Here is a 52,746-nt window from a genome sequence, read left to right as displayed (position 1 = left end):
TGCAGATTCCCCACCCTACCCAGCGAAGCCCAGTCCTGAGAGAAACATGGGGAAGGGTTGAGCTCAGAAGCTAGGGCTCATGGTAAAAAGGAGGTTGGGCAAGGGGGGCATTTTCTGTGCCCCAGTTCAAAGCCACAGTCGGGAGGACGGGCTCTTCACTGCCTCCCAGGCGCATTGGGAGGGAGGGAGCCAGATAGTCAGCGTTCTAGAAACTGAGCGAAAAAGAGCAGGGTCTGGGTGGGGAGAGCAGGATGACTACATCAAGTTTGGAGGGTGAAGAGGGGTTGCAAATTCAATGTCAAGCCTAGGAATATCCAGAGCACTTGAAGATTCCCCATGTTTTTGTAGCAAGGAAACTAGTGACCTTAAACCAGGAGGCAAGCGCTGCCAGAGAGGGATTTTGGAGAGGTGGCGGTTAACAGTGCGCTCTGGAAAGCTGAGGGTTGGCATGAGATGGTGCTTGCTGGAGAGAGGGAAGATGCGAGACAGAACCCACAGCCTACTAACAAATGCCACAGAGAGGGGTGGAAACAGCCTGGAATTGGTGTCACCTCCCCCCGTGAGTGCCAGAAACCCCCGGTGAGGCGTCAGACCAAAGCCGCCCGCCCGCCCCGGACTCGGCACTGACTGCGCCCTGCCCTCTCCAGCTTTACGCACGAGCCTGTCTTGTCTTCTGGCCCCTCGAGGAGGGCAGGGGACTTCCTGCCACCTCTCCTGAGGACAGATCTTTTCCCACAGCCACTGGGCTTTATACTCAGAGGTCCTGAGGGCAGAAGAAGCCAGCAGTTGGGGCTCTGCATCAGGGTGAGGGACAGGCTGGAATGGCCACGGGTGGCCTGGAGAGGGGCGCACAGCCTGGCTGGCGGGTGGCAAGACCTCTGAGTTAATGTATAATTTCGAGCAGATGGCGGGGGCTGGTAGCAGCCTGGTCCTAGCTAATGAGGGACAATTAGCCCCAAACCTGGTGGGGGAGGTTGAGAGAGTCAGACGGTAAGGGCAGATATTTGCTCCTCAAACAGTCTGGTGCGCTGGGCAGAGGGCTGAGTGGCTGAGCCTTTGGGCAGGCTAGGCCCCCCTGCCAGGGCCCTTCCTCTCTTTTCCCTCCCCTCATCATCTCTGGGTCGAAAGACTCTGTTTGTTCAGACCCAAGAGCGTGTTGTAAAGGTGGGGGGGGGGGAGAGGGTAGTTTATGGGGGAAATCGCTGCCACCACCATCTGCCAGGGCTTGTCCCTTCTCCCCCTGATACCCCTATCTCCACCCTCATGCAGCTGTCTATGAGAATAGCGGGTCAGGACCTGGAGACTTGCGCCCCCAGATCAGGGGCAGATGTGGGGGCGAAGGGATGAGGCAGAAAAGGAGGACTAAGGGCAGGACTTCCATGGGACCCTCTCTCACCCAGGCATGGCTGAGTAGAGTGAGCAACCGACCCAGCTGCCCAGAGATTGAATGGGCTCTATGGGCACTAGAGTATGTGCTGTCCTACCCACGATGCAAAAGCCACGTGCTACAGTCTCCCCCCATGGCCAGGGGCTCTAGGCCAGCTTGAGGGTGCTGAAGGAGGCTGGAAGAGGAGGGGAGTACAAATGGGGGTAAGACAGAAAATCCATTTCTGTGACACATTTGGCCCTGTTTTGAGAACAAGTGTTCTCAATCCTAGGATCAAGCTGAATGTACAACAACCCACCCCATTCCTCCCCAAAACCAGAGCACTGGCCAGCGAAATCCATTCTTCCACCCTCTGGGGCTACTCTTATTGCCCTACACCCTACTTACTTTCAGCCTGACTTCTGAGAGGGTTTCACAGAGTCCAAGGTATGGAATGGACCCAAAGGACTTCCCATGTTGATTCCTTCATGAAGGATCTGCCCAAAACTATGGTGGCCATGAAGCTTCCATTGCTAGGGCTGTGTTTCTTTCACCTGCAGCATCCCACTCCAGAAGAACCACCTAGCCAACTACTGGTTTCCCCCACCCCAACAATGATCCAGATAACCTTTGGTGTCCTCTGTGGCAACAGGAGTGTCATTTATAACATAGAGTTTAATAGCACCAAATAAATCCCTAGTAGAATGGAGCCTGCTGACATCTAGAGATGGAGAGAATAAAAACCAAGCTGCATTCCTCCTCATAAACACCCCACTTGCATCCTAACTACCCTTAGAGGCTCATTACCATCACCACTGTTGCCAGGGTTCTAGAGTCGAGGGTCCCCCTATTTCTAGGCAAAAATTCACCCTTGGCGTCACCTCAGTCAAGGAGCCAATTGGAGCATTGGTGAAGATGCTCTGTGGAGAGAGCTGGTGCTGTGTGACACGTGCTTTTCTACATGTACCATCGTTCTCTCAGAGAGTTAGAGGTCAACTTGGTCAGTATTCGGTATCAGTCTATATACCCATTTATCTTTGCTAGTAATACACACAAGACCCAGGAGTTGATCCCAGACCCCTGGCGTGTGCATTCTGGCTGGGAAGCTGTCTGTGGTTCTGGAAGTCACCCTTGGGCTTCTGTGCATTCCATGCCTTGAGGATATAGTCTGAAATTCCCCCATCTCCATATTCTCCATTCCCTTCAGGAGTACTGACCCCTGAGTGGGTGCACTCTGGGTCCAGGGGGGCCTGCATGGAAGATGGCTCTGTCCCTGCTTTATGGTGGCAGTTAGACACAAGGTGGGCTCTGAGGACTTCCCATGGAAGGACAGAATGGGTCAGTGGCTGTGGTTTGCTCTGCCTCGGAGCCGGTGTCTGTCAGCCCCATGCACACCTCCCTCCTCCTCTCTCCTCTGCTCATGGCTTGTGACATCACTGGCTGCTCCCAGAAGGCCGCCCTCTGTTCCTGAGCACGGGCTCTCTGTAGCTCTGGACCCCCTGGCAGGACTGAAGCAGGAGCAGAGTGGAGGCTGTTACTAGGACCAGACCACCATCACCCCTGGAACCTGCAGGGGTCTCAGGAGCCCAGCACAGGAGACTGAGACCCTCCCACTGAAGCACCCACCTCATTGCCTCCACACAGGTAGCTCACCTACAGGCTCATTGTCTGCTCTGCCTCCCATGCTGTCTCCATGTCTTTGTGTGACCAAGCCAACTTCTCTCCCCTTCTGTCTTTGCAGCCTAGCGCCTTCCTGCCTCTCCAACTCCTACCCTGCTTTTCCAACTTGTGAGCACCAGTTCTTTTCCCAGGCAAGTTATTGTGAGTGCTGGGAAGGAGTGGGTGGCTGTTGGGAAAGGTTGGATGTGGATTTAAGTTTGGATGTGGAACCTGAGTCCCCACTCCTCCTCTGAGCTCTGGTCACTTAGAGGGCACACAGTCATTTCAAAGACTTGGCTGGTATCCTGAGCTCCCATATCCCACTGCCCCGACAGAGCCCTTTGCATTCTTGACTCTCCTCTCTCCGTTGCTTAGCTGGCAATCGCACCTATGGGAAGCAGGGTTGGGGGCAGAGAAAGAGCCCCATGATGAGGAGTTGGAAATGTTGTCTTCTGGTGAGGGACTGGCTTCTAACTAACCCTCCTTGAGTTTTGTTCCCTGGGTGGTCCCTGATTTGTGGGAATGCCGATCCGTGCCTCGGCTTTCTTTTTGGAAAGATCTCTGCCTTCTTTCCTGACTTTCTGGAAAGATGAGAGCTCAAAGGGGAATGTGTCTCTACCTGTCCGGAGAGGAGTGAGTAAAAGCCAATTCAGCCACCGAGTTGAAAAGCGGCTCCGGATGCCATAATCTGTGAGTTCCCTGTTTCCCCCCTGCGCTTCTCTCCTCTTCCCGGCTGCACTGTAATCTCTTGGAGGGCAAAACCCTTGTTCCTTTCTTTTCACTCCCTTCATCCTGAACAACCAGCAATGTGCTGATGGTTAATACTTTATTCAGCAAATAATTGCAGATTAGTTAACTGAGCCAAGATGGCATAGTTATTACAGGAAAGTTCTATGCACAAGCTATTTCCTGGGGTGACCTCTAGCCCTGCCAGGGTTCCAGGCATGAAAAGAGGTGGTTTCAACTCCTGTTACTTGCTGAGGAAAGCAAGAGAGACAAAGCGTCCCTTGCTGCTCAGAGACTCTCCTGTGCTCACAATGTATTGTGTCACCATGCAGCTCTCTCCTATTCCTCGCTCTCTGCCTTCAACATGCTTTCCATAAGTGTTAGTTCAATGAGTGAGTGTCTGATCTCAAGGAATTGGTCTCTGAGAGTGAAACTCCTTCTCTGTGAGATCTAGAACTCTCCAGAGTCAATAAGAACAATAACCCCAGCAGGTTAGAAGATGCCAGGAGTTGTGTCTTCTGAGAGAAGCCAGGAATTCATGCTTGTTCGTCAATACTTCCAGTGGGTGGAACCAGAACCTCGATTCCCCAGGGCGGGGGGTGGGGGGGGCGGCGAGGACGGAGCCCCTGTGTTTCCCCAGAGGTCCCTGGAGAGTACAAAAAGAGTCAGGAGCAAGACCTCCCAGGGGAAGTTTTCTGAGGAAAGCTTTCTGGTTGGTGGTTTGGAGAAACTAACCTTAATAGCTTCCTGATAGTGAAGGCAGAGTCTTGAACCTGGTCTCTAACCTCAGACCAAGGCAATTGGGATCTTTGGTCACTGATTGCCCTCTTCTGGCTAGGCAGAATATTCTAAGGTTTGGGTTTTGACCCTATTGAGACTGAACTTAGGAGGCCAAAGTGCTGAGAAGGCTTTTGAGGGATCAGAGACAACAGGTGTCCATTTGCAAAAGGGAAAGGCATGAGCATTTGGGAGCATAATCCTTTTCCACCTCCCTGAATTCTTATAATGAATGTGTGAGAAGTGAGAACCCTCTCACCCTCCAGGCCCTTATCAGGTCACCCAGAAAGATCCAGTCCTCTGCTGGCCCTGTGATGTATTAGTTCATCACAGAAGGGCATAAGTAAAGAGAATTTGGATTTTCTCAGCCAACCTTCTGGCAAATTTTAGAAACATGGCCCTCTATCACAAAACACTACAACCCAAGACGGTTCTGAGCAAGAGATTTCACCCAAATAATCTCAATCATTGTAGACCGAGCTCCAAGACCAAAGAAGGAGCTCCCAGGAGGAACCCCTCTCCCCAGTCTTCCCAGTTCCTGCCCTTCTGTGAGAAGTGTCAGCCTGGAACATGCCACAGGATGGTAAGACACCTGGGAGAAGTGGGAAGAACAGGTTGGTGCAAGGAGGGAAGGTATATCTCAGGGCCCTGCTTTCATCCACATGGTTTCCATGCCCTTGGCCAGTGTTCTGGGGGAGTTTGGTTCAGTCACTCCCTCTCTGCTCCACCCTGCTTCCCTTAGATCAGTGGGGTCAGTGCAAATGGCCCCAAAGCAAAGACTCAACTATGAGCCACCTCCCAAAGAAAGTGAGAGCTGGGGGACCCTGGGAGCAGAAGGGGAGCAGTCCCCTGGGGAGAGGACTTTCTGTGTGGTGGGAAACCAGACTTGAGGGACCTGAGTAACCCTCCCCAAGAGGGTCCTCCTTGCCACAGGTGGGCAGGGGAGAGGGGAGATGTGTGGATGCCTCCTTCTCATGTCCAGGGACCAGCAGTGTGAATCAGCTGGGGGGGCTTTTTGTGAACGGCCGGCCCCTGCCCCTGGACACCCGGCAGCGGATTGTTCGGCTGGCAGTCAGCGGGATGCGGCCCTGCGACATCTCACGGAGCCTTAAGGTAGTATGCTTTACCAGGTGATGGGGACAAGAAGCAGGAACAAAGCACCCTCTTAAGGCAAGTCTGAGGCTGTTGCAGACTCTGAGGGCTTTCGAGGCTTGGGCTACTTCCTAGAAGACCCTCTTGGGGCCTGGGATGGGGAGCTTCAGGCTCCCAAAGGTGAGGCTGAATTCTTAACTCTGCAGCCTGGTCCACTAAGTCTCACTTTGCCTTGGAGCCTCCTGCTGCCCTAGGGACACTCACCCTCTGCCCATCATGCCTTACCTGTCCTTGCTTCTTATCTGACCCAGGTATCTAATGGCTGTGTGAGCAAGATCCTAGCGCGTTACTACCGCACAGGTGTCTTGGAGCCCAAGGGGATTGGGGGCAGCAAACCCCGACTGGCCACACCCCCTGTGGTGGCTCGAATTGCCCAGCTGAAGGGTGAGCGCCCTGCCCTCTTTGCCTGGGAGATCCAACGCCAGCTCTGTGCTGAAGGGCTTTGCACCCAGGACAAGACTCCCAGTGTAAGTGCCCTCCCCTCCCTGCACCAAGGCTGGTGAACAGGCCGTCTGGGAAGAAGATCCCTTCTTACTTGGCAATGAGGCCATTCCAGCCTGGCAGGGCAGGGTTGCTGGGCCCCCTTCTGTAAAGTGGGAGTGGCGAGATAGGAGAGAAGAAAGGAGGCTTCCCTGGGAAAGATGTGTGGGCCAGGACGGAGGAGAGAAAGGCTACTGGGGAAACATCCTCAGGAATATAACCCTGGGTCTGTGCACCACCTCCCCTCTCAACATCCTGACACCCCCAGGTCTCTTCCATCAACCGAGTCCTGCGGGCACTACAGGAGGACCACCGACTGCCCTGGGCACAGCTCAGGTCACCAGGTGGGTCTTGGAGCTGCAAACGTAAGCATTTTACAGGGATGATCAGAGCAAACATAAGCATCTTACAGTTGGCAAAGCCCTTTCTTGTTCTTTCTTGGATCACCCTCACTGACAACAAGACAATAAGGAGGGCCTGGCAAGGAGTATTGCTCTCTCCTGGCAGAAAAGAGCTGAAGCTTAGAGAAGAGAAATGGCTTACCCAAGGTTACCAGCTAGTTGTTGGCAGGTCCTGTGACAGAACTCAGGTCCTCTGGCCCCTAGGTTCACAGGATCTGCCAAGGAAGAGGCAGGGCTGGACCTCCCACACCCTCCCTATGCCTCATGCACAGCCTCTCAGAGTGCTCTTCACATTCTGTGGAATCATGCAAACCTGGGCCAACCTTGCTGCTGTTTCCCCAAACACGAAGCATGCACTCAACCATGGCATTGGGAGTGCCTCCCACTAAGTGCTCCTTTAGTAACCTCCAAGAAACTGTGAATTCCCTAAGAGCATGGCTCTGCTCTTATATCCATGTTGTCCCTTATCCATAGTCCCAGGGCCTTGGGAACCCCATCTGATGAGAAGAAACATCACAAACCGCTACAAGCCACTGTCCCCCTTTACAGATGTTTTGACTCCAGTTCCTCACACTCCCCGCAGTGGCTGTGAGGTTCCTCGGGGTCCCCACCCAGGGACTGGCCACCGGAATCGGACCATCTTCTCCCCAGGCCAAGCTGAGGCTCTGGAGAAAGGTGCCAGGGCTGGGGCAGACAGCAGGTGAAAGGGTGCTTGGTGTGACACAGGCAACGGCCCTGTGGCCTGTGGGCAAAGGCTGAGAAGCGGAGGCTGTGGGTGGCCTTACCTTAAGGAGGAGGGTAGTTTAGGGTCATAGCAGGTGGGAATGGGGCCTGAGGGGGAGATCCATGCCTTGCTCCTCTCCCTGTGACCTTACTACTTGAGCCTCGATCTCTGCAGAGTTCCAGCGTGGGCAGTATCCTGATTCAGTGGCCCGTGGAAAGCTGGCCGCTGCCACCTCTCTGCCTGAGGACACGGTGAGGGTGAGTGAACCCTGCCACACAAGGTGCACAAAACGCAAGAACAAAGACTCTGTGCTGAGGTGGTTTTGGGTTCTGGTGAGGGGCAGATGGCGGGGAAAAGGTGGAAAGAGATTCGTTTGTAGAAAAAAGTCAGACACAAGACCCTCCTTGTTCTCCTTCTGCCGATTCCTCTCTTCTCTTGCCCACTCCAAGCCTTTGAAGTGAGGAGGGGGACAGAGAACAAAGGCCAGAGCAGGGAGGAGGGACATCAGGTCTGAGGAAGGGTCTGTGCTCTGGGTCCAGACCAGAAACATGTGATGAGAGCAGTAGGTGCCAGGTAGCGAAGGGCACAGCCAGCTACACCGTTCTGCTCTCCTTCAGGTCTGGTTTTCCAACCGAAGAGCCAAATGGCGCCGACAAGAGAAGCTCAAGTGGGAAATGCAGATTCCAGGTAATTTTCCTGCACATCCATTCTTCCATCCACTCATCTACCCACCCATCCTTCCATGCATCCATGCGTGCATGGATCTATCCATGCATCCATCCACTCACCTATCCATCTATCCACCCACCCACCTGTCTGTCCCTCCACTATCCATCCATCCATCCACCATCCATCCATCCATCCATCCATCCATCCACTAAACATTTACTTGGCATCTTCCGTGTGCCAGATTCTGTGTTAGATGCTCAGCATTCAGAGTCTCTGCTCTTTAGGTCTGCACTGCCCCGTTTACCATCCCTGACATTTAATCCTTCTTCCCCAGTCTCCCAAGGGCCTGCCTTGGGGAGGAAGGCAGTTTAGGGTTATAGCATCCATCTCCTCCCATCCCTGCCAGAAGTTGCCATCTTTCTTAGAACCTCCCCGCTACTCCCCGCTCCCCAAACCTATTCCTCCTTCTGAGTGGATCTACTCTCACCTTGTAGGTGCTTCCCATGTACCAACTGTGCCCAATGCCTCCCCTGGGATCATCTCTGCACAGGTATCCAGGAAGAGAGGGGAGTTTGTGAACTGGGAAGACAAGGGCTCACTGCTTCTCCCAATTCCTGACTGCTCCTGGTTCCTACAACTCACATTTCAGAAAGCACCATGCTCACAGTCTACCATGTGTATGGTGCCCTCTAGAGTTGTGCAGGAGACAGTTGGAGGCATGGGGGCAGCCTTGGGGCCCCAGTTCTGCTAAATAGGAGGCATCACTGACAACTGAGGGTCTCCTCTTGCTTTTTGTGGCAGCCCCCTGGGAGTGTGTCTTCAGCAGTCCTGCCTGCCCTGGAATCCTTGGGTCCCTCCTGCTATCAGCTGTGCTGGGGGACAGCACCAGACAGGTGTCTGAGTGACAACCCACCCCAAGCCTCTCTCAAGCCCTGCTGGGGTAAGAATCCACAGGCCAGGCCTCATTCCTGCAGGGTGTGGGGAAGGCTTACTCCTTGACCCGCAAGAGGGCATGGATCTCCAGTTGGGGTCACCAAGGGAACCTTGATACAGCTTTCTTCATTCCTTCCATGGCCTACAAGGTTGGATGCTAACACCCGCTGAGTCTATATTTCCACTGACAGATGTAGAAGGAAAAGGGGGTTGGATTGGGATGTGAGTGTATATATCCAGGGTAGAGAACGGATATCTGTCCCTCTCCCCACCAGTGACTTTGAGGGGTGGGGTGACAGCAACAAACCCAAACTCACCCTCTCTTTGTCTCTGCAGGCCACCTGCCTCCTGCAGCTGAGCTCCCTGGATTCAGTAGTGCTTTGCCATCCTTACCCTTCCTTCCACTGCCGCCGTGGCCAGTGTTGGTGCCCCTGCGGCCTTGCTCTGGTCCAGCTCCCCACCCCTGCAAGGCCTGGAATGAGGGAGGAGGGCCAGAGTGGAAAGGAGATGGGGTGGGGAGGATCTAATATCATCCTTCCCAAGCAGATTATTGGTTCCTCTTCCTTCCTGTGACTCATTCTCCTCATCTGTGGACCCGGTCTGGTCCTGTCTCACTGCCCCTTCTATGCGGCACCTGTTTGGAGGGGCTGGGAAAGCCGTGCCCACTCATGCTGGCCTTAAATGGCCTCTAGTTGGCAGGAATAAAAGCATTTTTTTAATTAGCAGTACTTCCTGTTTGTGTTTTTCCCATGAATATGCATACTCCCACCTCTACTTTTAACAATGATATAGTTTGCTCTATATCTATCTATCTAGCTAGCTAGCTAGCTGTCTTTTATCTTCCTATCTTCCAATCTATCTGTATGATCTCTTTATGTATGTAACTATGTATGTATCTAGCTGCCATCTATTTAATTTATCTATATGTTTATGGAACTATCTACCCAATCTGTCTAATCTATATATTCATCTACCTGGGTGTATATCTACATATGTATGTAGATATGTATCTATATTAGTGTGGACACTCAGGCACTCATATTGTGCCCACACACACACTGATAGTACATCATGGCATGTCACTTTTAAGTCCCAACAGGTATCTCCAAAAATAAGGGACTTTTACATAACTACAATATACAGTAATTCCTTAATCTGAGGAAATAGACATTACTTCCTTAATTGCATGTGTATTTTTTGCAAAGCAGCAGAGTGGAAATGCCATCTTTCATACTCTGTCCCTTTATACACACCCCTGGGGCATGTTTGCTTGCAACTTCTTGGCAGTAAGTTTCACATCTTCTCAGTTTTGTCTCTCTGAAAAAAAAAAAAAAATCTGGCTCCCCCTGGGAAGCCTTGGTATGTAGAGAAAGAGGGGGAATATGGGGAGAAGGGGGTGAAGAATGGGATATTTTGAAGAATAATATCCAAATTCTTTCCCTTTTGAAGAGCAGGGGCATGGACTGATAATGGTTGATGGCACAAAGTGGGATAAAAGGAGTGGGGGCACGTTTGTTTTCTCTCATCTGGGAGTGCTACTCATCCAGAAGCTATCTTCATCAAACACTCTAGAGCTGTGCTCTGCAATAAGTAGCCACCAACCACATGTGGCTATTGTAATGTGACTAAAATTAAGTAAAATGCTGGGGCACCTGGGTGGCTCAGTCGGTTAAGCAACTGACTTCGGCTCAGGCCATGATCTCATGGGTCACTAATCTGAAGCTCTGGGTTGGGCTCTGTGCTGACAGCTGAGAGCCTGCAGCCTGCTTCAGATTCTGTGTCTCCCTCTCTCTCTCTGCCTCTCCCCCACTTACTCTCTCTCTTTCTCTCTCTCAAAAACAAAACATTTCAAAAATTTGTGTAAAATGAACACCCCAACTCCTCATTCCCACTAGCTACATATCAAATGCCCAAAGGTCACATGTGTCCCCTGGCTGCCGTATCAGACAGTAAACATTACAGAACATTTCCATCAGGACAAAACGTTCTATGGGACAGCACAGCTCTAGAATGAAATTCCAAGGGGGACGGAGCCTACCCTGCCTCTGCCCTGCTGACAGACAGCCTAGGTAAATGGGTAAGGTTTTGTGGGAAGACAATCTGCACAGCACAGTCTGCGAACAAGCCATTCATTCAACTACAGGACTGATGTCAGCAATGGAGGGAGCTGTCAGCTGAGGCCCCATGGCCAAGCACGATCAAGCGGAGGATGGATGGCCACCTGGGGGGAGTGGGGCCTAAGAGACTATGAGTGGGGGGTGTGTGTGCCTCCATGCACACGCATACCCATGCATCCGAGTTTGTACATGCGTTTATGGAACGATGAGGAAGAGATCCTGCCTTAAATGACCCCCGAGGTCCTATCTCTCTGAAGAGTGTATTCCACTCCATATCTTTGGCCTGTTCTTAAAGTTCTCTGGGAAAGAAATGCCCTAGTCTCTGGCGTTCTCAAGCTTCACTTATTATATTAAAATTCTTACAAAATTCTTTTATATCTCTTGAGGAAAAACATACTTACAAAAACCTGAGGTCAGTTTCCTCTGTGCAGATGGAACCTCTCTCATGTTGTGGTTTTAGCTTCTTTTCTCAACAGGTTTAAAAACCAGGCACTCATTATAGTGTGGTGCAATTCCCCCAAAGTGGGGGTCAGGCATCACTGTTGGTATTTGAGAACATTTTAGGAGGCATGTAGACACTGCTTTAAATAAGGGTGAGTCAGATGGGGCGCCTGGGTGGCTCAGTTGGTTGGGCGTCCGACTTCAGCTCAGGTCACAATCTCACGGTCCGTGAGCCCGAGCCCAGCGTCGGGCTCTGGGCTGACGGCTCGGAGCCTGTTTCCGATTCTGTGTCTCCCTCTCTCTCTGCCCCTCCCCCGTTCATGCTCTGTCTCTCTCTGTCTCAAAAATAAATAAACGGTAAAAAAAATTTAAATAATAGTGAGTCAGAAATGAGAAAATTATTCACCTTTCCACTCCCTTTCAATTCAATTTGATTGCATCAAACAGAAGCTTTCATTTTGGTCCTAGTATTTAGTGCCTCTATAACAGTTGTTAATCTTTTTGTTTTTAATGTTTCTTTATCTTTGAGAGAGCGAGAGAGACAGAGCATGAGCAGGGGAGGAGCAGAGAGAGAGGGAGACACAGAATCTGAAACAGGTTCCAGGCTCTGAGCTGTCAGCACAGAGCCCGTGAGATCATGACCTGGGCCAAAGCCGGATGCTCAACTGACTGAACCACCCAGGCGCCCTGCCCACCCCCCCACCCCCCCGCTTTTTTTTTTAACAGAGGGAAAGGGAAACACAGGTTCTGAGCCTTGGACAGGGGAGGGAAATCTAACTAGGATTTGATAATCATTTTGTTTTTGTTTATTTATTTATTTATTTATTTATTTATTTATTTATTTATATTTGTGCGAGAGAGAGAAAGAGAGAGCATGAGCAGGGGAGGGGTAGAGATAGGAGGAAAGAGAGAGAGAGAGAGAGAGAGAGAATCCCAAGCAGGCTCTGTGCCCACAGCACAGAGCCCAGTACAGGGTTTGATCTCACGAACTGTGAGACCATGACCTGAGCCAAAGTTAAGAGTCAGATGCTTAACTGACTGAGCCACTCAGGTGGCCCTGATTGTATTTATTTTTAAGGTCACTTTCTATTTGGCAAGTGATTCTGGTCTTACATTTTATGACAGTGATTAAAATATTCCTTTCTAAAGAAAAGTACTTAAGAGTCTATGTCAATAAAGACATTGATAGAGCATATGGTAGGTAGATGAAGGCCAAAGTTATACAGACAGTGCAAGAATGATGGTCATTTTGGAAACTCTGTTTTGATGGAAAGAGTAGTGGACATTACAGTCCATTCTAGTTGAGGAAATTGAGTCAGAAACCCCAGTCGTGGGACCTTGGGCAAATCACTTCAGCTCCCTGTAAAAGGTGGGCAGTGATGGGGAAAGTACCTGTCTTGCCCAACTGATGAGATCAAAGGTAATGATAAGGTGGGATAATTGGTAAACCTCCAGGGTGGTGCTGAGGGAGTGTGCTATACCAGCATAAGGTGTTATTACCATTGCCCTGTGCCCATAGGATTGGTAATCATTCTTTCAAAACAAAAAGGACAGCTAATCATATCTGGATTCTTAATCCTTCAGGGCAAAACTGGCTCCTTATGGAATCACTGGAAAAAGTCTAGCGATTCTGGTGGGAATGGGAAAGATCATTGTAAGAACTGGTTGCCATTTGGTGCCGCCTCTTCTGGATAGAACTTGGAGTGGTCTGGGGCCTCAGTCTCCACCCATATCCAGACCCCTATTCTGTACTGAGTCAGATGCACACCAGGGTCTTGGGGGTGGCCTTTTGTGATGTATTGTCACTTGAAACAGGTGTTTTGCTAAACTGGGTAGGGAAAGTTCTGTAACAGATATTCTCATGGATTTGGACTCTGGGGTTCCTCTTGTGTTTAGCGTAGTAGTTTCTCCTGGAGGATTTGGATTTCTGTAGGTAGCATCCCATTGACCTGGGAAGGGAAGAGGAAATAGAAAGCTTCAGTCAGTCATTTGCTGAGCTTAGGCTTTTAAGAAAAACCTGCTAAGACCATCTGCGAAAAGAGACAATAAAATGATTTGTTCCATTCTTGATGAGGGATCACATAGATGCATGTGAAGTTAATTGATAGGAAAAGACAGTAAAACTTATTTTTTAAATCATATTAATGGCATAAAAATAGCATCAGAGTTCAAAGGGATACTAAATTCAACAGAAAAGATTTACTAAGAATTCAACAGGATTGGGGAAGGCTTCCGATAGAGTAGAATGCGCTAGGTGCCAGGTTGTTTACTGAGCATTTTAAAATCATTATCTCACATAACACAACAATCCCAGGAGATAGATATTATATTCCCATTTTATCCACAAGGAATAGGCTTTGTGAGGTTCATTTTTCCAGAGTCAAACAACAAGTTAAACTGATAAAAATCTAATTTTATCAGAACCCAGTTCTGAGTCCAAAAATGAGCTCTTAACCACTATGATACACTGTCTATTGGAATGTCAGGCTGGGAGGAGCCTGAGAAATTTAGTTAAATCAAAACCCTTCACATAACAGATAAGAAAACAAGCCCAGTGTGATTTCATCCAGTTTGGCCATAGTAAAGGGTTTCTGTAGAAAACTGGTAGAAAATGGAAGAAGGGAGTGAACATATGTTAGGGGTCTATATCTGGATTCATATTGTCACTTGACCGTCATACCACCCTATGAAGTAGATATTATTCTCACTTTACAGATAAGGAAACCAAGGCCTAGAAATGTTAAAGCAATTTCCCTAAAGTTCCAGGTTTATATGATACCAAAACCAAAGTTCTTCTTCCTACAACATCCTCATAACTTTCCAAGTCGAGAAAGCGAGGTCAGCTGTGAAGAAACGGGGCTAAGGGCAGTGAGGCATCCTGAAGAGGTATGAACAGGGAATGATGGATTGGAGGCAGCACCTTAGGAAAGCAAACTTGGTGTGGAGAGGAGATTGAATAGGATGGACCTGAGGCAGGGGAGTGCTGCTGGGGTGGGGGGTTACTGCGGTGTAGGCTTTTGGTGACAAGCCTGGAACCAAAGGTACCAAAGGTAGTTAAGAAAGAGTAAGCCCTCAAGAGGCATAGTTAAGGGAGTACCCAAGAATTTTCAGGGTTTGGTAAAGGGAATGAACGGGAGGAAGGAGACATGGTGCTGAGGTCTTGATCCAGAAGCATTTGAGAGGGCAGCCATGCCCTAGATGGCCATGGGGAGGGCAGGAAGGATCATCTTTGGAGGGGAGGGTGAGTCGGCTGATTTTGAGGGGATAGCAAGACAAAGTCAAGTCAAGTGCCCATCAGGAAGTTGGAAAGAGATGAAGTTAGAGTTCGGGAGGAGGGTCAAGGCTGCAGATGAATATTTGGGAGCCATAGGGATCCAAGGGTGTAGGGATAGAAAGTGCATGGGATAGAAAGCATACCCTCAGAGTTACCTGTCTCCCCGAAACATGGGACAAAACTGCATCTTAACAACGAAAGATAAACACACACGAGTACACCCGATTTTGTCCCCTGCAAGTTTGCTTGCACACTCGTGTCAGTGTGGCATAATAGTGAGAAATCTAGATCTGATTGCCCCTCCTTTCTCTAGCAAGGCTGGGGTTAGAAGCCCTAAGAGGAAAAGCACATATCTGGAACAAATGTCTGGCATTGATCAAGTTGTGGGACAGACGTCAGCCCGGGGGAGGTGTTTTGGTCTCACTCTCACCCACCTCCCTTCCTTTCTTGCCCCTCAGTTCCTGCTCCCTCATCTCCAGGTCCTTGCCCATTTTGTCTTACCTAAAATTCCCAAATACACTCTTTGGTAATCTCCTCGCTGTCTGCCAACAGGGTGCCGCTTCGGTCGGATCGCATGTAGAAGCCATTGGGTGCCAGTACTGTGAGCAAGTTGCTCCCATGAAGCTCTATACAGAAGTTGAGAGCGAACTTTCCCCAAGGGCGAAAGGTGCCAAAGGACGTTATTGACCAGAAGGATCCACCCTGTGCTGAGGAGGGAAGAGCTCAGGTCAGTGCCCTATTCAGGACAAAGTTCTCCAACAGTACAGCCTGAGGAGGCTCCTGGGAAGCATGCCAACCCTCCCTGACTACCCTACCCTGCCTGTGTTGGCAGGTCCCCCTATGGAAACACAGGAGGGCTGGGTTTTGTTCTGCCGACCCATTCTGGGGCGGGGGGGGGGGTCTTGAAGTGTGAAAACAAACAGAAACTCTGTTTCTCCTTTTATGGTGAGTAGGGTCTGAGCAGCAGGCCCTGAAGTCTGAGTTGGGGCCAAGGCAGGGGTAGACTCTGACCCCAGGGATGAAGAAGAGGAGCTCCTCACCCTGGAAGTGGTAGATGCCTTGGCGGCAAGGCAGCAGGTGAATGCAGTCAGGCTGATCCATATTGCACTTCATTAGGTCGTGCTCTGATGAGGTGCCCACATACCCATAACGACCTCGCAATACGAGGAAGGGACGGTTAGCTAATCGAATCCCAAATTCCTCATTTGGGCCTAAAAGAAACAGAAAAGAGTTATCTGGATGAGCTGCTTCTAGATGCCTTCACCGATAGAAGCAGGAAGAGGGGCCCTAATTGTAAGGTGTTGTCAATACTTTAACAATTTTTGAACACCTACTATGTGCTGGATTGTATGCTAGGTGCTTATGAAATGTTTGTGAAAGCACTTGTGGAACCCGAGAAACGTTGATGTTCTTCCTTCCTTTGAGATGTGTGAGACTATTTAATCCTCACGATAATCCTGTGAGGCAGGCAGGTTGGATATCACTTCCATTGATAATGGAGCCAATGAAACTGAAGCTCAAAGAAGTGGTTTGCCCAAGCGATGACAAAAAATCAGTGACTCAGCAAATATACAGACCCAAATCTTCTGGCTCCAACTCCAGTGCTCTTTCTGTCATATCTCAGCTCCCTCTGAAAGCATCTCTGACTTGGAATAACCTGGCAGGAAGGCTGTTGTGCTTACCTGGAATGGTGGCTTTGGCCATCAGCAGGCCATTGTCTATGATGCCCAAGAAGCGTCCATTGGGAGCCTGCAGGATAATCCTGCCGCAGTTCCAGTGCATGTGGAAGAAGGTGCCAGGCTCCATTGGGTGCCCATTAGCTACCACTGTCCTGTGGTGCCTCTGGAGAGATGATAGGGAGCAGAGAGGGGAAACAAGGACTGAAAATCTCAGCTTTCTTCCCAGAGTTTCTATTCCTAGACCCTTTCCCACATACCACCCACTAGCTTTCTTCATTCTCCCTACCCTGGGAGGGTATGCTTTATGCTTTCCCATCCTTTTTGGAAAACGTATTGTGGCCTTAGCTCTCCCACTTCCCCAGTTTGCTATTTCCCAGAGCCCATTATTAAAAAGGGACCTGGATATCCATATGGAGAGAAATAGTCCTCAGCCCAGACTCCAAAATCATTTCAAAATGGATCATAGACATAAAAATGAAAGCCAAACAATAAAATGTCTACAAGAAGACACGGGAAATTCTTTGCAACTTTGGGACAGGCAGTGATTTATTGGGATGAAAACTCACTAACCACTTATAAATGGAGAAATTGGTACCTCATCAAAATTAAAAACTTGCTGCTCAAAAGACACTTGTAAGCAAATGAAAAGGCAAGCCACAGATTGGGAGGAAACACAACACATATATTTGGCAAAGAACTTGACTTCAGAACATAGAAAGAACTCTCAAAACTCAATAATAAGATAAACAACCCAGTGACAGATGGGCAAAAGATGTGAACAGACACCTCACAGAGAAGATCTACAAATGGCCAGTAAGCACATGAAAAGATACTCAACATTATTAATTGTAAGGGAGATGCAAATTAAAGCCACAGTAAGATGTCACTACATACCTACTAGAGTGGCTAAAATTAAAAAGACAGACATCACGACGAGGATGTGGAGTAATTAGAACCCTCATACATCACTGGCAAGAATGTAAAATTGCATACTCCCTTTCAAAAACTAACATTTTCTTAAAAATATAAATGCACATTGATCACGTGACCCAATATTTCGACTGCTAGGTACTTGCCTTAAGATAACTAAAAATACGGGCCCACAAAAAAACTTGTACACAGATGTTCATAGTAACTTTATTCATAGTAGCCCACACTGGAAACAACTCAAGGGTTCATCGACAAGCAAATGGATAAGCAAATTACGTTTGTGTTTATGAGTACTAGTATGGAACACTACGCAGCAATAAAAAGGAACAAACCAGTGGTACACAGATCATGAATCTCACAAACGTTATGCTGATGGAAGAATACATACTGCAACCCCATGTGATTCCATTTATATGAAATTCTAGAATAGACAAATCTAATCTATAGTGACAGAATACACAAAAGGGAAAAGAGGGAATTTCTGTGAAGATAGAAATATTCTCTAACTTGTGATTGTGGCATACTTGCATAGGTATATATATATTTGTCAAAACTTATTGTATGCTTAAAAGTGGTACATTCTATTGTAAATACATTCTGCCTCAAGAAAGTAAAATTTTTTTAGGAGGCCCTATTGGATAAAATTGGGCCCATTGGTTGAAAATTGATATGGGCCTCCATTGTTCACTTCAGCATCTAGTCACTTGCCTTGAAGAAGGAGAAAGTACGTCTAGAATGAGAGAACTCAGGGATCAAGGGTTCTCTTGCTCAGAAGGCCAAGGTCTTACCTGGGCTAGGTAGCAGCCATTTGCTGCACGAAGCTGCAGGGTGAGGCTCTCGTTGTCACATTCAAACTGGAACAAGGACATTGGGGTTACGTGCTCAGAGGCAGCATATACCTCAACATCTGCAGAGAAAGAATATGTCAGAGGGAGAGTCTGGTCTCACCCTCAGTGTCAGCCCCTCCTCCACGATTTATGGCTGGGGTTCCCTCTGTTTGCCCCCCTCAGCTTTCATCCCCTTCTGGACCATAGGAACTTGGAAAGACCCAGGCTACTTTCCCCTAAAGCCCATGACCCTGGCCTTATCACCCTGCTCCATGGCACAAGAGATCTTCTTGGGATCCCAGCACATTCAAAAATCTTTGCTGATCCCAAACATATTTTTCTCTTTTCAGCAGCCAGCTCTCCCTCCCTCCACAGCAGTGTTGAACCCAGCACTTGCCATAGATGATGGAGAGGAACTTCCGAGTCTTTGACCTGAGGCTGACCCATGTCGGACAGCGCTGTAGGATGAACCACTCCTCACCCCTATGGGGACTGGAGCCCAGGCCCAGGAGCAGACGTGTGCCCTGTGGATACAGTATGCCTCCTTCTCCATCGCTCAGTGCCACGAGCCCTCCAGGTCGCACTTGCATGTGAAAAGCTGTCTGTGATGAGGGTTGGGGGGCCAGCCGGTCTAAGTGGGACAAGAAGAAGTGTGTTGAGGTCTCCAGGTGGTAGCATCCATCTTGGAAATGCAACAGGAAGCCACATTCCTCCAGGCAGGGCACTGGCGCATCCACCCAGACGCGGCCCGTGGTAGGGTCAGCCCGGGCATAGCAGTGGTTAATGGGGCTGTAGAGGATCACATGGACATGCAGAGCTGGCCGGGGGGTCCACATGTGGTAAGCTGAGAGGACCCTGGAGTTGCAGAACACATCTTCACCATCAGACTCCAGATAACGACCACTAATAATGCACTGGAGAGTCCACTTGCCATTGCGGTGGAAACGCAGTAGGAAGCATCCATGGTGGCTGGTCCTTGGCCGGCCATAGGATAGACTGCCATCTGCCTCGCATAGGAGGTAGAGGCCCTGAAAGCTCCTTAGTCGTACAACAGCCTGTGTATCGTGTTGATTGCTCACCAAGATCTCCCAGGTCTAGAGGCATTGGGAGGAAGAAGGAAATCAGTACTGCCACATGACTAGGCCAGGGAGCCCTACCACCATCACCCCTGGCATCACCCTAGAACCTTCCTTGGGACCAACCACCTTCTCCTCCCCATCAGCCTCCTTGCGGTCAGCTCTTCCACCCTCTCATCCAACAGTAATCAAAAGATTTCAGGGGCCTCTATTCCTGGAATCAGAGCGCTTCTCAAGATCCCAAGAGAAGCTCTAAATGCTTACTTCTTCCAGCTACCAGAAGGTAAACTTCCCTCTCTCTTACTTGGTGGCTTCCTTCAATACCTAATTTTCCAAGAAGTGTTTTGGTTTCAATGTTACTTTCCTCTTCCTCACTGTTGCCCCTGGAGAGCACACTAGCCACACTCCCATCCCCAAAGCCCACCTCGCCAGCATGGCAGGAGAAGAGCAAGACCTCTTACAGGTGGGTCCAGGCTCCAGGGATAAGGATGGGAACACACACAGTTGAGATGCAGTTGTCTGGTTCAGCTGTGATCAACCCTGTTCTAAACAAGGACCTTGCTACCGCCTCACTCTGTTGTACTGTTGCAGGGCTGCCTATACCCCTTTCTAAAATGAGCTCTCCTAGGCTTGTAGAGTACCCCATCCCTGAACTACAACCAGAACAGAATCATAGGCCTTGCCGTCACTCCACTTGTCCAACTTCCCTTGGACGCCCACAATTTTGCCTTCCAGCCTGGGCTGTTATCTCGCCTCTTTGTGATGACGCAACCACTCTGTATTGGGATGGAAGGAAGAGACCAGCCAGGGAAGACTAGGAAGGAAGGGCTAACACTTTGTCTCTCGGAACAGGTTTAGAGAGGGGGAGACGGGGCAGTGGAGACCTGTGACCAAAAGCCTGGGGTAGGAGGCTCTCAGCCTGACAATGTCAAAGGCTGGGAAGATGATTAGGCTGAGAGTGTACCCCTGCCACCACCGCGTGTGCGCACACAGACACATGGACACACGCACACGCTCACGAGAGCTTGGCCATTGGGAAAAATGGCTCCAGTACAGGTTTGCTTTGTTACCTGTCTCCGGCCCAAACCCCTCGCAGTAGCAGTGACTATATTCTTATACGTCTCATAAGTGAGGTAGGATCCTGCCCAGCTGATGAGCCCAACCCTTAGCTCCTCAGGCTTGGGGCTTTGCGTCCACTCCACGTCATCCATGGGGCCGGCACCACAGGTGATGACTCTGTCCGGCCCAGCCTTCCCCCCAGTGGTGTGGTTCCACAGGCCATAGGGCCTAGAATCAGGCCTGTAGTAGCCACCAGAAGACGTTCCCAGAGGGAACTTCTCAGGCAGAGGCTGGGCTAGGGCCCAGCGCCTCTGTGACCCGGGAGCATTGTGACTGTGAGGGCTGCCTCTTATCCATAGTGGGGAAAGGGCACTGGCACAGCATTGTCAATCTACAGCCCAGAGGAAGTGGGTCTAGGGCCTTGGGCATTAACCTCCTCACATGACTCCAGGCACCAAGGTCGGCTGAACGAAGACTGGGCATCAGAACTTTGGCCTGTACCAGTGATAGCCCATGACTACAGGCAAGTCCTTCTCCTTCTTCATGTCTGTTCCTCATTTTAATGGCAGGGTAAAAACCAACCTCTTTCCATCCTCCGAAATGAGTTCTGCTTGGCTCCCTTGGGACTCAAGTGTTTTTAAAGTTCAAGATATCCAAGAAAAATCGATTAACTTTTACAGCCCTTGGGAGGATGAGGCCAAAATGTCTCAGAAGGTGCTTTTCAGGAAGTGTGAGGAAACCCTAGACAGATAACCAGCAAGGATCAAATTACTCATATTAATCAGAAAGGGCTGGCTTAAAGCAGGGTAAGGAAAATGCCCTAGATGGGGAGAGCACTGGGCATCTTCCTCATAATCCCCAGCCGCACTGCTGCTGGGCAGCCAGCGAGTGCTGGCCCTCAGGATATGAGCCCTTGCCCTCAAAGGGTCTCTGTTGGCCAACGGCCATTTCCTCTGTAGGGAAAGCCCCTACAGGGCTCATTTCCTACAAAGCTCACGGCGAAAATCAGTGAAGAACATGGAGGAATTGACAACATCACAGGAGAAAGGCAAGAGGAAATAATGGTGGTGATGGTGGTTTTTGCTTAAGCTTTGCTGGGATTCAAAGAACGGGCAGAGTAAACCACACTTGGAGAATAGCCCACACTCCTGGTTCCATTCATATGCTTTCTTATTCCCCGTGGTGGGAGTAGGGGAGTAGAGGGCAGGGTTGTCTTCCCAGGTAGAAAGAGTTCCAGTGCAAGGTGAGGAACTGTAATTTGCAAGGCCCTACCAATGTTTTACAGAAGAAGGCTAATAGACTACGGGTGACAGAATCACCTGGGTAATCTTTAAGATGCATATTCTTGGGCTTCACACTGGTCCTGATGAATCATATTTTCTAAAGGTTATCTCGGGACCCTCTTTTTAATAAATATGCCCTCCCCCTGAATTTTAATGTGCACAGTAACCATGAAGAGCCACTGCTCTAAGTAGCTAGGAGATAGAGACGAACAGGAAGTGTGTGATTTACAGAATCATGAGGTAGAGCCTGTTATCCTCAGCAAAGGCCCCCTGGAATTGGGAAGGGAGTGGAATCTCCTCCACTGGAACCCCCGAAGTACTGTATCCTCAAGAACAAGGAGGGAGAGGCTGAGCTAGGGGAAGGCAGTGATGTGTATGTGCACACTGGGGGAAAGGGGTTGGCTGAGCAGCCTTAGCGTTTTGAGCCTCCCCCTGTCATATTGTCCCTTTGTACCCAACAACCCAGCCTCCCCCCAAACCCCCGCTTCTAGGCTACAGACAACACTGTGTACAAACCACAGCAAATTTATTACTCAATATCCAGTGCCACATCATAGCACCACCCGGAGCCCTCACCTTCCCTCCCCATCTGGCCCCAAGGGTACACCCAAAATGGAAAAAACAAAAGTAAACCCAGATCCCTGCTCCTCCTCTGGAAAAAGGGGCCTTAGCCCTGGAGGTCCCTTCCACAGGCTCCAGCAAGCAGGAGAGTGGACCCCTCCGTGCCCGGAGAGCGAGGCTCCAGGCTCCAATGACAGAGAGAACATGCAGGCAGGAGCAGGAGCAGAGGCCTGTGTCTGTGGGAGAGGAGGAGTGGGAGGGAAGGGCACTGCCTGAGGAGTCCGGGAATCTGGTCATCCCGGGATGCACGCGGGAGCTTCCGGGCAGCAGGGGCCGGCCCCTGGTTTGCTAGCGCTTCGACAGCTCATGGGACAGCCAGTCCAGCCCATCATACAGGCCTGTGCCTTGGGTGGCACAGGTGGCCTGGACGTACCACTGTGGGGAGAAGGAAAAAAAGGTCAGTAGCAGGGAAGACAAGGGGATGCCTTTCCTCCTGGCCCCAGCCTGTGGCTCCCCTGGGAGAGGCAGGACCCTCACCGTGCGGCTGCGCAAGTGCTGCAGCCCCAGCTTGTCGGTCAGCTCGCTCACGGGCATGGCATTGGGCATGTCCTGCTTGTTGGCAAACACCAGCAGCACCGCATCCCGCAGCTCGTCTTCCTGCAGCTGAGAGAGACGAAGGGGATGGAATCTGGAGCCCTAGCAGGGTCTCCAGGCTTCCTCTTCCCTGCTGTGGAGGGAGCCCCCCCCTTCTACCTTCCAGCATATTTGTGGGGAAGAATGTAATATTGTGCAGTCTGCTGCTGAACACAAGACGCAGAATCATAAATCAGCTTGAGGCCATCTGGCCCGAAGTCCAGAGCCTTTTTCTAATGACCTGCCCTAGTCAAAGTGACAACATTTCCAAATGGAAAACCAAGAATGAAGAATGTAAGATGAAGTTTCTCTCCACGACATACAATCCTCCTTTCCCTGCCAACTTCTCAGAGGCAAAGCCATAAGAAATCAGTTTCCTGACAAGGAAAAAGTCAGTCCTATACTTTTCACCTGACTCAAATTCAAAACAGGACGAGATACTCCTTGTGTCGGTGTCACAAAGAGAAACACGTTCAAGGCCCGTGAGGCATTTCCTGACTTTCACACTGGCACAGAGATCTCAGAGCTCTGCCTCCAAACCAGGGCTCAGTTCCCAGTGCTCTGGGGGCTCACCATCTTCTGGAGCTCATCAGCAGATTCCTGGACCCGCTCTCGGTCATTACTGTCCACTACGAAGATGAGGCCCTGGGTGGGAAGGAAGGAAGAAAGGGCGAGCAATTACTCCCACCTGGGACATACCCTAGTCTGGCTTTCTTCTTCCCATCTTTGTGTCCAAACCCTTCTCATCGAGTAAACTTTCACAAGGCTCTGCAAACATCCTGGCACAAACTGGAGACACCCTGCCCGGGATACAGCCTCTGCCCTCAGGCAAGCAGTGTGGCTAGGAGAGGTGCAAGGGAACAGGGAAAGACTTGATGAGACTTAAATGAGGCAGTATGAGGGCGCCTGGCTGTTTCGGTCGGTAGTATGTGTGACTCTTGATCCTGGAGCTGAGTTGAAGCCCCACACTGGGGGTAAAGCTTACTTAAAAAAATGAAATAAAATAAAATAAATAGGGGCACTAGGGTAGCTTAGTTAGTTAAATGTCCACTCTTGATTTCTGCTCAGGTCATGATCTCACCGCTCCTGAGTTTGAGCCCCTTGTCTGGCTCTGCACTGACAGCACGGGTCCTGCTTGGGATTCTCTCTCTCAAAATAAATAAATAAACTTAAAAAAAAAAAAAAAGTAAATAAGACAGCATGGACCCAGAACCCTGCTTGTCAGGAGAGTGTAGGGTGGCTAAGTCTCAGAAGACTAATAATGCCAGTTCTGAAGGACGAGTAGAGGCAAGCCTACAAACACAGATAGAGGGAGGTAAAGGGTTTTTTTCCTGGCTTGGGGGCCCAGCCTAGGCCAACATCTCAGTCTTTGCAGTCCTAACACCTTTTCTCGTGGGGTTGGAGAGCCCATCCCCACCTGAGTGTTCTGGAAGTAGTGTCGCCACAGAGGCCGAATCTTGTCCTGGCCTCCCACGTCCCAGACTGTGAAACAAATGTTCTTGTATTCCACTGTTTCCACATTGAAGCCTGGAGATAATTGGAAAAAAAAAAAAATGAAAACAAAGTCCTGAAAGAAAGGAACTCACTAAATCTATGTAGAGTCATCAGAGACCTAAAACCAGGAAACGATCAAGTCTGCTGGGAACAGAACCCCAGAGGGCCTGCAGTCCACAGACCAGGCGGGGCTAGGTCACATTCACTCAGCCTCGGCACTATCCAGCAAGTAAAGGTAACTGTGACCCACTTCTCAGGTAGCCGTGTCTAGTGTCAGGGTCAGCCCCTGCACAGAGATAAGAGCCTCAGGCAGAATCGCGAGCAGACCCAGAGAAGGCCTGCCACCAGCCTCCCGCTCCTCCCGGCCTCGCCTCAGAACTCACCTATGGTGGGGATGGTGGTGACAATCTCCCCCAACTTCAGTTTGTAAAGGATTGTGGTCTTGCCAGCTGCATCCAAGCCAACTGCAAAGGAGAGGGGCAGAGGGCTGGAGACGGGAGCGAGGGAGCCCTCTAGAGACCAGGGAAGGGGAGAGGCCAGGACAGCCGATGGAGACGGGGGCGGAGAGCCCCTGCGCCTGCAGGTGCGCGCTGTTATCTGCCTTCGAGGCCTTGAGGGCGGTCTGATGGTGAACACCAACTCCAGCCCCAAAGCGGGCGAGGGGCTGAAGAGGGCTAGTGGGTAAAGGGCATAAAAGGAGGGCCACGTTCCTTTTAAAAGTCGTCTCCAAGGGCGGAATCCTCCCTTCTTACCAGCCGGGCTGGGGCGTAGGGAGCTTCACCCCACCCAGGCCCGCAGCTCCCAAGCTCAGGCCCCGGGGTCGGCGCTGCAGACCGCGAGCCGCCCGAGGACAGTGACCCCGGCGGGGGGTGGGGGTGGTTAGGAGGTGGGTGACTCAGGGTCAGAGACCAGGCTGAGCCGGGATCGGAGGGATGCGGGGGCGGGAGGACTCCGCGGGGGCCGACGCTCCGGTCCGGGCCGCGCGCGCTTGATCTGCCTCACCCATGAGGATCCGCATCTGCTTCTTCCCGAAGATCCGCGAAAAGAGCGCGGACACGGTGAGGCCCATGGCGGGGCCGGGGGAGGGGGTGCGGGCACGGACGCGGGGTGCGGGCTGGAACCGGCCGGCTGCTGGGGGATGGGGCGCAGCAGCAGAAGGAGGAGGCTCCGCCGCCGCCTCCGCGCGTCCCGGCCCGCCCTACGTCATCGCGGGCCCGCCCCCGCCAGGGCCCCGCCCCCTCCCCGCCCCTTCCCCACCCCCAGGCTATCTCTCCGGCAAATTCTGAAGCTAAGCGAGTCCCCCCCGCATCCTTGCTGAATCCGGCGCCGGCTTTAAAGAGTGAAGGGTCTGGGTCTCTCCGTTTCAAGAGCACTGGCAGGTCTATGGCTGCTTCACCGGCAGCCCGAGCGGGGTCGAGGAAAGTCTGCAGTGCTCCACACGGCCCCCGACCCCTAGCTTAAGTGGCCGGCCTTTCGGCTTTGGCTTGTCGCGTCCAGCCCACCCTGCGCTCCGGTGTAGCTCTTGCGAACTAGCATTATCGACTGTATGCGCCACCCTCCGAGGGGAGCGGAAGGTCGGTGCAAGTATCTTATTCCTCTATTTGGCCCTCTCAGCGCCCAGAGAGAGGCTTTGAGCGTGGCAGGTGGTTCAAGTGACCCTAGAATCTCGAGAGGAGTGCGCCGGAGGTGGAAAAAGAAGGTGCCCTAGTGCTAGCTGGACTTCTTGGTTTTCCAATCAGCAGAACCTTCTCCTGCGTGCTGGAGAACTCCACCTTCGCCTCCTTGGTTCCAGACACAACACCTTTCAGTTGATCCACGCAGCTTTTCTGAAGCTTCTTTACTTTCCCACAGACCTGAGAACCCGGATTTTTAATGCACACCTATCCAGGATTTTATGAGACTCTTGTGGCCCTAGACTCCAAGAGCTTCAGAAGTAATTTCCCCACTCAGCAACAGAGGGGAAATAGCAGGAAAGGAATTTAAGTTTCTTCTATGAGAGAGGCTGGGTCAGTGCCTGGCACATAATATATGCTTAGCAAATATGATACTTGCTGGTTTGAACGGACTAAAAGGATGCTCACTGGAGCAAGGACAAGCGATTTGAAACTGGATTGCCAGTTGGCTTCTGGAATCAATTGCTTATGAACTGGACATGGTGAGGTGAGCTGAGAATCAGAGAACCTTCATTAATTCACCTATTCAACAAATATTGAATGCCTTCTATGTACCATTGTTCCAGGTCTCAGTTCAAATCTCAACCCCCGCGCCCCCCTTTTGAGGGTTTGGCTTCAACAATCCTCATAACTTGTTATCTTCTGTAAAAGGAGACCAATATCTGCCCTATCTCATGAGGTGGTGGTGAATATTAAAATTATGAGACTATCTGAATGTTCTTTATGTTTCAGGTGGATGTTATCTGGGCCACTAAGAAATTGGGTCTGAAAATACCTCCAGGGTCTGTCCCAAACTGACCTGAAAAGTCTGTAAAGAGAATACACTTTGGGCACCAGGTAGGAGTGAGTCTAAGACTTTCCTTTACTCTTTAGCCATATACTTGCATTCCTAAGAAGGCTTTTTACAAGGTTGAAGAGTGCATTTAAAAGAGTTCCAATATAATAACAACTAGAACTGACTGAGTCAGGTCAGTTTTACATCTTGAACTTACTTACTTATTTATTTATGAGGGGGTAGGGGCAGAGAGAGAGGAAGAGAGAGAATCCCAAGAAGGCTCTGCATTGTCAGCACAGAGACTGATGCAGAGCTTGATCTCACCAATGGTGAGATCTCGACCGGAGCTGAAATCAGGAATCAGATGATTAGCCGACTGAGGCACCCCAATCTTTAGCTCTTTTAATTAGACTCTTTTTTTTCCATCCCTGTTGTCATTGCCCTATTTCACTATCATCTCTTCCTCAGGACAGAAATAGCCTCCTTACCAGTCTCCTGCCCCTTGGTATCTTTACCCTGTCATACAAGTCTTGATGATGCTACTCAATATTAAAATCCTTTAGTGTCTTAGCACTCAAGATAAAAATTGAAATGCCTTGGGGTGCCTGGGTGGCTCAGTCGGTTGAGTGTCTGACTTCGGCTCAGGTAATGATCTCAGAGTTTGTGGGTGCGAGGCCCATGTGTGGCTCTGCTCTGACAGCTTAGAGCCTGGAGCCTGCTTCAGATTCTGTGTCTCCCTCTGCCTCTTTGTCCCTCCACTGCTTGTTCTCTCTCTTTCTCTCAAAAAGTAAATAAACATTAAAAAAATTAAAACACAAAAAAAGGTAATTTAGGTACCTATCCATTGGGCCAGCCCCATCTATTGCCACCTCCTTCACCCTAAGCTATGGCCATGAAGTGATTCTCAATGCTTCCTGGGTGAGCCAGGCTTTCTCATGCCCTAGGAGTCCTTGCAATCATTTCCCTCTGCCTGGAATGCTTGTTTCCCTCATCTTTAGTTAGATCACTACACATGCTTCAACAACCCAAGTATTTTCCCTGAGAACCTTCTCTTCTTCCTCTAGACAGGCCTCCCTCCTAACTCCCATACCACTTTGAATAAACCCAAACATACAGTCATGAGAGCAGGACTTGTGTTTGCACCTCTGGTTTTTCATTAGATGGGGGATCCGTGAGGGCAGAACCTTGTCTCTTCATGGTAATCACCAGGAGCAGCGCTTGGTATGTTGAGAGTTGGACAGATATAGATAGAATTCCTAGCTGTGTGACCTTGGGCATGCTATTTAGCCTCTGTGTCTCATGTTTGCACCCACTGAGCAGAACAATTTTAAGGGCTAAATACCAAAACTCTTGTGAAGGTCCTGAAATATACTTGGCACATAGGATGGAGGTCTTGGCTATAGGGTGCCGTCTACATGTATTTGTTGAATCAACACAACAGAACTCAGGAAGGGTGCTAATAATTATACTAGATGCCTAGGAGTTGCCAAAACTGTCCCGTCAAGGGTTGAAGTTTTCGTGTTCTAAGAGGGAGTCTTAATTGTTGATCTTTAGAGACAAAGGTGTTGAGCCACAAATGCGGGGACACGTCGCTCATCCGGGTGTTTGGTAAGGACTTAGTGCCATGTTGCCCACTCTCTCTCGCTCATCGTAATCCTAGGGTACTCCACCAAACCGTAATCACTCCCGGGTTTTTGACTTCGCGGGCCCTGCGTTCGAAGCGCAGCTACGCTCTGAACCGGCTCTCTCCCACTCCCCCGGCGAAATAGCCCCACCCACCTCGCGCCCACTAGGGGCGGAACCTGATGCGTCGCGGTGTCGTCACTTCCAGCGGACCCGGAAGCGTCGTTCTCGGGCAGCTCTACTTAGGAAGTCTTGATGGGGTTACGTTCGTTTTAAACTCTTGGCCGATGGTGGGCTGAGGGCCGTCTGGGACTGCTGTGACCCGGGCAAGCAAGGAGCTCGGAGCAGCCTCTAAGACAGTACAGGCGAGCCCTCGCCGTGTGCTGCTCTCGTCCCGGCGTCGCCCCGCCTCTAAGGTAGGACCCGCCCCCGCCCTCGGTGCCTGGGACCTGGCGGGCGCTTCTGCTAGGCTGCACGGTACCCGGCATCCGGTCTCGGACAGCTAGGAGGAGCGGGCGTGCGGCTGTGGGGACAAGTCTCTTTTTGTAGTTTACTGTCCCCGCCACGGTCTTCGCGACCCTCTTCTGAGCTGCCAGAACGCTGACGTCGAGTAACCCGTTCTGAACATGGAGAAGTTTGGGATGAATTTCGGGGGCGGACCGAGCAAGAAGGACCTGTTGGAAACCATTGAGACGCAGAAGAAGCAGCTTCTCCAGTACCAGGCACGTCTCAAGGATGTGGTCCGTGCCTATAAAAGCTTACTGAAAGAGAAGGAGGCTCTAGAGGCCAGCATTAAGGTGCTGTCGGTATCCCATGAGGCGGATGTGGGCCTCACAGGGGTCCAGCCTCCAGGCCTCACTTTTCCCGACTCTGTAGATGACCGATGCTCCACTCACAGCGAGGATAGCACTGGGACCGCCACCAGCTTGGATACTGCGGCCAGTCTCACCAGCACCAAGGGTGAGTTTGGGGTAGAGGATGACAGACTGGCTCGTGGACCACCACCTCCAAAGTCTGAAGAGGCCAACGGGTCGGAGAGCGGCGTCAGCAGTAGCAGTGGGGATGGACCGTCTGGGGGTGGGGAAGTGGACAAACGACTGCACCAGCTGAAGACTCAGTTGGCTACTTTGACCAGCTCTTTGGCTACAGTCACCCAGGAGAAGTCTCGCATGGAAGCGTCTTACCTGGCAGACAAGAAGAAGATGAAACAGGACTTAGAGGATGCCAGTAAAAAGGCAGAGGAGGAGAGGGGCCGTCTGGAGGGAGAATTGAAGGGGCTGCAGGACCAGATCGCAGAAACCAAAGCCCGGCTTATCACCCAGCAGCATGATCGGGCCCAAGAGCAGAGTGATCATGCCTTGATGCTTCGTGAGCTCCAGAAACTGCTGCAGGAGGAGAGGACCCAGCGCCAGGACTTGGAGCTTCGGCTAGAAGAGACCCGAGAAGCCCTGGCGGGGCGGGCATATGCAGCTGGTCAGATGGAAGGGTTCGAACTACAGACCAAGCAGCTGACCCGTGAGGTGGAGGACTTGAAAGGTGAGCTGCAGGCTCTTCGAGATGAGAAGAATCGGCCTGACCCTCGGCTGCAGGAGCTTCAGGAAGAGGCCGCCTTCCTGAAGAGCCATTTCCAGGCTCAGTTGCAGCAGGAAATGAGGAAGGTAATTATTGCTCCAAACATTAGTCAGTTAGCCTGGAGTGGGAAATATTAGGGTATTTTCCTCTTTGGTAATTAGAACCGAGGGGCTGTGCTATCAGGTTTTGATGCCATTCAGAAGGTTCCACCTTGAGCCCTGGGACATCTGTTCTGTGTGGTGTTGACGGTGTTCCACAGAATGTGCTTCCAACAGGATGTGGGATTTCTCAGTGTAGGCTGGTTTGGAGCCAGACATCTCTGAACCTCTGGGCATTGGCGTCTTCCCAGCCCTGCTCTGTGAAGCAGTGTTGTGGCAGCCATGCAGTGAAAGGTAGTGTGTCTACCATAGGTATATGTCTATATTTAGATAGGCCGTGGTGTATGCCTATAGGGTGGGGGGGGGGGGACAGGGGGGGCGGGGCAAAAGGAATTTTTGCAGAAGTCACCTCTTGTAATTGCTTCCGGTCAATTTGCCTGTTCTGGAAAGGTGTGCCATTTTACAGTGCTCCTTTCAGTGTGGAGAGAGAGAGAGAGATCCAACTGAGTTTTGAACTGCGGGAATATTGGGAGAGGAAAAGAATGTCCTGTGATTTCTTAGTAGGATCTGGGGAAGCAGATGATAAACAAAAGTCACACACTTCATGTGCGAGCTTGGTGTATGATGGCGGAAAGTGGAGGCACTAAAGCAGAACAACAGCAGATACACAGAGGTTCTTAATACTGTTTGGTTTATTGTTGGGATGAGCACTGGGTGTTGTATGGAAACCAATTTGACAACAAATTATATTAAAAAAAATACCATTTGGTAGAATGTATCTCTGGCAGCAGAACCCAGGCAGGTTATAGGAACTTTGGTTAGCTTCTGCATCAACAGAAAAATCCCCGGTTCCCATTCTTGCCAGGCCATTCCCATCCTATGACCCTTTTGCTCCCTTCTCTTGCTTTCTCAAAGATTGCCGTAGGGCTTTGTGACTTTTCTGGATGCGTTTCCATCTGCTCCGTTGTTTTCCAGACAGCCCTTGCAGAAGATCAACTACGCCAGCAATCTCAGGTGGAAGAACAGAGGGTGGCGGCCCTGGAGAATCAAATATCCGAGGTGTCGGAACTGCTGGGCACCTATGAGAAAGCCAAGCAGAAGGACCAGCTGGCCATCCAGAAGCTAAAGGAGCGCATTCTGCAGCTGGACCTGGAGAACAAGACCCTGGCTCTGGCAGCCTCCAGCCGGTCCCCTCTCGACGGCCATGGAGAGGAGTCCAGTCTGGATGTCAATGTCCTGAAGGATAAGATGGAGAAGCTGAAGAGGCTGCTGCAGGTTGCAGCCAGGAAAAGCCAGGTGACCCTGGATGTGGAGAAGCTCTGTGACCTGGAGATAATGCCCAGCTCAGAGGCTGCCGACGGGGAGAAGGCCTCTGTGCTCTACTACCAACAGGAGCTGAAACAGCTGAAGGAGGAGTTCGAGAGGTACAAGATGAGGGCCCAGGTCGTCCTCAAGAGCAAGAACACCAAAGACGGTAATCTGGCCAAGGAGCTGGAGGAAGCCCAGGAACAGCTTGCGGAACTGAAGGAGAAGTATATCTCCCTGCGGCTCTCCTGCGAGGAGCTCGAGCGCCAGCACCAGCAGGAGGCTGAGGACTGGAAGCAGGAGCTGGCCCGGCTGCAGCACCTCCACCGGCAGGAGCTGGAGCGCAGCCAGCTGGACTTCCGGGACCGCACGCTGAAGCTGGAGGAGGAGCTGCACAAGCAGCGGGACCGGGCCCTGGCCGTGCTGGCCGAGAAGGACTTGGAGCTGGAGCAGCTGCGCTCTGTGGCCCTGTCCTGCGGGCTGCCAGGGCGCAGGAGCCCCGTGGGTGGCGGGGGGCCCGGGGACCCGGCTGACGCGTCTTCCCCAGACAGCCTGACCCAGGCGCTGCAGCTGGCTGCGGCCAATGAGCCCACTTTCTTCCTGTATGCCGAGCAGTTGGCCCGCAAGGAGGTGGAGATCACATCGCTGAGGAAGCAGAGACACAGGCTGGAGGTCGAGGTGCATCAGCTGCAGGACCGGCTGCTGGAGGAGGGGGAGCGCCATCGCGAGGAGGTTGGAGCGCTGCAGAGCCACATCGAGAAGAATATCAGGGACCAGAGTAGGGAGGGAGCCAACCTGGAGTACCTCAAAAACATCATCTACCGCTTCCTGACCTTGCCTGACACCCTGGGCCGCCAGCAGACGCTCACGGCCATCCTGACTATCTTGCATTTCAGTCCAGAGGAGAAACAAGTGATAATGCGTCTCCCAACCAGTGGTAGCTGGTGGCCTTCTGGCAAGAGATGATGCCATTTTCACTGACTCCTGAAATTTCTGTGCCTCTTACGTGGGAAGGGACAGACTGGTTTCTGCTGCCTCTTCTCTTACATTATCATTTTTTTCTTCACTGTGTATTGAAATGGGAGAGTCTTAATTGTGGGATGGGATTTTTCTGCCAAATGCCATTAATGCCACATTATCCTGGGGCCCTAGAGATACTGGAAGAGTCCCAACATCTTGGGGTGGTGTGTTTGTGAGGGGAAGAGGGGGTGAGAGATGAAGGTTGAGAAGTGCCAAAGTTGGGGAAGTGGTGAGAATCTTTTAAAATAAGACTTTTTGTTTGAGTATTATGCTCCTAGCGCAGAACCAGGAGTAAATGTGACTCCAAAGGGAGTTCAGTTATTTCTAAACACTCTCGGGACCAGCCGTTTACTCCCCATCTCATCACAATCTGAGTCTGGTCCACCGCTGCCCCAATTTTCTGGGGACGTAAATCCAGGCTGGAGAGGGATCAAGAAGTTTCAGATAGTGACAGATTGTCCACTATTATCCACACATTCTTCAGTCCTGGAACTGGGAGGCTTGGTCTAGTTGGGACTGGATAACGACCTAATCTGGACAAAACACATCACTGTGACCATCCTGTAGGGGGCGCTGAGCACCACTTCGGTCTTGGGGATTTCCTGAGTAGCCTGCTTTTGCCCTGGATAGGGATATGTTAGGTCTCTCACATTTGACCCTGCCTTAACCTGTCTGCCTAAGAGTGGGCTGAGATGAATGACTTTGCTGTCTTTTCCTCAGCGTTGAACTTTGATTAAGAAAAAAACCCGAGCTTCTTATGAGAGTGGTCAGATTGGAAAACTCTGACCCTGTCTGGATACAAAGAAATAGCTCAGAGATTTACAACCTCCTCCCTCCCCAGCTGTTTCTGCCCTTATAGGACAGGGAAGAGGAGGCGGATTTGCTGATTCCAGAAGATTGCTGTGACTCACAGGAAAGTGGTGGAAATTCAGCCAAGGGCCTGGAGTGCTTGCTGCCCCGTGGATAGCATTCTGGCTAAATCTCCATGTCCCTGCAGCTAGGGTGTTCATGGGTTACTGTCACCAGGGTATTTTGCCTTTAGGGGTTAATATAGTTACAGTACACAATCCTTGTCTTTCCTACGTGCGTCACTATAATTTTCCCTCCTTCCTGCAATTTTTTATATTTGGTCTTGTGTAAGTAGGTTTATTCTGCACTTCAGGAAAGGGGGCTTCAGGCATCTGGAAAGGGGGAACTCAGAAAAGTTGGGTTCAAACAGTATCAGTTCCCCTATTTTTTCCTTTCCCCATCTTCTCTTGCTGGTTATAGAGATCTTTGGACCCCAAAGACCGGTGCTTTGCCACTGACTGGACTAATGTATATCCTTCTGTTATGTCATCATAGAGATCTGCTTTGTGAGGGTTTGGGATGCAGGAGACTTTGATGAAATGTTCTCATTGGGAGGCTGGGTGACCTGCACTATCTATAAACAGCAGACTTAATGAAACAGATGCAATGTGTCCAAGTGATAAACTGTGGAATCATTAAATCTGAACAACCTGACCTGTGTGCTTTCTTAATGGTACACACACACACACACACACACACACACACACACACACACACACAGAGTGAATGTAAATAGTGAATGAAAAGGATGGAAATAACATGTCTCCATGCTTTACCTCAATTACAAAACACATTTTTTAGCCTGGAATTACAGGTGTTTGTGTGTAAGCAGCCACACTGGAAAAAGCTTTTTCATGGGTTTAGTGGGCAGGCTTAAAACTTCCATAATTGCTGCTTGAAACTTTTTAGAGTTAATCCGTTTATTGAACGCTTTATTATGCTTCAAGTTAGGGTTCATGGTATCCTGGGAACGTTTATCAGGATTGCAAGCTAAAGTAAATCATCATCGTCATCTTTTAATTGATCCCCTTAAATGTAGCCTATATTCTGGTTGCTCTCTCTGGTGGTTTTGGACAGCATAGAAAGATCCATAGTCCCAGCTGCTTTCCTAGGACTAGTAATTCCGGGGCCTTTGACTTTTGGGTAGATACCACATGGGGAAAGAAGCAAGTCAAGTTTTGATTAATAATTAAAAAATAATTTTTTAATGTTTATTCATTTTTGAGAGACAGAGCACAGTAGTGTGGGTCAGAGAGAGAGGATCTGGAGATCCTCTGAAGAGAATCTGAAGCAAGGTCCAGGCTCTGAGCTGTCAGCACAGAGCCTGATGCGAGGCTCGAACTCACGAACCGTGAGATCATGACCTGAGCTGAAGTCGGACGCTTAACCAACTGAGCCACCCAGGCGCCCCTCTGATTAATAATTTTTAAAGTGTTTATATTCATAAGCCTGTGAATGCTCCCAACTGAAATGGAAAAAGCTTGCTCCCTTCCTACCCTTAAGAAGAAGTTCATTGTCTTCCCACATTTTCCTCCCAAATATGTTTTTCAATTACTTGACTGGTTTTCTGGTGCTAGATACTCTAAGGAAAGGGAGAGAGAAAAAGAACTGAGATCAGATACAGAGAAAAATGAGTTTTCTCTTGGTCTCAGTTCCAGAATATCAGTGCACGAGGTGTGTCAATAAAGTAAGGAGACAACCTTACTTTCGTTTATTATCACACAAATCAGGAGGATTGCTGAGAATAGATGCAGGGAGAAGGGCAGGAAGGCAAGTTGATGATTCTAAGGCTTTCTGCTTTCCTTTTTTTTCCTCCTTTCTTGTTGGGTACCTCCCCTCTGGGAAAAAAATCGCCATATAATCACGCCCTGGATGTAAGTCCTCCTCTCTTACCCAGTACTCTAAGGCTCTTGGCCTTGTGTTGAGAAGCTCCCCTATAGGGTTGTGTTTGCTCACTCTCGCCAACTGCCAGCACCACGTCGAGCCATTGACCCCTGTTACGCCACACACGTGTTGTTACCCTCCATTTTACAGATCAGGAGAGTGGCTGAGATGTTAAATTTGTCCAAGACAATGTAAACGGTGGATGCCTGAACCAGGTCAGGTTACCCAATGCCTATTTAATCTGGGTGTGTTCCTGTCTTCTCAGGACTTGGGAGGGTCAAGGCCTGTCTCCACAGATGACTACTAGGGATGGAGAGACTGACCTCTAGGTTGAACTGGGCTGGTTCAAATGGAGAGATAATCTCCAGCTATAAATTGCAGCCGAGAAAATTTGCTATGCTGTAGAATTAAACAGGCAACATTGGTTCTTTATAAAAAGCCCTAAAAGCTGCCCTGTTCCCCAGGTTCTAGACGACAGCTAATATTTAGGACTCAGAGCACTCTAACAAAGCAAAAGGAGGGCTGAGTACCAGCTGTTGCCCTGGTGGGTTCCAACTATAGCCTCTTGTAAAGCTGGGGACACAGCTTGGGGAATTAAAAATAGAGCCCTAACGAATAGGTCACTTTACCTCATCTTCAATCCCCTTTGCCTCCTCTCTGTTTTCGGGGGCCTTGCTAGGCAGCCTTACCTCAGGCTGATGGTTTTGGAGCAAAGAACTAGGTTCACACATTCTGGGTGGAAGTCTCAATCCAATCTCCTGCCGGTTCTGTGACCTTAATAAATTAATCTTCCTGAACTTAATTTTCTTAACATGGGGATAATAATACCTTTTCAGGGTTTTTTCCTCATCTTAGAGAAAAATTAAGTAAGTAAAGAACCAGCATAGTACGTACCCAAAACAAAGTAGGTTCTAACCCGTGTTAGATTTTTTTTTTTCCCAAGAGTATTTCGGTGGCAGAATGGAAGTTAGACTGAGCTCTCTGGATTTGAGTCTAGTGATTCTTAGCCACAAATGTTGCTGTAAGCAAAAAGAAATAACAATGGCCTTTTGTGGAGTGCCTGCTACGAAGCAGACTGCTAGCATTTCCTACATTACTTTACTTAATTACCACAACAATCTTGTGAAGCATATCTATTTTGCAAATGAGGGCATGGAGGCTTGGCAAAATAAAATGAATTGCCAAAGGCCTAGGGCTAGTAATGACAGACTCAGGATTTAAACACGTGTGGCCCAGTCTCTATCTGTTCTGTGTCCCAGCAGAGGGCAACGGGGAAATACTGGAAATGTGTGGCTCGCTGAGAAATTTAGGGGGCTGTGTTTCTGGAGGCAGGGGAGAAGGGTCACCCTCTCTGCACTGGCAAGTGACTGTCTTCTAATTTCTTAGAAGCCTCATTCTAGCCCCGCAACGGAGCCCTTTCACCCCAAAAATCATGAAATGGGCTCATGTGTTACAACTCAGTTTTATGTGAGTTTGGGTAGTGACGGCCTGTTTTTCCTGGGACCCTGATCTGGATAACCCAAATGTCAAAGGTTCTGACAACCCACAGTGCAGGGAGCCCCAAAAAGCAAAAGCCATCAAGGGGCTAATGACCCACCTAACGTGGCAAACTCTCTTTTCACTTAAAAAATTTTTTTTATGTTTATTCATTTTTGAAAGACAGAGACAGAGCACAAGCAGGGGTGGGGCGGAGAGAGAGGGGGACACAGAATCCGAAGCAGGCTCTAGGCTCTGAGCTGTCAACACAGGTCCCGACGTGGGGCTTGAACTCACAAACGGTGAGATCATGACCTGAGCCGAAGCCGGATGCTCAACTGACTGAGCCACCCAGGCGCCCCTCTGTCTTTTCACTTTAGCAGGTAGACCTTCTCTGGTTCCCTGTACATTTGTCTGTCCCTATAGGCTCTGGACAAGGGACCAAATGTTCCCTTTCATGTTTGAGAGTATGACTCTGAAGACTGACACCACTTCATACAAATGTTACTTTTTAAAAATGTTTTATTTGTTTTTGAGAGAGAATGAGAGAGAGCGAGGATGAGTGGGGGAGGGTCAGAGAGAGAGGGAGACAGAGGATCTAAAGTGGGCTCCACGCTGACAGCAGAGAGAGCGCTATGCGGGGCTCCAACTCACACACCCTGAGATCATGACCTGAGCTGAAGTCAGACTTCCAACCGACTGAGCCACCCAGGAGCCCCTATACAAATATTACTTTTTATTAAAAAAAATTTTTTTTAAAGTTTATTTTTGAGAGAAAGAGAGATTCAAAGTGCAAGCAGGGGAAGGGCAGAGAGAGAGGGAGACACAGAATCTGAAGCAGGCTCCAGGCTCTGAGCTGTCAGCACAAGAGCCCAACACAGGACTCAAACCCATGAATAGTGGGATCATGACCTGAGCCAAAGTCAGCTGCTTAACTGACTGAGCCACCCAGACGCCCCTACAAACATTACTTTTTAAATGTAGATTACACATACATTTTTTTATTGACCGGGGGTGTGCTGTCCACTCTCAAAATATTTTGGAGGTTAGTATTTAGAGTAAAGCCCATTGTCTTTCTAGCACCCCAGGACTCACATTCTTTGAAAGAGTAAGCTAGGAAAGGCTGAGGACCACTCCTGAAAGAGATAAAAACAACATGCCAGATTCTGTTGTCACCTGTCTTTGGGACCCTGGGGCCTTTGCAACTCACTGTTTTTAATCTGTTAGAGAAGAAGCAATGCATTTACGTAGTTTTTCAGTTATTCTAATGATCAAACCAAACAATGCATTGCAAGTTCTTGGAAAAGTGTAAAGTACTATAAATTGCAGTTAATATTAATGTCTGACATTTTTTACACTAGATAACACAATGCAATGATAAATTAACTACATGTTGGTGAAGTGTCACCCACCCCCCAGCCTGGCTCCCCCATCCCACTGTCTCCCTAAGAAATATAGTCATATTCTCAAAAGGATGAAGTGGGGGAAAATATTAATATAAGTACTGATTTGCTACTGTTGCCATAACAAATTACCACAAACTTAGTGACTTCAAAATAACACAAATTATTATTTACCAGTTCTGGAGGTCACAAGTCTGAGAGGTGTCTCCCTGAAGTAAAATCAAGGTGTCCACAGGCCTCCGTCCCATTCTGGAGGCTCAAGGGAGAATCTGTTTCCTTGCCTCTTCCAGCTTCTAGAGGCTGCCTGTATCCCTTTTCTCATGGTCCCCTCTTTCCATCTTCAAAGCCAGTGATGTTACATTTCTCTGTGCCTTTCTCCCATAGTTTCTTCTGCCTCTTCTACTCTTGATTGGCCTTGTAATTGCATTAGGCCCATTGGAATAACCAGGATGGTCTCCCTATTTTAATTCCCCTTTGCCATGTAACCTAACAGGCTCTGGAAATTAGAACATGAACATCTGTGGGGGGACATTATTCTGCCGACCACAGTATATATTTGTAGCAAAAGCAAAAATGGAAAATCAAAACTCTCTCTAACTTCTTGGTAATAAAGCCTTCCAGTACTACTGGATAATTCCTAGTGATATTCTTTTTCATGGGAAACCAGCAACACCTAGTGTCTCTCCGAATAAATTTCAACAGAAAACATAAAGCTTCCTGTAATTAAAAATAGACTAGAAGGTACAGCTCAGTGACTGGTGGTGGAGAAAGGAAATTCTCATGCCTTCATAGAGGGAAAAGGCTGGTGATTCTCTCTTCTATCTGTTCTTTAGACCTAGTTGTGAGCCCCCACATCCATGCAGACATCCAGAAGTATTTAAATTAATTCTGTTTGGGGCATGACACAATATTGGGTTCTGTGATTGATGGAGAAAGATAAGAACACGATCCCCATCCTAAAATTGCTTCCAGTCTTACTGGGCAGACAAGCCACACGCTGGCAATAAAAGCATATATATGTATCCATTTACTCATAGATATGTACCCACTAGAGACTTAATGGCCAAGGGTACCAGTCATAATTAGGTTTAGGTGTACATATATCAAAATCTGAAAGAACACTGGCTTAAATCCCGGAGAAATTCACTTTCTGTTCTTGTGAAATAATTGGTATAGTCACTGGCATCACCCTGAAAAGTTAAACATAGAGTCACCACAGGACCCAGCAGTTGCACAGCTAAATACACATCCAAGAGAATTGAAAACACACTTCCATACAAAAACTTTTACACTAATGCCTATTAACACATATAATAGCCAGAAAGTGGAAATGACACAAAGGTCCACCAACTGACAAATGGGTAAACAAAATGTGATCTCTCTATACAATGGAATATTATTCAACCATAAAAAGGAATGAAGTACTGATACATGCCACAATGTGGAAGAACCTGGAAAACATTATGCTCACTGGAAGAATCCAAACACAGAAGGCCACATAGTGTATGATTTTCTATTTATATGAAATGTCCAGAACAGGTAAACCCATAGAGACAGAAAACAGATTAGTGGTTGCCAGCGGCTGGGGAGTAGGAAGGGAAGAAGGGAAGTGACCGCTAGTGAGCAAAGGGTTGATTTTGGGGGTGATGAAAATGTTCTGGAATTAGTGGTGATGGTCGAATAGCTTTCTGCATGTGCTAAAAGCCCTAACCACCATTGAATTGTACACTTTAAGTGGGTGAATTGTTTGGTATGTGAATTATATCTCAATAAAGTTACTAAAAGCATGCTAGGAGGATCAAGGAGGCAAAAATGGGTGAGGAATAATTAGAGGACATGGAGAAGAGATTGGAAAAGTACCTCCTGTTGGCTGTTTGCTCCCCTCCCCCCAGCTCCTTCTCCAGGCCTTAGAGTGGTTGCCCTTTCTTTCCCATGTATTGGGCCTCCTTCCTCTCCTCCTACCCAACTACAAACAGCAGAATGTTCACTGGGTGAGGCTGACCTGGCCCCAGACAGGGAGAGAGATGGCATTTCTGATCCCTACGGAGATAAATGGAGAATGTGCTGATGGAAACAGAATGGAATAGGGTTCATGCCCCCTGCTACTGATGGTGTCCCCACATGGGAGGCACTTCTGGTTCAAGAGAACAAGTGTCCTTGGGAGTCTCTGGCCCTGATGGGACAGGGGAGGGGCTCTGTGAGCTTGATACATCCCTGTGGCCCACTGTGCAGTTTGCTTATCTGTTTGGAGGATGAAGAATCTTAGGGCTGCCTGTGTGCCTAATCTCCATGGGGGATGTGAACTAGCAGTGCCTGTCCCCCGCTCCCCTGGCTGGCCTTGCTCTGGGCCCTCAGGCTATTCGTCCTTCCTCCAGTCCCCACTTATAGAGTAGAACATACGTTCTGACACCTCCTTCACAGACATGTGGCTTTATTATTGATCTGTCTCCTGTTAGTCTTGTGCTGTACAAAGTACCTTCCCTTACTCTCTCCCTTCCTTCCTTCCTTCCTTCCTTCCTTCCTTCCTTCCTTCCTTCCTTCCTTCCTTCCTTCCTTCCTCTCTCTCTCCCTTTCCCTTTCTTTCTTCCCTTTTCTCTTTCTTTCTTTCTTTCTTTCTTTCTTTCTTTCTTTCTTTCTTTCTTTCTTTCTTTCATTCTATTGTTCTTTCATTCTTTCTCTTTTTCTTTTTTTGGAGTTGTCACACAAATGAAACTTTATTTGTGGCAAATAAGGAGATCACAGAGAATAACTTCCAAAGCCATGACTCCTCGAGTACTGTTTCTGACACCACTCTAAGAGTTATTTCACTCAATAGACATAGATTGGATTAAGCATAGATTGGATTAAGCTCCGTGTGTTAACCTCGAGTGACTCCTGTCTGCCTCTGTGAACTTTGTCCCCATATTCATGGCTTCCGGGGGTCTAAGTAGGGTGGAGATGCATGAACTTTGAGTCTGAGGTGGAGAAACCACTGTAAAAGATAGAATCCCAGCTGTCACAGCCAGAAGTGTAAAGAGACATGAAGACTAAATGTAACATGGTATCTAGGATGGGATCCTGTGATGGAAAAATGACATTAGTTAAAAATTAAGAAAATATGAATGAAGTGTGGACTTTGGTTGATAATAATATATTGATATTGTGTATTAATTGAGACAAATGTGCCATACTAATGTAAGATGTTCATCACAGGGAAAACAAGTTTGAGGTATATGGAAACTCTCTGTATTATCTTTGAAAAATTTCTATAAATCTAAAATTATTCTAAAATTAAAACTTCATTAACCGCCCCCCCCCCCCCCAAATACAGTGTCCTGATCTCCATCAGAGCATTTAGCTCTGGACTAGACAGACCATTTTATTTTATTTTGTTTTGTTTTATTTTATTTTTTATTTATTTTTAAAATGTTTTTATTTATTTTTGAGAGAGAGAGAGAAGAGAGACAGAGCACAAGCGAGGGAGGGGCAGAGAGACAGACACAGAGAGGGAGACACAGAATCCAAAGCAGGTTCCAGGCCCTGAGCTGTCAGCACAGAACCCAACGTGGGGCTCGAACCCATGAATTGCGAGATCATGACCTGAGCCGAAGTCAGACGCTCGACTGACTGAGCCACCCAGGTGCCCCTAGCCAGACCATTTTAAAGGAAGCGTGCCATCCCATGTGCCTTCTTTTTTAAATCTATTTTTTAAGGATCTTTAAAATTATTTTTAAGTAGTTGCTGCACCCAACATGGGGCTTGAACTCACAACCCTGAGATCAAGAGTCACAAGCTCCTTCAACTGAGCCAGCCAGATGCCCTCCGTATGCCTTCTTTAAAGGGTAGTTCTCCATACTACTTGTATCATCAGTGCAGCCTGGAAAAGATCCATTTATCCACGTATAAAGGACAGGGTTTTAAAGTCCTGGGTGAGTGGATAGGAAGATGAGCAGAGGTGCACATTCTGGTCCCAGGGTGAATGAGGCCTTAAAGGACAATGAGTGACTGTGGTAACCCTGGGCCATATCCAAATGGCTGTTAGGAAAGAACTGACCCATGAAGACACATCTCAGGGCACTGAGGTAAATTTTGCATCCATGGCAGAGCCAAAGGTCAGGAGCTGAAGTGCAGCCGGGCTCTGTGCCAAACTCGTGAGCACAGTCTGAGAATGAGCAGGGGCTGAGGGGTATGTGTAAGCCACGTAACTGGGTCATTCAGAAGTGGGTTCAGGAGCTCTGGTTCCCAGGCTTCCGATTTGGGTGCACAATGGGCCAGCACACTTCTCATGACAAACCGTTAAAGATAGATAGCCTGGCTGACAAAATGCCTCTGTCCACTCCTCTGGGGGACACTGCTGAGAGAAAAGAGAGATTGAAGAGGTGGAGGGAGGGGAGAGAAATAACTTGGCAGCCTGTCCTACTCTTTAAGCAACGACTGGTTTTCCTAGGGAGGTGCTTATATATTCAGTGTGATGGGCTGAATAGTGTCTCTCAAATTCACATCTACTTGGAACCTCAGAATGTGACCTTAGTTGGAAATAGGGTCTTTGCAGATATAATTATTTAAGATGAAGTCATTCTGGGTTCAAGTGGACCCTAACGCAATGACTTTTGTCCTTATAAGAGGAGACACACAGACACAGGGAAGAAGGCCATGTGAAATCGGAGGCAGAGTATGGAGCGATACGGCCGGAAGCCAGGGAACAGCATGGATTGCCAGGAGCCACCAGAAGGCAGGAAGAGGGAGTATGGCACTGTTGACACCTTGATTTGGGACTTGTAGGCTCCAGAATTGAGAGAGACTACATTTCTGTTGTTCTAGGCTACCTAGTTTGTGGTTCTTTGTTATGGCGGCCTGAGGAAATCGGCACACCTGATGGGGATGATGATGGGAAGGTGTGCAGCACCAGCTATTCTTGGAGGGGCTGAGGCTGTGGTGATGCCTGGTCCCTGGCAGGTCCAAAGTCTGGAGGTGGAGCCTCATAATTGTGAGCCCCAACATGGTCCCCAAATTAATGAGAAATTAGTATGGGTGATAATGTGGGTTACCCTTGCCTTCTACCCACCCCCTCCCCCACAGTGAAGGCTTGCCCATGTGGGGTTTCCTTGTGAAATCTTTATGTAAACTCCTCCTGCAAAGTTTTCCCAGTGGTTCTATGGGATGTGACCACAATTTCTTCTCTAGGAGTTACCTGTCCTGCACCTTCAAGCAGAGATGCCTCTCTTTTAGGCTCCTTGGTCTGCTTGACCATTGTGGCCTCTGACCGCACTATGGTCATAGTGTGGCCACAGTCTCTGACACTATGAACCATCCCTTCCCAAAACTTCTCTCCCAGGTAGCAACACCTCTGTATTCTTTCTCCTGTGACTTCCTCTCTTCTTACCTCTGTGACTTAGTTGTCTTCCCCACTCACTAGAAAATGTTGCTGTTGACTTGAGTTCTGTATTTGAACTTCTCTCATTACTTCACAACTCTCTTGGGGAACCATCCAGTTTCCTAGCTTTAATTGCCACCACCATGTGACCTCTAACCCCGTGTTCTAGTTCTGGACCCTTCCTTGAGCTTCAACTTCATATACCCAATGCAGGGTTTCTATCTGGTGGTACCAGTCACTTGTGACTCTGAGTGTTCTACAAACCGTATTGATGTGTCTCTTCCCTCACCTAGAACCACAGACTCCTCTCTGATGAGATGAAGAATTCATAAAGAGTTTTCAGTGAAGATTTAAAAGATAGATGTTGAACAGTTTTGAAGGAAGTGAACACACACACACACACACACACACACACACACACACACACACACATCACAGTTGGTACCAGTGTAGGAATTACCCAATCAATAGACTGTCAAAACTTGTCTATACTCACTTTTATTATGACGCAAGAGGATTTTAGGACACAAAATACACATTTAAGGAAACCATAGGCTAAAGTATAATACATTTAATAGTTCCTTCCAGCCACGTTGGTCTCTCCCCTTTCCAGATCTTAGCCCCGACTAAGAGGCCACTCTTCTTGGTAACCTGGTATTGTCTTCAAGCCAGGCTGAGCCCTTTGAAGTCTCTTAAGTGGATGGAAAAGTACTTTTTCCCTGTCTCCATCCTCCTTTGTGCATGTGAGTTCTGCCCTTCTTCTCTGAAATGATGTCTTTCTGGCCTTGTCCTGGTACACCCAGCAGGCTGATGAACCTAGACCTCCTGTGTGAGCCATGGTCCTGAGCCTTTAGACCGTCACACTTCTCTCTGTACCCTGTCACTGCTTGCATTAACTGCCTTAGGTCAGAGTCCAGGCCAGCTAATACCTCTATGAAATCATAAGAAATATCAAAATTCTGTAATGGTCCAAGAGCCATTAAAAAAAAAAAACTTTAAAGGGTTTGTGAACCCAGAAATGGCCTGGGGAGTTGTGAGATGGGATGAGAACCCACATAATAAGGTTTATTTCCAAAGGTGGTATAAAGTTATCCAAGTCCAGCATCCCATTGATAAAGATGATAAAATCCCGACTCTAGAGGCCGAGAAATATATAGGTGAAGATGTTTGAATGGATAATGCTGGCCGTGCACAGTTTGTTTTTGAGACATCCGCAATGATTAGAAATGTGCCCCTGAGCTGCTCTGGGCTCAGCTATGGCACACATGTCTTAATTAGGTGGGTTTTGACTCATCATTATTTAGGTACCTATTTTTCCTTAACAGGGTGCTTTCCTTGTTTTATGCAATTAGAAGGAGGAAGCTCACAAAAGTCATCACATTACAGAAGAGATATGACAGAAAAGATCATTAATTCCATCTCACTGTACAAATCCCAGCAGTAATTAGGGACTTACATAAACAGCACCGCTTAAATTATTTAGTTGACAATTGCTAATAACAACTCCAGCTGTGTGGTGGTGCATTTTATTCTTCATAAAAGCAAAAGTGATTAGCTCGCTATATAATCTAATCATTGGAAAAATGTAATTCCCATAGCAACATCTGTTATTACTGCCTCGTAAAAGGGCAGGCAGAATTTTGACACATCCAATTGTACTGCAGCCTGAAAATCAAAGTAAATGCTTCCTCCACTAGAGGGCTGGTACCCATGCTGTCCTGGGGAGCCCCCCCCCCCCAACCCCTTGCCCCAGGGGCGGCAGGCAGTGTGGACAGAGTGGGGCAGAACCTAATTTTCAGCAATTTCTTACTTTTTATTACCTGGATGAATTCTAAGAATAAATGCCCGCAGCAGCTAATTCTTTTGAGACAACAGTAGTTCTAGAAAGATGATTGAAGCTCACATGAGAGATTGGGGGGGGGGGATTTTTAAACTTACAATCACAAACAATTCAATTTAAATATTTATCGGGCTCCTTGGATGTGTGACGATGTGGGCCAGCTGCTAATTACCACGCAGGGAGACACCTGGTGTCAAGGAGCTTCTTTCTTACTTGGGCCATTAGTAACTGACGTTTCCAGATCTCCGGGGCAACTGGTCACCTGCTAGAAGCTGGGTGTGGTCATGTCCCTTCAATAGGTCAAAACCTATAGAAACTCTTGTATGATTCCTTCACTTCCCTATCTCCCGGCCAACAAGTGGCCAGCGAGTTTTCTTTTTAACTGCATCAAATCTAGCCCATCTTGTTACAGAAAGTGAGACTTCCTGCCACACCGGCTGGTGGACAATCAATGAGAGCACAGATACGAAGGCACAGCGGTTGGATTGTAATACGCCTTGGTGAAGGCGTTTTTCTTCCCCCCTCCTCCCTTTTAAAATCTCATGAAAAATGGCAATTCTTACTTCTCAAAAGAGAGCTGAATTCATGTGTATGTTTACTACAGCAATGTCTAGAAATGTTTATATGAGAGAGTTCTTCATTTGAGGTCTGGGCAATGGCTGGCATGATTTTACAGTTACAATGTGTGGTAGAGTCTGCTGATTGTCTTCCCATATTTATTCTCTTCTTCTCCCTTAGCAATAGCACCTCAGTATCGAAGTGGGCATGTTGTGCCTCAAGCTCAAAGACATTTGCTGAGGTCCGTTGCAGCTATGCAAGACCATGTGACTACTACGTAAGGAAATGTTGAAATAAAGTACTGTTTGGGATTGCTGTGAAAACTCTTTTTTTTAATTTTGTTTTTGTTTTTGAGAAAGAGATAGAGTCGAGTGGAAGAGGGGCAGAGAGATGGAGACACAGAATCTGAAGCGGGCTTCAGGCTCTGAGCTGTCAGCACAGAGCCCAATGCAGGGTTTGAACCCATGTACCATGAGATCATGACCAGAGCCAAAGTCGGACACTTAACTGACTGAGCCACTGAGCCACCCAGCCACCCCGAAGGCTCTTTTTAAAGGGAAGAAGTACCCCTGTCTTTTCCTTTGCTCTATTCTGCTGCCTGGAAAAGATATTCAGTGGCTAAAGCTCTAGCAGCCCTCTTAGACCATGAGGAGGAGGGCCCCACAGTAGGGATGGTGGAGAGTGAGCTGGAAAGCACCCTGGGTCTTTTGTTACTTACTGGAGTGTCATGTATGTAATGGATTGTCTACTTTTTTTTTTTTTTTTTTTTAGAGAGAGAGAGAGCATGAGAGAGGGATAGAGGGGGAGAGAGGTAATCTTAAGCAGGCTCCATGCTCATTGTGGAGCCCAGCACGGGACTCGATCCCACCGTCCTGGGATCATGATCTGAGCTGAAATCAAGAGTTGGATGCTCAACTGACTGAGCTACCCAGGTACCCCTGTAGTGTCTACCTCTAGATTTCTTCTAGATGGAAGAAAAATAAATTCCTAATTTGTGTAAGCTACTGTTTTTAAAATTTTAATTGATGCATTTGGTCATTTTAAAATTGTGGTCAAAAAGTGAAATACATTTCTCATCTTAACCATTTTTAAATGAATATTTCAGTAGTGTTCACTATCTGCACACAAACCACTGTTGCCTTGGCTTTTGTTTATATGAAGCCAAACCTAACCCTAACTAAAACAAAATAGAAGTTCTTTAACTGACCTCCAATTAACTACCTTGTTAAATGAAGGGCTCTCTCTACTTGTCCACCATGTGAAGGCTCCTGGCTACTATATGCTCTAGGACAGTGCATCTCAATGTTTTTTTATTTCTGAAAGAGAGAGAGTGAGTGTGAGTGGGGGAGGAACAGAGAGAGAGGTGGACACAGGATCCGAAGCAGGCTCCAAGCTTTGAGCTGTCAGCACAGAGCTCGAACTCACGAACTGTGAGATCATGACCTGAACCGAAGTCGACCGACTGAGCCACCCAGGCGCCCCTAGGACAGTGCTTCTCAAACTTGCCTGTACTCAGAACTGATTACCGAGCTCCACTCCCAGAGTTTCTGATTCAGTTGGTTTGGGATGGCCTGAGACTTTTGCATTTCTTAAGTTTTTTTTTTTTTTTTTTTTTTTAACATTTATTTATTTTTGAGAGACAGAGAGAGAGCAGGGGAGGAGCAGAAAGAGGGAGGCGCACAATCCAAAGTAGGCTCCAGGCTCTGAGCTGTTAGCACTGAGCCCAAAGCGGGGCTTAAACCACGAACCTCGAGATTGTGACCTGAGCCGAAGTGGGATGCTTAACCAAATGAGCCACCCAGGCACCTGGGAGAATTTTGCATTTCTAACTGGTTCCCAGGCGACACTGATGCTATTGGTCTGGGGACACACTCTGATGCTGATCTGAGGACACTACAGTCTTCTGTCCTTGTAGGGAGAGCTGAATGTTGCCAGGAATCACTTACGTACATCCTGAAACCTGTGTATGTATTGTATTTTTGATCGTCTTTTCAATTGTAACGATGTCAATTTGTTTATACGGAATGTACTTGCGATTACAATTTAATTAAATATCACATCAACCTATGAAAAAGTAGCTGAAAAAAACGATTGTTACTACGAAGCCAAGCTGAATGTTTTTGGAGGGACTTAATATAGGTGCTCACTGAAATAATGTTTGGTTTGGTGGGGCAACTGTTGAGACCAGAAAAAAAAGTCTGTAAAAATTTAGAGGAATTTTGCATTTAAGCTGCTTTAACAGGGTCTTTAAATTATTGTTTTACTTTAAATAAACTAGGGATGGTGGAGGCTATGAGTTGTAAATGATGTGCGTAGGTTGTGATTTAGTCAATAAAAACAAAATAGAACTTTAGTCTCTGGTTCCAGTCTTTAAAGAGACAAAAACCTTTGGAGAAATTGCAAACGAATGCGTGCTCAAACATTTTAAATTGAAATAACATTTTAAATTAAAACTGAATGTTTAAATTAAAATAAATATTTAAAGTGTATGTTCCCTGCTTGCTTTTTGAGTGAACTGATTGTCTTAGCCCGAGTTACCCAGAATGCAGAGCTTGTGGAAATGGCTTATGTGCTATTACTTTAATCAGGAATGCAATCCAAGCAGGATGAAGAAAAGGGGAGTGAGGCAAGGAAAGAGGGAGAGCCAATGTGAAAACGCCAAGCTGAACTGGCCCACGCTTACAATCAAGTGTGACCGACTTCTTGATCTTATGGGACTATTTTCTGAGACACTATATAAATGGCTGCTTTTTAGGACAGTATGTCTAGTGAAAAGAGGGAGAAGAATTTACTAGCTACTTCCCGCCTCCCATTGGTTGAAAGTTTGCTCCATGGAGTATTAACTTTCTTACACTCCCATTTAGACATGTATGGGCACTAGGGCTGGCTTCTTGGGCATGTGACCAATATACAGGGGCCCAAGCTCAGGAGGGGGCTGACTCCTGGGGTTTAATGTTCTGTATTACTGTCTTGAAATTCTTTTTTTTTTTTAATGTTTATTATTTTTTGAGAGAGAGTGAGAGCGAGCGTGAGTGGGGAAGGGGCAGAGAGAGAAGGAGACACAGAATCCGAAGCAGGCTCCAGGCTCTGAGCTGGCAGCACAGAGCCCTAAGTGGGGCCCAAACCCTCGTACCATGAGATCATAACCTGAGCTGAAGTCGGAAGCTCAACTGACTGAGCCACCCAGGTGCCTCATTGAAATTCTGAATAATTTTATCTCTGAATGTGTGTTTTGTAAGAGAATTTGAGAGACAATGAAGCCTGTGCTTGGGGACTTGGGATTCCTGCTCACAAGATGTCCTGTCTCTCCTCTTTCCCTGATTCCCTGGGATGGGTTCTCAGCAACCTTCTTCCCACCCCTGCCGCTGCCCTCTGCCCCATGGCTTTACACTATCTATTAGCCTGAATGTGTCAGAGTGATGAGGCATATGGTGAGATAGTGGAGTCCATAGTCATGTGTCCCTTGTTATACTTTCTCTTTTATCAAGTGGGTCCCTTGGACCAAGGCAATGTTATATGTGATATAATGTCAATAGAATAGGCATTTGTAAACCCTGGATGGTGGTGCTGTTGGAAGCATTGTGGAGAGAAAAGGCAAATCTTAACTCAAGCAGATGTCAAAATCTGGAAAGAAGACTACTGTTCCCCATCTAACATAGAAGGTGATGTAAATGTAATTCCATGAGGAATAGTGGTACGTTAATAAATATTTCAGTGCCAGTCTCTGCTGTTGGCAGATTGAGCATTCAGCAGTGGTACGAGCTACATCAGCCTTGGTGAGAAGTAATTGCGTGTGACTCTTGATCTCGGGGTTGTATGAACTCCATGTTGGGTGTAGAGATTACTTAAAATCTTTTTTTAAGGTTTATTTATTTTTGACAGAGAGAGAGAGACAGAGTGCAAGCAGGGGAGGGTTGGAGAGAGAGGGAGACACAGAGTCTGGAGCAGGCTCCAGGCTCTGAGCTATCAGCACAGAGCCTGACGCGGGGCTTGAACTCATGAACCATGAGATCACGGCCTGAGCCGAAGTCGGCTGCTCAACCGACTGAGCCACCCAGGCGCCCCTCACTCTTTTTTTTTTAATGTTTTGGGGTCCCTGGGTGGCTCAGTTGGTTAAGCGTCCGACTTTGGCTTAGGTCATGATCTCGTGGTTTGTGAGTTTGAGCCCCGCGTCAGGCTCTGTGCTGACAGCTCGGAGCCCAGAGCCTGCTGCAAATTCTGTGTCTCCCCCTCTCTCTGCCCCTCCCCTGCTCATGCTCTTTCTCTGTCTCTCAATAATAAGTAAACATTAAAAAAATTTTTTTAATGGTTTAAGTTTATTTAATTTGAGAGAGACAGAGACGACATGAGTGGGAGAGGGGCAGAGAGAGAGAGAGAGAGAGAGAGAAAGAATCCCAAGCAGGCACCATGCTCAGCGTGAAGGCCAATGTGGACTCAATCCTACAACTGCGAGACCACAACTTAGGCTGAAATCAAGAGCTACCCAGGCATCCACCCCCCTTTTTTTAAAGTAGGCTTCATGCCCAGCACGGAGCCCAGTGCCAGGCTTGAACTCACAACCCTGAGATCAAGACCTGAGCTGAGATTGAGACTCAGAGGCTTAACCGACTGATCTGCCCAGGCGCCTCAGTAATTTTTTTTAAGTGGCATCCTGTTTTTCATTTGACTGAAGAAAACCTAGAAACTGTTTCTAGAGGACTAACAGCTTGGGCTCCATGGCCAGATAGGTCAAATAGGCTTCCCTATGGACAATTCAGACTGGGGATCAGTTGTGCAGGCAACTGCCAGAAACTCTGTGACTAATTTCAAATGGACCTCCCTGAAGTTAATTCTTATGCACAGCCTAGGGATGACCAGAGCCTTTAGGAGGCTAAGACGAAATCTTTCAAGCCCCAACCTATGCCAGTGAAGCTATTCTGTTACCTAGATAGCACATAACATGAGAAACTCATTTTAGACCCATTGTAATTAGTGTTGTCTGCGTTTTCCATAGGAATGCTCTCAACACTCTTTGATATTATTTCTGGGATGGCCCTTGGGAATCATCTAGTTTAGCCTTATTTTATGGATGAGAAAAGTAAGATCTAGAGAGGGAAAACAACTAAGCTAAGGTCATTTCGTTAGTCAGAGGCAGAGCCAGGACCAGAATTAGATCTCCTAACAGAGAGTGGAAGCTTTTACAATATTCCCTGACACCTGTTCCTTTATTCTCCTTGCCTCCTAAAAAAAATGGCCTCAAGGGATTTACCTTAAACAATGTCCTTGTGAGTCCTGATGGGATCACCTTGGGTCTCTGAACACTGGCAGTGGTGGTAATCTGAGAGGTGCTGATCTTCCTTTCTTATTTTGCTTGGACAATTCTTGACTCATTATCAAACACATCTTTACCACCAAGGGAAGTAATTGTGTATTCATTTAGGGCTCAGGCAGCGAGACCTACAAAAAGTCACAGAAACATTCCTATTCCAACTAGTTAACAGGCTACTGAAATTTACTAGAAAGAAATTACTGTGGGTGTGTTTTTTCACAGTGATTCATACAATTTGTCTCATCACCTATCAGATATAGTGGTCTTTCTTCCGTTAAGTTTAGGTTGCAGAGTTTCAGAAAGTTTATCCAGATCTCAAAAATCCAGAACTTTTTTTTTTTTTTTTTTTTTTTTTTGGTGCTGTATTGCTGTAGTTAAAAGTTAGGACCACCAGGGAATGAGTTTGAATAATTTGTTTTGAAGATTTGGGAGGAAAGTAGAAGGTTTTCCTTCACAGAAAACAACTCGATTCTATATTCTCTTTCCTGTATATGTATTCACCATTTACTTCTTTCTCTGTTTGCCTGATTTCAGGGATGGGAGGAGGAATACCATCCAAATTTGCAGTTTTCTATCCATATTTGTTTCCTCCAGATAATTTTCAGGAGGATGAGGATTTGGTTGTTGGGGGTGGTGAACACCTCTGAGCAAACTGAGTAACTTAATAGCCCTGTGCATTTCTAGCTGAGCATGCGACCAGGAAGTTCAGGACTGCTGTTTTATGGTTGGAGCCTCTTGGTGAGCGTGCCCTTTCTAAACATTTTATGAGATGTGATTACAGCAGCACGATGTTCTTTTGTTTCCAGGGTGGGTTTGGGGAAACAGCAGACAACTCAGGACTTTTGAGTTCGTCCCTCCCGGAGCAAAAGCTTGAACCGACACAACCGGCTGAAATCCTCCCTGGTTCCTCCCTCCTGCAAACGACTTTGATATTTATTGCAGCTGCCTGCGTTTGCAGCGCTCTCCCGGCTCTGCTCCGTCCCAGAAGAGGCACCGGCACGTCTCGCTGCCCGCGTCCTGTAGCCCTACCTCTGTGCAGCCCTTCCCTCCCCAGTAAAATGTTCTCAGCGCACAAAAGCCGCCGCTGAAGGGAAGGAACAGCTTCGGGCCGAGAGGGAGGGAGCTGGCCGGCTGCACCATCTGCAGTGGAAAACGGACGCCGCTCACCCCGCCTAGGAAACTAATGGAGCGTCCCTAAGAGACCCAAACTCCAGCTTGGCTCACCCCAGCTTTCTCCCCCACCTCCAGACCCCCAGGTGAGACAGCCCCGTCAGCCTGCCTGTGGAAGGGCGCTTGCAGCCAGCTTCCGATCCCGGAATTCGACCGGAATCTTGAGCAGGTTTTGTTTTGTGAAAAGAAATGTTGTCATCACCGGTTTTTTCCCCCCTTTGTTTTCCAGCATTTTCTTTTCTTGTGGTAACTTAAAACATTTCCTCTGGGGATGGGGTGAGAAGAGTCGGACATAAATGTTTGCCAGTGCAAAGTCCTTTGGCTGAATGTGGTGTCTGCGACTTCAGAAAAGCCTCCTACTAACCGGGTTACCCAGGCAAGGCTTCGAACTGCCTCCGAAGAATGGTGGCCGAAAGCCAGGGGTACGAATGTGATGCTGCGGTTTGTGGGGGTCTGTTTCAGCATTTATATTTAAATATCTTTCCCTCTAAGAATTTTTAATTGGCGATTTCGCCTCGAGGTGCTCCAGTAAATCAGAGAAGGAGCCAAACCTAGTTATTTCGCTTCGTAACCAAGCT

At 48.4% G+C, this 52,746-nt stretch overlaps 4 protein-coding genes and 1 long non-coding RNA gene across 8 annotated transcripts; 3 read left to right on the top strand and 2 right to left on the bottom strand.

Moving 5' to 3' along the window:
- Positions 1-4,922: 4,922 nt before the first annotated feature.
- Positions 4,923-9,591, top strand: PAX4 (paired box 4). The gene is given in 11 exon segments (XM_004001293.4): positions 4,923-5,111; positions 5,462-5,641; positions 5,932-6,147; positions 6,429-6,504; positions 7,111-7,236; positions 7,460-7,542; positions 7,903-7,972; positions 8,449-8,504; positions 8,756-8,894; positions 9,224-9,237; positions 9,239-9,591. Coding segments are annotated over 11 exon segments (1,371 nt in total). The 3' UTR covers positions 9,461-9,591.
- Positions 9,592-13,227: 3,636 nt separating this feature from the next.
- On the bottom strand, positions 13,228-20,612 carry FSCN3 (fascin actin-bundling protein 3). Its single transcript, XM_003983007.5, has 7 exons — positions 20,302-20,612; positions 18,553-19,249; positions 18,117-18,235; positions 16,402-16,561; positions 15,760-15,930; positions 15,221-15,426; positions 13,228-13,394 (listed from the first exon to the last, which is right to left on the bottom strand). Exons 1-6 carry the CDS (start codon positions 20,440-20,442, stop codon positions 15,221-15,223), a joined length of 1,494 nt encoding a protein of 497 aa, XP_003983056.2. The 5' UTR covers positions 20,443-20,612; the 3' UTR covers positions 13,228-13,394.
- A 1,470-nt stretch (positions 20,613-22,082) lies between these two features.
- On the bottom strand, positions 22,083-25,429 carry ARF5 (ADP ribosylation factor 5). The gene is made up of 6 exons (XM_019825068.3): positions 25,264-25,429; positions 24,645-24,725; positions 24,185-24,294; positions 23,341-23,412; positions 22,672-22,797; positions 22,083-22,569 (listed from the first exon to the last, which is right to left on the bottom strand). Exons 1-6 carry the CDS (start codon positions 25,328-25,330, stop codon positions 22,483-22,485), a joined length of 543 nt encoding a protein of 180 aa, XP_019680627.2. The 5' UTR covers positions 25,331-25,429; the 3' UTR covers positions 22,083-22,482.
- Positions 25,430-25,506: 77 nt separating this feature from the next.
- Positions 25,507-52,484, top strand: LOC109497586. Of its 4 annotated transcripts, XR_006594509.1 has the most exons (5): positions 25,514-26,421; positions 26,667-26,771; positions 42,740-42,905; positions 43,906-44,035; positions 45,871-46,013. It is a non-coding gene; the product is annotated as an uncharacterized LOC109497586 (long non-coding RNA). The 4 variants fall into 4 exon arrangements; XR_002740591.2 differs by lacking the exon at positions 42,740-42,905 and having other exon boundaries at positions 25,517-26,421; XR_002740592.2 differs by lacking the exons at positions 42,740-42,905; positions 43,906-44,035; positions 45,871-46,013 and adding an exon at positions 51,805-52,484 and having other exon boundaries at positions 25,507-26,421.
- GCC1 (GRIP and coiled-coil domain containing 1) lies at positions 27,509-33,830 on the top strand. The gene is made up of 2 exons (XM_003983006.6): positions 27,509-29,990; positions 30,978-33,830. The coding sequence occupies exons 1-2, from the start codon at positions 28,959-28,961 to the stop codon at positions 32,271-32,273; spliced, it is 2,328 nt and encodes a 775-aa protein (XP_003983055.1). The 5' UTR covers positions 27,509-28,958; the 3' UTR covers positions 32,274-33,830.
- Positions 52,485-52,746: the final 262 nt, after the last annotated feature.

The sequence above is a fragment of the Felis catus genome, chromosome A2 (genome assembly GCF_018350175.1).
Source record: "Felis catus isolate Fca126 chromosome A2, F.catus_Fca126_mat1.0, whole genome shotgun sequence".
NCBI classification, from domain to species: domain Eukaryota; kingdom Metazoa; phylum Chordata; class Mammalia; order Carnivora; family Felidae; genus Felis; species Felis catus.
The sequence above is the reverse complement of the archived record's forward strand: the minus strand, read 5'-3'. Positions and strand labels throughout refer to the sequence as shown.

What these genes read in the sequence shown, in the direction of transcription:
- FSCN3 (XM_003983007.5), bottom strand. Translation starts at nt 20,442, where the DNA reads ATGGATGACGTGGAGTGGACGCAAAGCCCCAAGCCTGAGGAGCTAAGG. An exon ending in ATGGCTGCTACCTAGCCCAG is followed by an intron (nt 16,562 to 18,116) that starts GTAAGACCTTGG and finishes TCATCTCTCCAG; the next exon opens with AGGCACCACAGGACAGTGGT. An exon ending in AGGCATCTACCACTTCCAGG is followed by an intron (nt 15,427 to 15,759) that starts GTGAGGAGCTCC and finishes TTCCCTCCTCAG; the next exon opens with CACAGGGTGGATCCTTCTGG.
- ARF5 (XM_019825068.3), bottom strand. Translation starts at nt 25,330, where the DNA reads ATGGGCCTCACCGTGTCCGCGCTCTTTTCGCGGATCTTCGGGAAGAAG. An exon ending in GCAGATGCGGATCCTCATGG is followed by an intron (nt 24,726 to 25,263) that starts GTGAGGCAGATC and finishes TCTCCTTTGCAG; the next exon opens with TTGGCTTGGATGCAGCTGGC. An exon ending in AGCACTTGCGCAGCCGCACG is followed by an intron (nt 22,570 to 22,671) that starts GTGAGGGTCCTG and finishes TTCTCCCCACAG; the next exon opens with TGGTACGTCCAGGCCACCTG.
- GCC1 (XM_003983006.6), top strand. Translation starts at nt 28,959, where the DNA reads ATGGAGAAGTTTGGGATGAATTTCGGGGGCGGACCGAGCAAGAAGGAC. An exon ending in TGCAGCAGGAAATGAGGAAG is followed by an intron (nt 29,991 to 30,977) that starts GTAATTATTGCT and finishes GTTGTTTTCCAG; the next exon opens with ACAGCCCTTGCAGAAGATCA.